Below are 71423 nucleotides of genomic sequence, written 5' to 3'. Positions count from 1 at the left end.
TGCTTATAGGATAGAAATTTTCTTTGAGATGAAGGGCTGGCTCTTTTCTTTTGGACATTTTTTTCCCTTGAGAACAGGTGACGGACAAAAGATCCATGTGAAAGGTTGTTCTTAGAAGTTAGAATGAGCCCTGTGAAAGGTTTTGAAGCTAGTTTTGGCTTTGAGGGGATTTGACTCATTTGATGGGGTTCATGTTGGGATCAATAGAGATGGAACAACGGGAGGAGAGATGTATGATGATGTGAAGGATGGCTTTTCTTTTTGTTCTTATTGTCTTTGTATTCATATATCTTCTTACATTGAAATCTCTCTCTCCCTCCTGTTGGAAGCCAAAATTGGGTGATCGTGGGACATGTAGAAAGGTTGTGTTAAAAAGGATTTATTTTTAGATACTGCAATACCATCTAGACATTTTATTTCAGTGTTGAAATTGTAAAATTGTTTAATTTTATTTATACAACCAACATCCTCATATGCCGGACCGTGCATGCAATATGCCCCGTGATCAAAATAACCTTGGTTTCAACTGTACGCACCCCACTCCAACTTCTCTATATGTCAGGTAATGAATTCCTTCCTTAAACAAAACCCTTCTCACAGAAACCATGGTCCCGGTGCTCCGAACTGTCTCCCACCAGTTTTTCTACTTGAGTGGACTCTTCCCTAATTAAGAGAAAAAGAAAAAGGATTCTAAAGTTGTTAGGGATTCATGAGAAGTGTAATCCTATGAAGTGATAGAACTAAAATTGGCAATCAAGAGTTTATATTCTTAATCTTTTTCGCTGCAACTCGCAAGCACACTTACAGTCTAATTGTCTTGTATTTATTTGTAGTGGTGGCAATTGGACAGGGTGGGTTGGGTTGGGTTTGAGTTGAGTTTCAACCTAACCCATTTAACCGGTTAATTCGTTAATGACCCAGTTATATAAAATTAAATGGATTGGTTTAACCCAAAGCGGATTAAATACTGGGTGGATTCAGTACGTTGGATGAAAAATTGCCACCCCTACTTGTTTATTTTTAAAAAGGAGAGAAATGGTGAAACATCATCATTAACTTTCTTAACAACCATTGTGATTGACTGATTTCTCTGATTTACGGATATGATCCATTAATCCATATGAACGTCCCTCTTACCAGGATATATTAGGAAGGATCAACTGAAAGGGTAAAAGACAGACGACAGTAATCCATTAAAAGGATATATTTTAAAGTTGAAACAAATGTATTATACTTGTCACCTTGCTCCCTCTTCTCATCCTTTAACCTGAGGCTTTGGGGCCTTCATTTTAGATCTTGGGAACCATGCATCATGTTTATAATGCACAATTATATATATATAAGTAAAAGCTCATGAATTTTTGCTGCATTAAGGGGAAATCTATGATGCTGGAAATACATGATACCAGAAAAGGCTTTGACCAATTACAAGCTCCAGTGAATTTTGGTGAAAATCCACTTTTATTGTGCCAGTTGATTGATTGCAAGATTTTTTTGGTATCATTGAAAAATTCATAATCCGGGATTCATCTTTCTTATAATACGTCAAACTTTCTTAATATCTCAAAAGTGTCCTCAAGTGTATTATAAGTTATGGAATATTAAGATCGAAAAATTCTAGCACTACGAAAGTACCACAGGTTTATAATACTGTTCCTAGCGCATGGTCCTAGTTTGGACTGTGGATGTATTAGCCAATATGTCTGGGGTCTCTGGCCCTCTTTATTGTACTAGTAAGTATGCATATGCTTTGCACTTGACAATTTGTTATGATGATGATGATGATGGTGATGGTAAATAATATATTTTCAAAATTTTCTGTATTTTTTATATTTCTATGTCTATAAACATTATTCTTATTTGTCAAACTTACTTTTGTTTAATATGATGAATATACATATTAGAGATGTATCTAAATGTTTTCTACTTTTTTTTGTATTTTTACTTTTGTGTACTTTTCATCTTTTTTAATTGTTATTATCATTATTTAATTATGACATCAAGCATTGATACATTTGGCCCAAATGTTGAATTGTTGACTCACCAATAACCGCCAAAAAGGAAAACAATTCCATTTTTAGGTTGATTTTAAAATTGTATTTTATTTCTATCATCAATAAAAACAAGAGTAAATGACTTAAACCTCCTTGATATTTCACCTAAATACCGAAAAATCCCCTCATTTTTTTTTTAACTTGGACTTAGACCTCTCCTATTTTGAAATTTTCAATTTTTCCTTTATTATCCCTTTGATCATTTGGTTGTCTTACGTGGACAAAAACCTCTCCTTACCGAGAAAAAGGCAACATTAAACAAATTCCTGACACAAACCAAACTTACAGCAAGTGAGAGGTTAAATGTTTGATTCATCTGTTATCAACTGCAATGCCTAAGCAAATTAAGGAAGTGATGAAGGTAGGTGGGCTTACAAACAACGAAGTCAAAAGCCATTTACAGGTCTATATCATATTCATGATTTCTAGATTAAACATGAGGCTTCTTCTAATCAACGTTTCTTATCAGAAACAAAGTGTGGAGAATCGAAAATGTTCTGAAATTCTAACTTCTAAGGGAAAGGTCAGCATAGAATTCCTTCCAATTGGTACTTGATTAAAATGTTATACTTAAGATTTATTTTGTTAAACATTAAGAAGGCTAGTTGATAGCCATTGGCTTAGATAAATCTTTAGAATAGAAGAGATTCTTAATGCTCGGGGTTGAGAGGATCATATCGAATCATTGGTATTATATATCCAATTGGTGGGTCTGGACCTATCCAGCAAGGATGATATGAAGAGGTTCTCTAGTTTTGACTAACCCAAGGTATGTTAGTCATTTTACTTTCTCTGTTAGAGATAACGGTTTGCAAATTTGAGAGGAGAGAGTCTAAATCCAATTTGAAAAGTGAGATGATGTTTTAGTATTTAGGTGAAATACCAGGGGGGTTTAAGTCTTTTACTCTAGAAACAATTATTCTTTGTCATGCTTATTTTCTTAAATGTTGTTAATTAATATAGGGATTCAATGAAAGAAATCCCTAAATACAAGACAATGAGAGGGAGCTGAATGAGGAAAAATGTAGTAGTCAAATTATATTTTGTGCCCTCACAATTAAAGAGGGACCAAATTCAAAAATAGGAATATTCTATTTAAGAATAGGAACCAATGAATGCTAATATATGGGAGTTAATACCTTAAATATAGGACTTAATGAGAGGAATTTAAAGGAGAAAAATGATTGTTTAATTATATTTATGTCCTTACAATTAGAGAGGGGCTAAATTAAAAAAAAAAAGAAGGTATTTTAGTTAAACCAAAATTCCACTCTCACTCACACTTTTAATATTAGTATTAGTATAGGTTTAGGGATGTCAATGGACTGGATTGGTCCAATCCAGTTTGGTCCAACATGAGTCCATTATAGATGGATCAGGTCCAATCCAGTCCAACGAATATTTTGGATTGGACTAGTCCAATTTAGTGTTTTACTAGGCTGTCCAAGTAGTTCAAATTGGTTTTAATTCAAATTACGTTCAATCCAAACTTGGTCTATTGACACCCCTACTCTTATCTTTTGTCAATAAACCAGATATTGGTTTAACCCATCCCAGCCCAATATAAATCCACTACAAATGAACCAGGTCCAATCCAATCCAATAAATACTATGGACCATAAGTATGTGTTTAGAACCGTGGACGTTTCTTCACTAAACATTTGTACTTGATTTGTTTGCAAAAACTAAGAAAAACAATAATGGACCCGTTTATTAACACTTAGGCGCCATTAGGCACCATTAGGCACCACATTAGCAAAACAGTGAATAAATGCCTATCCATTGGGGGAAGCGCTAAAATGAAGCTTCCCCTAACAGTAGGCACACACATAAATCAAGGCCTGCTTCTTCGAATCTCTATGCGTACAAATCCACATAATGGGGGAAAGGCTGAAGTGGCCCCTATGTGGCAGTGTGTATTCAATAAATACCCATAGTTCTAAATACACGCTAAGTCTAGACTGGTCCAATTCAATATGTCCTATTGGACTATCCAACCTGTTCAAATTGGGTTTAATTTAGATTGCGGTCAACCCAAAATTTATCTATTGACACCCCTACTCTTATCTTCTGTCAATAGATTGGATATTGGTTCAACCCATGACATTCCAATTTTGATCCATTATAGATCAATGTTGATCGGTTAGGTCATAATCAGTTTGGAGCAAATCCCAAATCAGTTATAATCGGAATATGTACATCTAACTCTATATAATTGGGTCAGTTATCTCCAGTTTTATTAGGTATGCAGACATTTTGGGTCTGCTCACCACAACACATTGCTGGTCATGTTCATTCATCTAGTCGCATATTGGGAACATTTCTTATGCTATATAGTTCTAATATTCCTGATGTATGGTTAAATAAACATGCCAACAATGTGTTGTGGTCAGCAAATCTAGACTCACATTTAACAATAGTAAATAGTAATATACCACTAATATGGTAATTAACATATCTATCTATATCTATATCTATACTACTATAAAAGTGTGAATAGCTCCTATGGTTTCTGGATTTTTTTTGACTAAAATATCAATAATATTTTAAATATATTTTAATATATAAATAATAAAATTAATATCATTATATATGTATAATCAGGGTTAGGGTGGGACGGGGACGTCATTCCCCATCCTCGAACCTGACCTTGGTCGGGGATCCCTAGTAATCCATGTCCCCATTCTCACCCTGCCAAAGCAATCCTCATCCCTAACCTGATAGGGTCAAAAAAGTTGGGTACCCATCGTGGATGTGAAATTGCCATCCCTAAAGTATATCATTTTGTTTGATTTTTGGCAAGTAAACGATGCACATGGCGATGAGATATAAGCTATGGAGTCTGCTAAGAAAGTTGAATGTGCAAAAACGGCACAATACAATGTTGAAGCTAGCCACATCGCAGTCACAAGTTATATTAATAAAGCTTTAATGGCCGATGATGAGTCATTTTTTTTGCAAAACTTGTAAATAAGGCTCAGTTTAGAAAGGGTATAAATAGAAATATGTATAATATATATAAATATATACAAAATACAAGGTTTTGCATTCCTATTTGCATTTGTACTCCTTCCAACCTGAGCCAAGAACTAATACAAATATGTACAGTTCAAATGCATGCAAAATAATATAAAACACAAGGGTTTGCACTCTACATATTTGTATTTGTACTCCTTCCAAACTGAGCTAAAGGAACAAACATCCTTTCAGTTCACCACTTCACCTTCTCACCTTCAGATCTCTTCTAAAACTCATTGTGTCCTCTTATAATTTCACGTCCTCTACTTCATCCATTTGACTAATATAACTTGGAGCTAATGTCATTAGAAATCTGGGTTCCCTCAGTCCCACATGAACAAGAATAAGTAGGCCAGAACAGAATAAAATAAAATTAAAGAGAGGGAGAGAGAGAAAAATGGTATAAAGAATGTTGATCCATCAATAAAAAAATTTAAACAAATGCTTTTTTTCTTTTTCTATTATTGTATTTTATTTTTTACTCTTTCCAATGCTTGCACCAATCAAAAGAACAAATGAAGAAAAAAAAATTGCCACGTGAATGCACGTTCTCATTTACTAGTAACCAAAGTATGAGATGAGACTAGTCGTGTGGAGCAAACCCGAATGGGTCTTGGGGTTTGGGGGAGGGCTACCCCTGTTGTGCACCCCCCACCCCCCACCCCCCACCCACCACCCACCAAAAAAAAAGAGGTTAAATTAGTTTTGTACACAACGTGGATGCAAATGGACTCTTGATTTGTGGAAGAAATAAGTGCTTCATTTAACCAAACCGTGGTTGAGAATGCGCCCAATTCCCACTTTGTAAAGATGAAAAGTGTTAGCAGAGCTAGAAAAATTCTGTTCATGACCTAATTTAGCTTGCAAAAAGGAATGAATATAAAGAAATAAATAAAGGATGATGTGAGATGATAATCACTACACTAACAACTGATAAGCAACGCCTTTATATATGACCTTTCGATTCGCATGTAGAGACCACTTAAATGGATGTCATTTTCATATGATATAATCATAAAAACTGCAATGGGCTTTCCACTCCAAGGTGACGCGTAAGGACACAACTCAAATTAGGTTCTCCCTTCTATCATCTGCATTGGCATTTTTTTATGAATAAATTCAATAAAAAAAAGGTAATTGATGAGCTCAATCACCCCTTGGGTTAATTTATGGGCTTATCCTTAGTGGGTTAAAGCACGGCCTTGTTCATGAATCTTGACAGAGGTTAAGCAAGTCTTAATCCATGCCCAAGAACATATATTGATATATATATATATATATATATATATATATATATATAATTAGATCCGACCCATTCTGCTAAAATGCCATTTATTAGGCATCCATAGAACTTACATACAAGAATTGTAAACCACTTTTGATTTAAAAGTTTAAGATATTAACTTGTAGTTCGATTTTTGTATACAAGTCTAAGGGAAGTCAATGGGTTATGTTCGGTACAGGTTTGCATCAATTATTCTAACATGACCCTTCCAATGTTTCCACTAAAATCTGATCCAACTTAAACATGCAACTTTCAAACCCAACCTATTTCCTTTGATCTTTTTGGCTCAGTTTGAAAAGAGTACAAAATCTTATATTTTATATTAATTTGTATATATTTATACTGTACATATTTGTATTTATATTTCTTCGTCCAAACTGAGCGTTTATATATAACACATTTTAAAAACCTACATAAATGTCATTTTTCTAGGTTGGAATGAAGCTTATAGGTACTAAGGTGTCATTTTCTTCATTAGTGAAAGAAAAAAAAAAAAAAAAACAAAATAAACATGAAAAGAAATCTTAAACCTTAAAACTATCGAGTTAGAAGTCAGCAAATTCATGACATGGCAATGCGGGTCCGATAAAACCCGGACTCGCTTCTGATTAAAGATTTAAATTCCTAGTCCAATCCTACACTTGAATTATATATATATATATATATATATATATATATATATATATAATAGACCTCATCCTAACCCGGCCCTATAAGATTAGGTCAAGCAAGTTTACCGTTTAACACAACCCATTGACATCCCTACACGAGTGTGGAACACAACCACTCATACGTGTATTCTAACTGATATAGGGGTATTTGGTCGATCCGTAGATCTTGACACATGGCGTCAATCAAACGCATCCCAACCATCTCACAGACCCTAACACGTGGTGTTGGCTGAACATATTCTGATCGCTAGACTTGTTTAAGTCGGGCTTGGTCATAATTTTAGGTCTACGGGCTCAAGCTTGAGCCTAAAGCACCGGGCCCGACATTTTCTAGTCGAGCTCGGGCTTTCTCAAAAAAGCCCGGTCTGAGCCCAAGCCCAACTTAATATTGTATATTAAATAATAAAAATATATTTTATTCAATACATATATATATATATATATAATATTTTTTCTTTGTTCTTTTTTTTTTCAAGTAATAGTGAGATGTTTATTATTTTTGAGTTTTGAAGGTTTTTAATATAAATAAAGCACTTTTTTTATTGAGTAAAAAAAAGTTGTTTTCAAATTTCTGGCTGGGCTCAGGCTTGGGCCCGGGCTTCGGGCTTTATTTGAGGGTCGGGCTCGGGCTCAGGCCTAAGTGTATTTTGTTAATACTTATACAAAGCCCGGCCTGACCCATGAACAGGTCTACTGACAACCCATCACTAACTAATGCCAATTGCCACCACCTGCTCTCAACTACTCCTCTCAAACAATTCCGACTATAAAAAGGGGCTCCCACATTGATGTAAGCATACACTAGAACTTAAGCGCTAGTTAAGTGTCCTCGCTTGCTTGGTCCGATCTCTCATAGATCTCGGCTAATTTGATCATCGGAATCTTCAGCCTTGGGATAACTCCCAAGGCCTTTGACATCTTCTTTTTCTCAGCAGGTTGGACCCATTGACATCGGATGTTGAAAATTATATTATTGCCCTTGATGGTGCACAATCCGGTCGATCCTAGTTGCCGGTTACCTCACCTCTGATGGAATCGGGGGTGCCTGAAACAAGGAAGAACTTGGAGACTTCCGGGGAGGAACCCGGTTGGAACACTAAGCTCAAGTTAGTGCTCTTGAGAAGGCAAGGGAAAATGAAAAACTTCAAGACTAGAAAGCGCAAGAATCACATACCTCCTTCCTTGGGAGATGGGGGTCTTTTATAATCACCCTGTACACTTACTTCCATACCTCTGCCAATTCGGGTATCATTACCTCTGCCAGATCAGGTGTCATTTCCTCTGCCAGATCGGGTGTCATAACCCTTGCCAGATTGGGTGTCATAACCTCTGCCAGTTGCCAGTTTGGGTGTCATAACCTCCACTGTTCCTTGTTAGGGCCGTCTCTGCCACGTCTGAGATGGCGGTGGCAGGTGGCCATTGGAGGGTGGCTATCATGTGTCGGACCCCTAATCAGTCAGGTGCGTCGCCTCCGTGTACGGGTTTCCTGGGCGTCAGGTACGGTTGTTTAGTCATGCGACTCGGAGCCAAAGTGATGTGTGAGGTGAAGTCTTGAGCTCGGACGGAAGTGTGGCCCGAACTGCCTCTGGGTGGGCAGTTCGGGTTTTTGCCTTTCGTGCCTTTTGTAAGGCTCAGGACCTCGAAGGGAGAGCTCGGGTTCCTCCTTGGGGAGCTCGGAACTCTTTAGCTCGGGGCCCAAGCTGAAGGTTCCTTCTTTGGGGGAGCTCGGGATTCTTTTCCTCGGAGCTCGGGTTGTGGACCCATTGCTGTGCCGAGCTAGCGCTTCTACCAGGTCACTCTCGGTTGCTTCCACGTGTCGTATGGCCAAGGGGTCGGGTCAAATCTCCCTCCATCAATTGCCCCCCAATCCCCATGCCCAGGGTCTTGACCCGACGTGGGGAGTTCACGGGATGACAGGTGGATTTTCCTCAAGACACTTTGGCCTCGGTTTGGGACTTCTCCGATCTGACCTGCTTGTGTTCTCAGCTCAACCAGGGCCAGCTTGGTTCGACCAGGGGTTAATCCCAGGCTGCGTGTAGCTCACGCGCGTAAACGATTTCAAAATTTTGAACGTAAACAATGCGCGCCAAAGTGTCTTTTTCTCGGGGGGGTGCGTAGCTAATTTCGCTGGGAGCCGTTGGATGGTTTTGATCTTGGTCGTTGATGTGCGGGTACAGTGGCTATAAATAGTGAGGGGCCACTAGTCACTTTCCTTCGTCATCCTTCAGCTTTTGTTCCTTGAGCTTGCGTCCAAGCCTGTCAGCTCGCGTCACCTATTCATAGTGCAGTAGCTTTTTCTGGTGAGTCCTCAGCCCTCTCTTTGCTTTGATGTCTACTTTGAGTAGTTCAGATAGTCCTATAGGGGGGTCAGATGTTGGTTTTATGAACCGACCTGCTGCCCCCGGTAGCCTTAGTGAGTCCGAGGTGGGGCCCGAGGTAGTGCTTGAGGAAGAGTTCGAATCCGAGCCCATAGGACGGGTCGCCTCGGGTAGCTTGGCATCCACCTCCCGTCGAGTTGGGGTGCCAGATAAGTTCGGGCCTTCCACTATGACGCCCGAGAGGCTTTGGTCCCTCATCACCCAGTTCAACCTCCCGGATCGATGCCCGAGCTGCTGCCGAGGTGCAACCTGCTACAATTGATCCTCCAATGATCATCTGGATTGTTCCTCGAACTGGTCTTTCCTCTAGGGGCTGCTTCTACGGTTCTGCTGGCCGGCTGCTAGTCTAGGGAGCGTCTCTGTTGCGCTCTCCCTACTAACCTGACTTATTACTATTATTATTATTGTTGTTATTATTATTATTATTATTATTATTATTATTATTATTATTATTATTATTATTATTATTATTATTATTATGCTATACAAAATTTCGTAGGTACCCGCGACGGATAAGTTCCTCTATCTTGTCGCGGAGATTATTACAATGCTCAGTGCTATGATCGTGGTCCCTATAGAAGCTGTAGTACAAGTTTTTATTCCTCTCGTTCGGGTTTCCCTTCAGACGAGGTGGCCACTTCACATACGGGGCGTCTTTGATCGTCATTAAGATCTCGGCCCACTTCGCATTTAAGGGCGTGTAGTCCGTCCGACCTGCTAAGGGAGCTCAGAATGGTTGGCTTGGCTTCAGCCCCCGAGCTGGGTCTCTCTTTCTCTTGTCATCTGAGTTGGAGGGATCGCCTTCTCTCTTCCTTTTTTCGATCCCGCCCTGGTTAATCTCCTCCTCTGTTCTTATGAATTTGTCCGCAAGCTTGAGGAATTCAGCCACGATCACGGGCTGGTTAACTACCATGTGCCACTTGAACTCCTTATGTGTCACTCCCCTCTTGGCTGTCGTGAGCTGCACGGCGGGGTCTAGGCGCGGTATCTGTAAGCACGCATCATTGAACCACTTGATATAGCCTCAGATGGACTCTCCTTCACTCTATACTATTCCGAGGAGGCTCTCCTCAGTGCGGGGGCACCGCTTGCTGGTAACAAAGTGCACGGTGAAGACCTACACGAACTGAGTCCAACTTATTATCGACCTAGGGGCCAGGTTCTTGTACCAGGTGTGGGCTACTTCCCTAAAGGTTGTAGTGAATGCCACACACATACAAGACTCATTGGCCCTTGCCAAGTGCATTTGGGACTAGAAAGCATCGACATGGTCATTGGGGTCAAAAGACCCATCATACTTGTCTAGAGGAGGGAGTTTGAAATCCTTGGGCATGGGGACTACAAGGAGTTCTGATGACAGGGGGGAAGGGACTGAGAGAATAGGGGCAACTTTTACCTCGTCCGAGCTCGTTTCTTCTTTACCTCGGAGCTTAGGCAGGATGCGGGTGGTAGTTCGGCGACTTCGCCGGTGTCTTCGCTGTTGCTTAGAGGGCTTGGTATTGGCGCTACTTGCCTCGGTGTTGTCGAGGTCGATCGGCCCGGACTATTGGTAGTTCGCTGCCAGGACGTTGAATCGGTTCTCTATGAGCGGGAGCTCGAACTTAGAGTGTCGAGGTGCTGACTTGACTGGTAAGGAGGTTCCTGATCCGCCAGCGAGCTGCGAGGCGGGGGTGATTAGTCTTCCCCTCTTGCTTGGTGAGGTGCCCGCCCTGAGGGGAGGGCTTGACCAGCTTCAGGGCAGGGTTGCCGAGGTGGGAGCTGTGGTTGGTTCAGAGGCAGTTGGGGGAACTATTGCTGATAGTGATACTGAGAAATGTGGTGCAGTACTTGCTGCTGATGGAGCTGATGTTGCTGGAACTGCTGCATTTGGGCTTGCATTGCCCGCATGCACTGCATCAAGTCATCAAACTGGTTTTGGCTAGTTGCCAGAGGGACAACAGTTGGTTCGGCAAAAGTTGTCTCGATAGGGAGGGGAAGGGGAACATTCACAGGTGCCACCATGCTTGGTGCATTGAGGCTAGGGATTCCATCCGTTGAGAGGGGGACGATGAATTGTCTGATGCATACGATGGCAGGCTGAGGGTGTTCCCCTACAGCATTCAAGTCGACGTTGTGCCTGTTGCTGCTAGAGGAAGCCATGGAAGCTAAGGTTTCTTTGAGAGAGAGTGTGAAAGGTTAGGGGGGCTTTTTGAAAGTTTCCCACAGACGGCGCCAAATGATTGTGCACAATCCGGTAGATCCTAGCTGCCGGTTACCTCGCCTTTGATGGAATCGGGGGTGCCTGAAACAAGGAAGAACTTGGAGACTTTCGGGGAGGAACCCAGTTGGAACACTCCGAAGCTCAAGTTAGTGCTCTTGAGAAGGCAAGGGAAAATGAAGAACTTCAAGACCAGAAAGCGCAAGAATCACATACCTCATTCATTGGGAGATGGGGGTATTTTATAATCACCCTGTACACTTACTTCCATACCTCTGTCAGTTCAGGTATCATTACCTCTACCAGATCGGGTGTCATTTCCTCTGCCAGATCGGGTGTCATAACTCCTGTCAGATTGGGTGTCATAACCTTTGCCAGTTGCCAGTTCAGTTGTCATAACCGCCACTACTAGTTGCCAGTTCAGGTGTCATAACCTCCACTGTTCCTTGTCAAGGCCGTCTCTGCCATGTCTGAGATGGCGGTGGTAGGTGGCCGTTGGAGGGCGGTTGTCATGTGTCGGACCCCTAATCAGTCAGGTGCGCTGCCTCCGCGTACGGGTTTCCTGGGCGTCAGGTACGGTTGTTCAGTCAGGCGACTCGGAGCCTAAGTGATGTGTGAGGTGAAGTCTTGAGCTCAGACGGAAGTGTGGCCCGAACTGCCTCTAAGTGGGCAGTTCAGGTTTTTGCCTTTCGTGCCTTTTGTAAGGCTCAGGACGTCGAGGGGAGAGCTCGGGTTCCTCCTTAGGAAGCTCGGAACTCTTTAGCTTAGAGCCTGGGCTGAAGGTTCCTTCTTTGGGGGAGCTCGGGATTCTTTTCCTCGGAGATCAGGTTGTGGGCCCGCTGTCGTGCCGAACTGGCGCTTATGCCAGGTCACTCTCGATTGCTTCCACATGTTGTATGGCCAAGGGATCGGGTCAAATCTCCCTCCATCACCCTCAACTCTATATTTGATAGCAACACCAACAAACTTTAGTCTACATGCGACCTTACTAGATACATTGTGATTGAAAGATTGTACTTGATCTAAGCGAAAAGCCACGATGGAGTTGATTGGTTATGTTGCATGGGAGTTCAGTTTCCCTCATACATCTCTATGACCCTCGTACCAAACAATGATGTAGAGCACCTTTGGACGTGGGAAGTGGGATCGCTCATCTGTAGACGGATGGGTATTATGAGGAAATAACTATTCAGGCCTATTAGCCAACGTAGGTGTGATTTATACTAATAGATTGTGGGAGAGAATGAGAACCAATTGTAATATTTTAATTTTAGCCCCAATTTTATAAGCACTTGATCAGAAAGAAATGGTAAGTGGTTTATCTCCAAGTTCGTGCTGTTTCCAACTTGAGATGGACAGAGAGCCTTTCACTTATATTTATGCATTTTAAACCGAAAAACGATACCCAGGCCAACCAAAAGAAAAGATGGGGTTTAACAAAACCCTTAATGCGATGACGTCCACCAGGGAGATCTCGATCATTGTTTTTTTTAGGTGACCTTATCTTCCTATCCCATTGCAGAATTGTTTGTCCTTCCACCAAATAACTTGTCAGATTTTAATTTGTCTATTGCTATGGCATACGTGCCCTTCCTCTCTCTCTAAGTTGCCTTCTTTTTTATGAGCCTAACCTAACTTGCCAAACCAGACTCCACAAACAAAACCAATGCTTTTTCAAACCAAATCTCCCGTTACAATAAATCTGAGGCTCAATAGTTCAGTCCCTTAACGGAACATTATTGCATTATTTTTAAAAACAAACCAGTGACCGAACCGGGCAGGGGTCCGGTTACCGGTCCGAATGGCCAGCCTGTTTTGGTAAAAAATAAAAATAAAAATTTGGAAAATGGTTAAAACCGTTTAAACGGTTTAAATATTTAACTGGCCGGTTCAGCAGTTTGTTGACTAAAATCAACGATTTTGGAGGAAAATGAAACTGGTCAGGTGACCGGTTCCCAGTTTTTCCAGTCTGACCATCCGATCCAGTCCGGTTTTGAAAACCATGCATCATTGGACCAAAATAAAAAAAAAAAAAAAATACAGAAAGAGATGCACAAAGAGAGCGACAAAGAGTAGAGGGTATAGGGCCATAACCTAACATACCCTTCCTTTTCTGGATCTTCAATTTCTATTTTGGAATAAAATAAGCAAACGCCTAGGCACGCACATCTCCCTTATATAAGCATCAATGGTGAGCCACCATTGGTTACACAAGCTCGATCGGGGCTTCCATTACATGGCATTAGACTCTTCAACTGCTATCATATCACCATCTTCTTCTTTTTCTTCTGTTGGTTCTCATCCAGAGCAGGTTGTGTGGCTGCAGGCTGCAGGTATCCCGTATCCCCTACCCAAGGACTTAAGTTGCGTTAATTATTGATTTGCATTGGAGATGGCAAGCAGCCAGAAGGAAGCGTGTGGCGGGCTGGAGTGGAGGGTGCGTGCCAATGACGGGGATTCACGGACCTTGGTCCCAGAATCTGCAGGTCCCTTGAGCAAAGCCTGGGTATGGGTAGTCCTAAGTGGCCTAGTGTGGAAGGTCTGGAGGTTTTTGGAGAAGGCGTGGGGTATTGGTATTGATGAGCCTAGAAAAGTAATCCATTGCCTCAAGGTAGGAATAGCTCTCACCACGATCTCACTTTTTTATTACATGAGGCCTTTGTACCAAGGCGTCGGTGGAAATGCCATGTGGGCAGTTATGACCGTTGTGGTGCTCTTCGAGTACACTGTGGGTAAGCTCGTCCAACTCCAGACTTACTACTACTCCATATATAACAAATCATCAAAACAATATAATTAATATATATGAACAACCCAATCCCATCAGTATTCGTTTTAAGTTTTAACAAACTAGATGATCTTCATCGTCAATTTCCAGGAGCAACTCTGTCCAAAAGCTTTAACAGGACAACCGCAACTTTCCTTGCCGGATCTCTCGGCGTGGGCGTCAACTGGGTTGCAACCCAATCTGGACAAAAGTTTCAGCCCGTAATCCTTGGAGCCTCTGTTTTCCTCCTTGGTGCATTTCATATCTCACTGCTTGATGCTTGATTAATTAATATTTCCATTAAATCATTACCAACTAACAATTACAATTACAATTATTTATTAATTATAGCAGTATTCTGTTTGTCTCAGCCTCTGCGACGACATTCTCAAGATTCATCCCAACGATCAAGGCTCGCTTCGACTATGGTGCTTTGATCTTTATCCTCACCTTCAGCCTGGTTTCAGTGTGGCAATTTTGCTGGAGACAACGATAAAGATTCCCATAAGGTTGCATTAGGCTACAGGTGTGTGCTGAATTCCAAGGCAACCGAAGATTCTCTTGTAAGTAATTCATTCATTCAAAAATCAAAACTATATATGTTATTTCTTATCTTCTCTGGTTAATCATGCATTAATTCATTTCTATAGGCCAATTTTGCTCGATGGGAACCCGCCCATGGCAACTTCAGCTTCCGGCATCCATGGAAACAGTACCTCGAGGTCACGGCCTCCATGCGTAACTGTGCTTATTGCATAGAGGCTCTCAGTGGTCGTATCAACGCAGAGACTGATCAGGTAAACTGAAGCAGTCTCTACTTCATATATACCTACAAAAAAATACATACATACATACACAGAGAGAGAGAGAGAGAGAGAGTTAAACAAATGAGCTTTCTACATATTCCATTTGTGCACGAATACTTTGAAGTTTGAATAGAGTACTGTACATGAATATGTGTTTTATCTTACAATTTGAATTGTTGTTGTAACTGAACAGCAGGCACCTGACTACATAAAGAAGCATCTGAGTAATGAGTGCTTGGCACTAAGCTCCATCTCTTCAAGCATCTTGAGGGAATTGGCGATCAACATTAAGAGTATGAGGACCTCTTCCACAATACATTCCTCAGTTGAAGAATTGAACAGAGCAATTGAAGATATCCAAAATGCCCTGAAATCTCTTCCTAACCGGCTCATTCCACTGCACTTACCAATAACCAAGGCTCCAGAAACAGAGAACAGGGAGCAGCAACCATCAATCACTAGTTCCATACCCCTCATGGAGGTTCTTCCTCTTGCCACAGTAGCTTCTTTGTTGATTGAAATTGCAGCAAGGATCCAATCACTAGTTAATGTAGTGGACAAATTAGCGAACTTAGCAGGTTTCAAGCCAGCAGAAAGTGAGAATTCCAATCAGAGCCAATCCACCAAGGAACCTACTTCAGAATGCCAAAATCATGAGGCCTTGAAGGTTCTTCAACAGGTCTAGGTTCTAAATGGTTAACTTGGCGGGGGTCTACCATGTGTATCAACGCAAGAAGAGATTGTATCTTCTGAGAGAAGAAGAAAGAAGAAACAGAGAAAAAAAAAATAAACCCTGAAATCTACGAATTGACAAGTATTTTATATGAGACCATAAAAAAAATGGATATGAATTATTTCTCAGTCGATTGATTCAGTATAACAAAGAAAAACTTTCTTTAGTTTATTGCACGATATTGTGATAGCTGTGAATGTGATAAAGGTTAGAATTAATATAAATCTTGCATGCATGACTTTGATAGTGTTTGGAGTATTGCAATACACCATGCATCGCACCAACTTTTGTTATTGCTGGGTTCCCACCCGGACCCGGCCACCCCCATATATATATATATATATATGAAGCATGATGACAGCTTAGACTTCACCTACATTGCCTGTTAGTGTGCTCTGCTGTTGGACAGTAGAAACGGTTCAAGATAAGGATGAGTGTGAAAAGAAATCCGCTTTGCCCCTTGTTTTAGCCTTAGGCTAAACCCGGATTAGCTGCATTTGATAGCTGTGTTGTTAGATGTTGTTGTCATGATGAAGGGAATAACTTTGATAGTAACGTCGCATTCTCAATAATATTTAATTATTAATTTACTCACTTTCATAGTAACATGGTATTCTTAAAAACTCTCTCCAATCTCCATAGCATAGGCTGCTGGTTCCCAATAGCCCAAGTTTTTCCCTCGTCAAGATACACGGAGAGGTGTAATGTGGGTTGTCTTTTCGTGTTTGTCTGACATGGAAAAACTTTGGCCGTTGGCAACATTCTTGGGAGTGTCATGTTATCATGAGAGTAGGGTAAAATAGTAATTGTCCCCTATTTATTTTTTACGAAAAAACATAAACATGGGTGTGAATTGGTGAACATGTCCGGTCAAAAAACGCTCTTAATAGGTTGTTGGCCTCCAACAGTTAAACAGTTAAAGTTATCCCCACTATTTGGTCATGCCAACACGGTAGTACAGGTTGGGGCTGGGGCCCAGCATGAGCCCAGGCCTGTGGTCTACGGGCTTTGAGCCGGGCTGGACCGATTCATATTTTTCATTTTATTTCTTTTTTCTTTTTACTATAAGAAAATGAAAAACTCAAAAAAAAAAAAGAAAAAAACGAAAATTTGAAGGAAAAATGAAAAATGAAAAATTCAATTACTGTAAGTTGTAACAATAATTTGAAAATAAATCATCTTAAAATTTTATTCCATACGAATAATAAACTCATACAATAAAAATATAAACTGATTAAAAATTTTGAAAAAATTTCAAAGAAAGTGAAAAAGAGCTATAACAAAATAGAAAATAAAAATCTATAGTGGAATTGAAAAAATTATAAATAACTTATGAGGTGCAAATAAAATTAATGAAAATCTCAAATTTTACAGTAATCTAAAAAAATTTATTCAAGTCCCACGTAGTAGTGATACATTGAATGATATGTCGTGTCCTCTTTTATCTTATAGTTTATCTTCTATGTCAAACTAATCTTTTAGAACTCTTATTTCATGCTAAATCTGTCATCCAACTTCTCCTTTTATTTAGAACTCTTATTTCATATACTAAAACAAAATTCCTATGTTATTATGGACACCAAAGGGGTTGATAAATCATGTATCATAGCGGCAATCATAAGATAATCATTTTCATGTGCTTTTCATCAGACCTAAATATCAAAATTTTCTACATTAGACATCTAATAGTTTGTTAGATGTCATCTCAAATAGCTATTACCAATACTACTACTACTTTGATACTAAAAATCATGTTTACATTTATTGCAAATTTCTCTCATGTCCTTTCCCGTTAAATCTTTCACGGTATAATAATTACAAACATCACTAGTTTTCTTTCTTGGTACCCTAAAATTATTAGGGCCACCATTAAATTGGTTTGAGAGGGGGTCTAAGAATAACTAGCCATTTTAGTAAATATAAACTAAAATCTATAAAGAAAAAAAAATTCCAACTAACCCAATAATTGCACTTTGATCCTTAGAGTCCGATGCCAATTTGGTATTTCAACTTGAATGCAAAGATTTTAAGTCTCCCAAATTACTAACTTCAACTTAAGACACTCGATCCTTCTTATTGAATCAATAAAAAATTGAGAGCATATGAGAGTACATTGTAGAGCAGTATAAGCATGAGAATGGGATATGGGAGATTTTATTTGATTGAATGAGAATGATTATTGTTGTTATGAAACCGGGTAAGGGTTAGGGTATTTATAGGGGTTAGAAATAATTGAATTGATTGAAATACCCTCCTAAACTAGAAATCTATAGTTGTTGAGAGGGGTACTTTGGCTATTTACAAAATTTATTTATCACTTTATTTGAAACGCCCCCTAAAATAGTCATTTATAGTTGTTGGGGGTATTTTTGCCATCATAGACGTGAGTTATGCTGGGCCATGACATGGGTCATATTTGTGCTGGACTACAAGTTGTGTCATGCCGTGGGCCAAAAACCCTTGGCCCAGCCCGGCCTAGGGAGTCATGCCATGTCTAGCATGGCCCACCACTGTAGCTGGCAAGCCGAGCCAAGCACGACCCAACCAATGCCAGCCTGCAAGTGGCCCAACCCCCTTTTATGTACATGCCCCACAACTACAAAACAGGATTTACTCCTCTACACCTTATACCAACCTCACAACACATTCCACCATGTATTGGTAACATTTTTGCGTAAATAACAACACACGAATAGGGAAGATGTTCCTGATGTGCATAGCTGCTGAGGAGCAGATCCGGACTCCACAACCACAACCACTCCAATCTTTCATTTCGCATGCATAGCTGAAGTGAGACGTTGTTAATGGTTAAACAAACAATGCCTAACAAAGTTATCAAAGTGTTGAAATTATTATTATTATTTCCTCTCACAGAATCCTCTTCTTCACACCCACCTCACAACTGCAAGTGCTGTGAAGTGAGTGTGAAGAAGAAATCCGAATTAGCTATCAAATGCAACTAATTCGGATTCATTTTCATTCTTTTATAAGTTAGCTATGCAAGTCATTTCTGAAAACTTAAGGTTGAGCCTCTTGCTCCCAATCTCAAGGGACCTGGTATTTTATTTATTTAGATTTCTTAATAATAAGAAAAAAAATACTTCATTAAAAAGTAATTACAACTGCTACTCTCATCGCTTGACTATATATAACAGGCATGGGATGGAGATGGCGTTATCTTGTAACCACATTCATCATTCTTCTTCCAAAATTCTGGATGCTTAAAATTGAAAGCAGAATAGTGAATGGGCCGGCTTCTTTATAGTGGGTTTGGATAGCCAGGCCCATAACAGTGAATGGGCCGGCTTCTTTATAGTGGGTTTGGATAGTCAGGTTCATAACAGTGAATGGGCCGACTTTCCAGGCCCATTATTCTGAACCCGCCGTGAATTGCAACCACACCATACCATTTTGTATTTTGTGAGATGCGCTGTTGCTGCAGTTTACCGTGGCTGTGATGTGGGTAGGGCGCGCCGATAGAGAAAGTGAGTAAAAAATCGGGTTATGAGGCTGGGGGAACGGGATCTGTTCCTAACACATGAGCGCCTTACAATACATATACCGTGCATTAGGAACATCTCCCGTGAATAATAACTTATAATTATGAGAGATGTTTCCAATGCATTGGCGAAGCGAAAATTCCCATTCGGTTTTTTTTTTTTTTTTTCTACCCCACTCGATTGTTGGGCGACGCGGGTTTCCGCTCTCCCCTTAAAAAACTACTTGGGACCTTGAGGTCTCTTTGGTGTTTGGCGCTTGTTTCTCAATGTACTCTCCGAATTTCGCGTACCTCTTAACAAAGCCAAATAACACGTCGAGTGCAGGAGAGAGAGGGAGGCCGGGGTTCAAGCAGGGAGTGGAGTGAGGGAGTTACGACTTAGGAGACGTCGTCGAGTCGACGACGATTCAAGACTTTTCAGTTTTCCCCCAACAACTCTCCCCGAGTTTCTTCTTTCCGTGAAGAAAAGCAAGCACCTCCTCTTCTTCTGCTTTAACAAATCCAAAATAAATAAAAGCAGCCCTAGAACTCTATTAGTCTTTCTTTTTTAGTTTTTTCTTCAATCTATTCTGCAAACTTCGAAAGGAAATGGTGGATTTCCGTGACAAATTAGCTTGTTTTCAAGCAATCACGGGCGTTGAAGATCTCGATTTGTGCACAGAGATCCTCGCTGCCCATGGCTGGGATCTCGAACTCGCCGTCTCTGCCTTCACAGCTTCCAATCCCGCTCCCTCCCTGTCCAACCCAAACGACAACGACAACCACAGTAATAACAACCATCAGAACAACGTCGGCAGCAGCCACCAGTCGAGTTTCGATGACTGGGAAGGCGTCCAAGAATCTGGGTTCACTCGTCATGAATCCCAACCGCTTTCAGAATCTCCCGCTGCGGGTTCTCCTCCCGGTTTCGCCTGGAAGATCATCACTCTGCCCTTCTCTGTCATCTCGGGTAGTTTAGGTTTGATCTCCGGTGCCGTTGGCCTCGGTGTCTGGATTGCGGGCGGCGTCTTGTCTCACTCCCTTGGTTTGCTCGGATGGAATTCCGGCCGTGAAGGAGGCGCTTCCTCTCCTATGGTTTCTCTCTCAGCCGCCGCCTCGGAGGCTCTGAATTTTGTTGCCGCGTTCGAGAGAGATTATGGAACTAATCATCCGAATTTTGTCTCTGAAGGATTCATGGATGCCTTGCAGCGGTCTCGACAGGCATTCAAGCTGTTATTTGTGTACTTGCACTCGCCGGATCACCCTGATACGCCGTCGTTTTGCGAGCAAAGTTTGTGCTCGGAGGTTGTGACATCGTTTCTTAACGAAAATTTTGTGTCATGGGGAGGCAATATTCGGGCCAGTGAAGGCTTTAAGATGAGTAACAGCTTAAAGGCTTCCAGGTTCCCGTTTTGTGCAGTGGTTATGGCTGCTTCGAATCAGAGGATTGCATTACTGCAGCAGGTACTGCTAGTTGGGTTCTATCTTTATGTTTTTTTTTTTTTATTTGTCTTAAATCTTTTTTTTCCTAAAATAGATGGAATAAGTTGCACTTTGTCCATCTTGTTGTTAGATAAATCGGGAAAAAGATAGCTGTTGTTAAATTTGAAAATTTTGATGCAGTTTATATTATATGCTTGATCAGAAGCAAATTAAAAGGACTTCATTAATGATAAAGGAACAGGACAGAACAAAACCATAAAATCCAAATAGCTGAGATAGGGGGACCAACTATACACGCATAAGACAGATAATACATCTCAAATAATGAAAGTGTGAAACATGATCAGAAATACAATGTCTTTTTTTTAACAGAAAAAATCGAAGCCTTTCATTTCATTATAGATTTGAAAATGTGTACATCCAGACCATTCGGTGGGATATGAAAGATTCTATTTTTCCCACTCATACATACAGTATAGGCTATAGAGTGAGCTAGTACATTGTCTTCCCTTCTTACATATACTATATTATAGCTATCAAAATATAGCAAAACATGTAACACTTGAGAGTTATAACTCATTCCATCCACGGGCACTGCAGCTTTGAAATGCAAGTGTTATTTATCATATCTTTAGTATCTGTGCATATTAGCGGTTTTTTTTTTCTTTCAAATTATGTATTCAAGCTGCTTGAAGACCCTTGAGGAAGGCCCACCATTCTGTATCAGCACTGTTTTGAGCATTGCATAAACTTCCTTCAGCTGCAAGCATCAGAAATACAATATCAATCCAAAGAAAAAGAACCTCAAAAATCGAGACAAGCAAACTTTAATTTAGAAGCATATAAAATAATAAAGTTAAAGAAAAACATGGAGATAACTTTGAAAATCAAAAATTAATCCATTTATTCCCTTTATTGGTTGCATTCTATCTCACAATACCTCATTCAGGAATACTAGGTACCAAGGTTTCCTTGGAGGATTTTAGTGTGGAGCACACCAAGATTTTTAGGAGGCTTTTGACACTGCCAAGACTCGGTATGGTGTCCAAGTGTCAGGGCCAGACATGGCAACACTGGTTTGGATTGGGAGGGGGAATAATATGGTGTTTCCCCAGGTCTATCCAAGATAATTACTTATGTTGATGGATGAAGGGGCAAAGGATAAGCTAGTATGGTAATGCATCCCTTAGCAATTTTTAATTAATCTGGGAAGAGGGTAATATGTTTCAGAGCAGATCATTTTCTCAATAATGTATTAAGGAGGGTTACCGGAGTATTCTGCTCTTGCCCATCTATCAGAAAAGAGTTCAAGGAAGTTATTCATGGCTCATATTTTGACTTTTTTTTGCCATTGTACAGATGGTGTTAATCATATTTATATGACCTTATAGGCAGGGATCAGATTAGCACATCTTCTTGATATACAAGTACAATCTGTATACCTTTTTCTTTTTTGCATAATAATACAAATCATGCTTTTGGAAAAAAAAAAAAAAGGTCCTGAAGAGCTGAAGCAATTGGGCAACAAAGAAAAAAGATGATTGGCTGATTCCTCCACCTCTTTTGCAAAGCACGCTTATATTGGTATTTGAGATGCCTCTTTTTTATATGATTATTGAGGACTTTGTCAAGAAAAACAAGCTTAACAAATGACTTAACTCTTGGAGGAACTAGGTGACTACACTGGTCTTGTTTGTATAAGGAATGGATCAAGCAGACAAGAGGATTCTAGATCATGAAGTAAGCCAATATCGGGGTCTCCTAGCAATTAGCAGAAGAATTGCCTTAGTTGACCATGTTGCTCCTCCAATTCAAGCCTACCTAGAAAGTCTTTTTGATGCAAGTTCAGACATAGGACATTAGATAGTGAATGGAGGAACTCAGGTGAGTATGTTGCACATGTATTCATGGGTATCTCGTTCTATAACATGTTGGAGACATGTTGAATCTTTGATATGTATCAGTAGGCTGGTAAAATAGAAATGTCAGCTGATTTTCCCACATATCCAAATTCAAGAACTTTTTATTCTGCACTCTGCAGTATTTGCTAAACCTGTTTTTTTGGTTGAAAAGAAAATAAGAAGGAAATGGAGAAGAGAAAGAGAAAAAGAAAAGAAAAGGAAGACTTATCAATCAGAAAAAAAAAAAAAAGAGAAGGAAGATTTCTGTGGTTGTAAAGAAAATAATAGGGAAATTGAACTTCCACAGTTCTAAAGAATATTTCAAGATTTTTGGCATCAAGCATGTAAAGGTTGTTCAAGTGGGTCTATGGGTCATCTAATTCAGACATGGATCTATTAGCTAGGAAGAGAAATAGAGATGGTCTAGCTGCTAATGATTTGGCTGCAGGTAGGATGAGTTATATCTTCAGTCTTAATTTATGAAATGGCAGTATGTGAAGATCAGTTTTTGAATTTTAATGCTTCAAAGTAGGTGTCAGTCTTATTCTTTTAGGTATTTTTGTGTGTTTCAAATATTTAGGATGTTTTAACACTGTTTAGTGGAGTCCACCTGCTATTTTGTACCTTAAGTCAATGTGCCACAAATTAAGATGCTTGTGTCAGCTTTGGCTGTTTGTAGCATCTCCTGCTCTTGACATCTGCAGTTCTGCATAAGAGCATGGGTTCTTTCTTTAACTCTTTTTTTAATCAGCAACACAGAATAAAAATTCATTATTATTAGAGAGAAGTACAACTAGAAGTTGTTAAAAAAAATGCAGCATACGCAAAGGGACTAAACCATCCCAGAGTATTACAAATGAGCCCAATACATAGATTGTCTCTGAACCCCTTGCTTAGCTAAACTGTCTACCAAACTGTTTGCATATCGCCTAACCCATTTGATTTGCATCATCATTTCTTTTGATAGCCATTTGAAGCATCGGAAGACTCCTTAGGTTCCAAGTCACTCTCTCCCCCCTTTCCAGCCATCCCATAATTGTTCTCGAGTCACCTTCAATAATCAATCTTCCTATCCCCAATATTTAGGTTTTCTCCACCCTGAAAATTATTGCCAACAATTCTGATCTAACCACATCACCTTGCCCAACTGAACCTGAGTACAAGGAGAGTATGTTTCCTTTCTCATCCCTGATTACCCCTCCAATACCTGAAATGTCCAGGTTGCCCACACAACTACCATCAAAATTCAGCCTCTTCCAACCACAACTTGGTGGTGACCAATCCACAGAAGCATTTTCTAGAGGAAGAAGAATTAGCTATTGCACCCCAAGCCCTAAAGAAATCTTCAACCTTAAAATCTGAAAATTGATTTAAGGTTTTACCCCAGTGTGCCATTCTTAAAGTTATTACCTCTGTCAAAGCTTTCTTACACTTTTCTTTTCCTTCAAAAATTTTTGATTTTTTTTCTTCCCAAACTGTCCAGACCACTACTACCCTTGGTCATCTCCTCAAGATCCTGCCCTTCCTCTTAGTGCAGCTGAAAACAGAAGGGCTAAACAACCCTTCCAAGCTATCAGAAGGGGACCACCTACACCCAAAGAGTGAGGAAAACCAATCCCAAATACAGCCAACAAAAGGACAATCCCAACAAAACCAATCTCAATCCAACCGTTTGAATCACATTGCAGGTATTAATACAGCCTTGAAACACTTCCTAACATAGACAGTTTGTTGGGGCTACAGGGATCCGTTAAAGAAAGTTAAATGGGTGACAAGAAATATGACTGTTAGGTTCCAGTGGGTTAGTAGATCAGCAAATGTAATAGCTGATTCTCTGGCCAAGCAAGGGGTGTCAAGGGGTGATCTGTTTTGGGCTAATTTGTAATTTGTATCTCAGATTTGGGCATGTTTTAGTGTTTATGATTCAATCCTTGGGGGAGGTAACATCTCGTGCCTCTTCCTAGGCTGCATGTATTTTGATATTTTTTCAATAAAATTACTCTCATTTATCAGGAAAAAAAAAGCATCAGACTTTTGGAGGAATGGGAGAACACCAAATTTCTTTAACAAGGAAAGGAGAAGGGGAAGTGACTACAAGGGAGCTGAAAGAAGGTTTACAGGCGAACTGCCCTGTAGGATTAGAGACCCACACCGTAGTATCCGTACCATCTTCCCCCAGAACCACTGAATTCAGCAAACTTAGCAAATCAGACACACTGGAAATTTCAGACTCTCTAAGATTCCTAGTGAAGCCAAGGTTCCAATTCAGCCTTGAGGAAGAAGAGTGTTGGAAAACAAACTTAGACATGGGTCTACCCTTGAGTTAGAAAGAGCAAAAAGGGAAGGAAATATCTCAAACAAAGGGGACTCACCAACCCAAACATCTTCCCAAAATCTAATATTCTGACATGAGGCCAAATCATACTTGACACGGTTGAGGAAGGCAGGAAGGATATCATGGATAGCCCCAGTCGCGTATTACTGATATAAAAGTAAGAGTCCAATTTCAGTAGTGCTGGTTAGTCCATCTATTAACATCTCTTCCATGGTTACCTGCCAGTATAGAAATTTGAATATGGAATAAAGAAAAAGGTGTTTTTAGATAACAAAAGCCTAAAGGTGTGGTTTATCCTTTGTGCAATCTATGATCTGGAACCATTTCCCTTTATTTGTCCACTATTTCTCAGGCATATTGCAATGTGTTCTGTACTCTGAATCCTGGTAGATTGGGGACAGGTGGAACATCAAGAAACCTTGATGGAGAGGTACAAATGATGTGTTTGAGTTCTATATAAAATGGGAGCTCCATTTGTGCAGAACTTATATCTCCTATCACTTCTTCAAGGACTAAGAACTAAGTTCTCTCTAGGCTATGTTGATTTGCAAGCAGAGGCTATTCTCAGGTGGTAAACTGGTAATACGTGGAAGTGAGGGTCCATGGTTGTATCTTATCCACTTAGTCTATGTTTGCTTTGATAAAAAAATAAAAATAAAAACAATGGAAAAACAGAAAGTTTGAGGAAAGGTTCTTAAGGAATTATGTCTCTTATTTTCTGTCAAACAAAACACAGCCTTAAGGGCAATATCTCTAGCCTATAAGATGGTCACCTCATTCTGGTTGGTTAGAAGACTGGCAAATGGCGTGGCAGATTAGGTGATCATATGAATAAGGTTGAGAGGAATTTCTTGAAAGATCCTTCTTCAATATCTTTGGAAGGGGGATTTATACTTTTTATATAAAATAAAGGTCATCCCAATATTGGTCTCAGTTATCTGGGTCTTGGGAGGGGTAGACTGGGTATGGTCCTCACCTTTGGCATTTTTTTTTTTTCACACAGTGGCCTCCCTTGGATTCAAACAGGATTTATACTTTTTATATAATCTTTTCTTTTCTTTTTTACTTAAGATTATTTGACCTTGATTGTTCTACTGATAAAATAAGGTTTGAGAAAGGAGAAGGCTAGCTAGATAGAGATTACCTTATTTTCTTTTTTCTTTTAAAGAGAACAAAAATGAGTCAAAAGAAAACTTAGGGCCATAATAAATTAGAACCCTATTTTCTTTTACCTCTTCATTTCCCTTGTAAAAACAAAAAAGTGTTTCTTACTTTCACTAATTTTGCTATTCTTTTCTCTTGATTCCTTTGCAAACAAACAGTAAATGATTCAACAAGATGGAAGAGAGCAGTTAAACAATTCCTGTGCAACCAACCACACATACCTTTTTTTATTCTTTTTTGATCGATAACCCAATTACCCATTCTTGTCTCAAGGTTGACATGACATTTTGATAACTGCTTAAATGTTGAAGTTGCAGAATGATGAAAGACATGCATTTAGGTGACTCTTGAGTTGTAAGTTTAGAATCCTTCCTGCATTCTGCTTTCAGTACCTATTTGACAAGTTATCATACTGCCCCTGGAGAATTAAACATTAAGTTGGAGAACAATTAATGACAGAAAAACAATAGACAGATACAATTCTAGGTCAAGATTTAGGTGACAGAAAGATGAAGAAATCATGAACTAATAATGTGGGAAGCTTATCTTATAAGGAGCTATTGAAACTCCAAATAAGTTGCACATTCAAACTTATGTATATGGATTTACAACAGGCACAAGATCAAGTAAGTGGGTCCTATATATTGGTGATTTGATGGATAGAAGAAAAGAAAGCATGCATTGGTCTTACAATGTCGTAGTCTTCATGAAAAATCCCATTTATCACTTAGCAGAAAAGGGGAAAAATAACATATACCTGTTTTTTCTTTCAGATTGCTTTTCTCATACTTCTCCTTATCACCAGGCCTAGGCCCTAGAGAATGAAAAAAAAAAAAAGACAAGCAGAGAAATAGAAAATTGGAAAAAGAATTTCTTACCGGTGTTGTCTGTCATCAAGTTGTTTAATCTCTTAGAATGAGGGAAAAGATCTGTCAAGTTTAGTCTCTTACCTGTGCATTTATCTGTTAATTAGATTTTGTTCTGAGATGGTATCCTCTTAAAATTAATGTTCCTTTCTATACATTCTTATTAGGCCTTCAGTTGTTTTCTCTTGTAGTTTCTTATTTTACAATTTCAAATGCCTCGTAATCACAGACTGAGGGAATGATTTCTCCTGAAGAAATGCTTACAATCCTTCAGAGAGTAGCTGAAGAGAGTGCTCCTGTTCTTGTCACAGCCAGGCTTGATGCAGAAGAGAGGAGGAATAACATGCGCTTGAGAGAGGAGCAAGATGCAGCATACAGGGCAGCACTTGAAGCTGATCAAGTATGTATTGCAATCACCTTGTTCTTCATTATCTTAGATGCATGTTTTGTCTGAGTTTACAATGCTGTTATTTAAATAAATAGCCATATGATATGTAGAAATGGTATGTGGATATGTACACAATATCATATCTTTAAGAGGTTCCCATGAAACTACATAACCTTTTCTTTCTTATTCCTCACTACTCAGTTTAAACAATGTTGTTTCCCTGCTACATTAGGCTAGGGAGCGCCAAAGAAAAGAAGAGCAAGAGCGGTTAGAGAGGGAAGCTGCTGAAGGTGAGAGGAAACGCAAGGAGGAGGAAGAGGCACAAGAGAGATCAGCACGTGAGGCAGCTGAGAGAGAAGCTGTGCTAGCTAGAAGGCGCCAGGAGAAAGCTATGTCACTTGGTGTTGAACCTGAAAAGGGACCTAATGTCACACAAGTAATTATTTTCAATTTTAACTTTTGAATTTTCCAATGATTGACCTTGTCATCATCTTCTGTGCTTGTGTAAGGACTAGGCAATAAGGCTTAATCAATTTTATGTCCTTAAAAGTTGTTTGCAAAACAATAAATGGATTTTATACTTATTTTTGGTACTAAAAAATGAAAACTATACTTCTAAGGAGTAAAAACATAGATCTGAAGCTTAAATATTCGGCTACACATAACAATATCTATCTTGATCATTGTTATTGATAAAAAATTGTAGCCTATTGTGTCTTCAAAAAATTGTAATGATAAGAAATAACTTGTTTCTTTAAAAAAAAATTGTATCCACTATTCAAACGAAGCAAAATGCATGTAGCTTGATCTGAATTAAGTATGCTTTAAACTTCATTTATCTTGAAAATTCTTCCTAAACATTCTATTTCCCTTCCTTTTTTAATTCATATAGATGGGGTACGCTGTGGTCAGTGCTCACAAGTTTCTGACATTGAAAGGCATGCAGTATCGTGAACCATTGTTCATTGGGCTTTCGTGTGTGTGTGCCTTGGGGGGGGGGGATGTTACCTAGAGAATGAGAGCAGGGCGAATGGAGGGAGAGGAAGAGGAAGAGAGGGGTGCATCATCAATAGATTGTAGAGAAAATCTTACAACAGAGCTAGAAACCAGTAGTGTTGTATGGAGAAGTGTTGACGAATAAAGGTGCAACATATCCATAAAAATTGTAGTAAGGATGCTGACACGTATTGATAGGACTAGAAATGAATGCGTTTGTTACTAGTATTATTTTTCTGTGGCACATTATCCTTGTTCATTTTATTTTCCTTTGATTGTTCAGATTTTATTTTTCTAATTGGAATTCAGTGTTTGCAGCCTTCGCTTCTTTTTGCTCCCCCGCCCCCTATTTTTGACGTTCATAGTTCTCTTTCCCTTTATTTGGTTAACATGTTCATAGCTAATTTAGGTGTTTTGCCCTCTTTTTTTTTTCCTCTGGAACAGGTTCTTGTACGATTTCCAAATGGAGAACGCAAGGAAAGGAGATTCCACAACATAGCTACAATCCAGTCTGTCTACGACTATGTCGATTCTTTGGATTGTCTGAACTCAGAGAAGTACAGCCTTGTCTCCAACTTTCCTCGTGTTGTCTATAGCCCAGATAATCGCTCATTGTCATTGAAAGATGCAGGATTGCATCCTCAGGCTAGCCTTTTTGTAGAAGTGGTGGATTCATGAGTGGAAAGCTACTTGTGATTGTTGATATCCGAAATGAGAAAGCAAAAAATTCCATTGGATAGTCATAGTCTATTTATTTCCTTCTTTTTTATTTTATGTCAGAATAGCGGTTTTCCTTCAAACTGGTGGAATCAAAATTCAAACAAATGATGCTTGGTTGTCAAAAGTATCTTGAAGTTGCATTCCATTTTTGTTAGTGACTAATTTCTGTAATTATGTTGATTATGAATTAAGGATAAGAAAATTCTCCCATGTTTCTAGATGGTCCACTGCGTCTAGATGTTCAGACTGACAAATCCAATCAAGATTGGGTTTATTAGCATGTTGTACACGCCATGTTTGTAGCAGATCCGGAGTTATGTGAACGAGTGGTTGTATACGCTGGAACACAAGGGTGCAGCACAGAATCCGGAATACGGGGATGCTTTTGGAGTTGGGACCGTTTTGTTTCACAAATGGGTTCTGATTCACAAGTTATTCATTTTATAATGTATTATAAATATTAGGGTAATTGTCTAAAATCCATCATTACTTTTAATGAATTTTCTTAAATTCATCATAACTTTTCAAAATGTCTAAAATTAAAATTCATCGTATGAGTGAGATAACGATAACTTCATTAATAGACATTGCTAATTTACTATGAGCCTAAATGTTCGATTCATTTTACTATTTAGGAGTATTTAGAAAGAGAAGAAGGGATGCTATGTTGAAGGTGTTGGAACGAAGGCTAAGCTTGCAAATCTCGATGAGTTTACCAAGGTGGTCAGTGAGAGGATGGTGGAGTTATAGCAGGCAATGCCTCGCCCAATCATGCAGATTGAGCTTGAACGATACTAAGGCCTGAATCTCAACTAGTGCTTCAGTGAGTTTACCAAGGTGGCCAGTGAGCTATAATGGTCGAGTTGTAGCAGGCAATGCCTCGCCCAATCATGCAGATTGAGCTTGAACGATACTAAGGCCTGAATCTCAACTAGTGCTTCAGTGAGTTTACCAAGGTGGCCAGTGAGCTATAATGGTCGAGTTGTAGCAGGCAATGCCTCGCCAATTGTAGGGAGCGGATGGTGTGGAAGCATCCCAGTCGTTCAACGCGACAAGCGGGTCATGCAGATTGAGCTTGAACGGGACCAAGGCCTGGATCTCAGCTAGTGCTTCAGGACTCCTCTGGGCGCAATATAACAGAGTGGTGGTGGAGAAAACCACGAGGAGGAAGAGAAGCGTGTCGTAGTGGTCGCCACGGGTGGTAGTAACGGTGGCAACAGTGGTGGCGGACCGGGTGGTGGCATGGCCATTGTTCGGTCAAAAGGAGTCTTGAAGCGAGAGAGAGAGAGAGAGAGCGCAGAGAGAAGTGGAGAGGAGCGTATGCTAGCAGTGTCTTTCTCTGTTTCCTGGGTTCCCTCTTCCCTATAAATCTTTGAATAAAAAATTTCTGGTCAAAAAAACTATTTAACAGGTCGATTCACCATTCAGGGCCAATTTAGTTATGAAATATACATTTAGGTTGACATGGACAATTTGGGTCATTCAATTTTAACAATGTTATAACTGATTGTTAGACTTTTTTAAAAGTTGTGGTAAGATTAAGAGAATTCAGAAAAAAGTGATATTGGGTTTTGGATAATTTCTCTAAATATTATAACATATTTATAATGTAATTCTCGTGACATTTCAAAAAATAATTAGTTTTTTCAAATTTTAATGTATCATATCACTAGGGTTATGCAAGACCATGCATGTATTTCAAGAAACAAAAATTTGGTATTTGAAGAAACCCCTCTTTTTAAATGGCAAAGGTAATTATTATAAAAAAAAAATTAAAAATAGAACTACCAAATACCATTTTTTTACCAATTCTGTCGATTTAGCACACATGACAGATGAGCAGAAACAGAAGGGTTATGAAATACACTGGTCCCAAACGTCCCCTACAGAGTGTGTAGCTCTGGCCTCGGTGCATTGGAAAGATCTCGCTATCAATGACAACTTATAAATAAATATGAATTGTGGCTCCAAGTCCAAATGCGCGCTTCCCTGAGAGGTTGGTGTGAGGAGTAAATTCGAAATCAAGGTTGGTGTGAGGCGTGCTCTGCAAGCAATAGATGGCGCACCACTACACTGAAAACATTGGTTGTCTATGTTCTGTAGCCTGTGCTTTCCCCATCGCTCTATCACCTGACATGTTGGCTCATAATACCATGACTTTAGTGATGTTACAGCCTACTTTCGGGTGCACCATTGCACTGAATACTGGCTGTTCACTCGTGATGGATAGCTTATTTTGGTGTGCATGATTTTATCTCCACTCAATTTAGACTCTTTATTGATAGTTTTCAGTGTCTGAGTCTTTGATAGTTTGCTTTTTTTTTTTTTTTTTGCTTAATTTGGAAGTAGTATAAATGCAAACATGTAAAATGTAAAACTTTATATTTTATATTATTTTGTATATATTTGCGCAGTATATATTTACATTTATATTTTGTCTTGATTTTGTTTATTAAAAAAAAATATCTTGCAGCCGTATTTGGGACTTTTATTATCTGCCATGACTGACCTCTAACCTTTACAATTATTGAAGTGAACTAGACACCAAATTGCAATTAATTGTTATGGTCCCTAATTAGCCAACTCAACCAAGTTTAAAAAAATTTCACTCTGTGGCAAGCATTTGATAGTACTCACCATCCAGGGAATGGCGGAGATTTATTCTAAATCTTGCTTTTCTGCCTTCACTAATTATTAAAAAAGACACTTCAAAGACTATGTATATTTTTGGTTCCGCTTGTTGAGTAAATGTTTATTGACGGTGCCACATAGGCATCCCGTCAACAAATGCCTCATTAATTTTATTTTTATTGGCATTTTATTTCATTAATTGCATTCGGTTTCTATGATGCCTAAATGGCGCCTGCCTTCATTAAATGTATTTTTCAATTTTACAATCACACAAGTACAAAACCTTTATTAAACGGAATCAAACAAGCTCTATATAACTAACAATCATTCGATTACCGCCACCGGCATCCTTTACATGCAATAAGGCAAATCCTCCCGCTACAAACTTGCAGCTTACAGCAATAAATAAAGCAAATCCTACACCACCAGCACTTACAAACTTGCAATTAACCACAACAAAAAGTTGACAGCAAGTGCAAAAACCCATGCATATATACTCATTGCTGCAGTATGGGATCTAACTCTTGATGCAACCTCCACCTCTAAGTAGTGGTGGTTCATTTCCAGACATCTCAACTGAGTTTTACTTATGATATATAATTTGTATATTCAGTGAAAACAGCATCTGTCTGTGCATAAGAATTTTTACAAAAAGTATCCAAAATCTTTGATCTTCCCTGTTATTAACCCTTTTTTGCAATCATTTCCTCTCTTATTTCAGGTATTTTCAATAATGGGGAACAAAGGAATTGAATTTTTTTTAGTAACCCAAATTTGGTGAAAGCCCATATTTTTTCGTAATTATGATTATATCATTATAAGCACAACTTTTCAAAAGAATAACAAAAGATTACAAGGCCCCCCACACAATTAGTAAATACTTGAAGAATAAAAGAAAGACAAAGGTGGCTATGTTTCTTATTTCCCCATGTTGTTTTACTCATTTGTGAACATTTTATATTCCGACTTTCTGAGAAAATGCACAAGCTTGCATGCACTATGCAGTTACATTTCCCATATTCGGTAACCAGAGAGGTCGAAAGAAAGAGAAGAACCCAAACATATAAAAACCTTGGACCGATGCCCTTTCACATTTTCTAGGAATGATCAATGTTCTGACCATTCTCAAACGGAAATACAAATTATCCCTGACAGAAGGGGCAGTAAAGTGGTTGCAAATGATAGTGGTATTTTAATAATATTAGGGATGGCGATGGAGCGGGTTTGGGGAGGGTTTTATAAATTTTAGACCTTACTAGTTTCCTTAAACCTCTCAATTCTTACCTGCCCCAAAACTCGTAGTGGGTTGGATTTTGAGAATCCATACTCTAGCCACACATAAAAATACAAAACCCTCCCCGACCCTACTCTTCCTGATTTCAAGGGTAGGGCGGGTTGAATTTAAAACCTATATCTAATTTCTTATTATTTTTTATCGTATATAAGTAATAAATAAGTAAAATAAGACAAATAAATAAAAAAAATCCAATTATTTGATAAAGACATGTAGAAAACACATGAACTATCAATTATCTTTCCTATAAAATTCAAAATTTCATTAAATTCAACACTTGATACATAAAGTTTATATGCTTTCCAACAATATGCAGGTTAAGGAGGGTTGGATTTAGCCTAATACCGTACTCTAACTGTACCCGTACCCATACAGGTTGTAGAATCCTAAAACCCATCCCTACCCCAAAACCTATCCTTTAAGGAAAAAAAAAAAACCCACCCCATTGGGTGAGATAGGAGCAGGTACCCACCGGATAGGATAGAAATTGCCATCTAAATAATAAGCAAACTAAAGATAGGTTTTAGTAAACTTATGCAACTATAGGAGTGTCTAAGTAAATGACTCAAACACAACCAAAAACCATAATTACATAATTTATTTTCCAAGAATTGAATAAATCACCCAATCTACATTCAACCAATATTGGCACTTGAGGAGGGTGGGTCATTCGTAAACTCTCTTGTTAGATGTAGTAAAGATTGGGATCAAATCCCATTGCCACCAGGGTTGAGGGATTATGGGTAATAGGCCACTCCCCATAGTATAGCAGCACTTTTAAGTAAAAAAGTTAAAAAAAGAAAGAAAATTGATATTGTCAGCTGAGAAATAAAGATGCCCAATTTTTTTTTGAAGAAGTACGGAAACACCCAATGCAGAATTCTGAATTCCAGCCCCCCTACTACTAGCCCTCTCCCCCCTATAAACCACATCCTGCCCATGAATTTAGCATTAATTCACGGTCAGGATGCATTCCCCCTGTATTATGGGGCTATAAAATTCTGATTTGGGCTGATTGGTCATTCTCCCTTTTTTTTTCTTTTGGCTGCATAGGGTAGCGCAACGGGAATAACCCTTCCCCACAACCCTAGTGCCGTCGGGACTTGATACCAAATCTCTACTACAACGAGCTGGAGGCATTACAACCAACTAGTTGGCACCTTCCTTCTTGTCTTCTTGTTTCAACAAAAAAAATCGAGTAAATTGCATGTTACTCTGTACTCCCTCCCTCCCCTCCCCCCAAGCTTTCATTTTCAACAAAAATCCTTGTAAACTTACATATTCTATTACTTTGCCCCCTTCCGTTAATTAGATTGATGGAAGAAACTAATTTATTAAAATGCCTTTTCAAATTCCTTATGGCCAAAGGGATGACATGACAAAACACATTATCTCTTTATCGTGGTTTTCAAAATTAGATCGGATTGGATGGTCAGACCAGAAAAATTGGGAATCAGTTCCATTTTTCCTTAAAATCGTTTTTTTTTTTTCAAAATCATTGATTTTGGTCAGCAAATCGTTGAACTGGCCAATTAACTATTCGAACGGTTTTAACCGTTTTTCAATTTTTTAACCGAACCCCTAACCGATTCAGTCACTAGTTCGGTTCTAAAAACCATGTTCTTTGGGTGAGAACTGAGAAACAAAAAGAAAGAAACATGCATTAAGGAGTTTACACAAACTCGAATAGAGTTCAACCAACCGTGGGCTGGCTCATTGGTGCATTAAGTGGTTTGTTCCAGCATTGACAGAATCCTTGTAAACTTTCATATTCCCTGTTAATTAGATTGATGGAAGGAATCAATTTACTAAAATGCCCTTCAAAATTCCATGTGACCAAAGGGATGACATGATAAATCACATTACCTTATCTCTTTATCACTCGCTTTGGGTGAGAAACAAAAGGGGAAAAGAAGCATGCGTTAAAGAGTTTACACAAAATTGAATAGAGTTCAACCAACTGAGGGTTGGTTCGTTGATGTATTATCTGGTTTGTTCCAGTATTGACACAGAATCAAATCCTGTGCAACCAGTACTTTGGGAAAAAAAGGGGTCAGTGGGTATCCAAAAAAAAATCTCAAATAGAATTCAAACATGCTCTGAATAGTGAAAACAATAGCACACCAAGAAGAAGAACCCAAATTTGGACGATTCTTCAGGCTGGCATCAGAGAACTTCTTGATTATGAATTATAATGTTTCTTATCGGAAAAATAAAAAAGGCGAAGCCGACAAAATATGGCGTCGCCCGGACTCGAACCGGAGACCTTCAGTGTGTTAGACTGACGTGATAACCAACTACACCACGACACCAAGAGATGCGAGATATTCATTTGAAAACAATAAAATTATTTTTAATACGCTGCAAAAAAAATAAAATTGCTTAATTGTCCCTCTTGTTTTTCTAATTCCACTATTTATTATTTATATATATATTCATATTTAATGAATTAAATTTATTTAAAATATCTTCTCTCCATTTGAAATTTATTTTGGCGAGAGGTAACATTTGGCCCCTAAATTATACCGAAAATCAAACTTAATTATGACATAGATGAACAAAATTAAGATTTCTAGTGGAATTTGATCCCAAGTCTCGACAAAGATCAGAATAGGGTGGGGTTAGTAGTACTGGACAAAATTATAAATCCAAAACCTTTCCAGTTAAGAGTCAGGTCTATTGGGTCCATACCCGATTATACTGAAAACTAAATAATGATTTAAAATTTTAATTTTATCAATACAACCTTAATAAAAATGATAGAAAAATACTAAATCATTTATATGTTAATAAATAAAATAATTTAAACTAATATTCTCTTATTTATTATCTATAAAATTTATCATTTCAAACATAAAATATGAGAAAAATTATAAAAAAAAAAGTAAGAAAATATTATATAAATTTAATAAAATAATCAACTCTGGGCCTAAATTGGTTTGAGACAAATAAGAACCAAAACCAAAATAATTATTGATCAGGACAAAATACTGAAACCAAAACCATTATAATCGGTTTGATGAATTTGGATGGCCTAACCCATTGACAACCATACCCAACATAACATGGAGGGACAATGAATGAGAATGATCGTGTTATCAGATAGGTCACTTACTGATCAGTGGATATTTACAAATAATGGTTATATATAATATGATGCAGACATACAGAGAGAGAGAGAGAGTATTAACCAATTTAGGCAAGTTCGTTGTATGGTATTTTTATCATCCAACGTGAAAACAATCCAAGATCACTAATTTTGTGGCAAATGAGTTTTGTTAGGAAAATTTTCAAGAAAAGAAAAAAGAAAAGTGCTTGGTGGGTAACTTGACCCGTGTATTCCATGGTTAGAACGATCAACGAGAACCTCTCAATCCTTGTATCTCAGTGTTGGACTTGTGCATTTCCTCCTTGTGATTACGGCCTATTTATGCTTTTAATTTTTGGGTTTTCAATTCACCCCTCTTTCTATTTCTCCCATGTCTCTACCTAATAGTACTTGATCTCTAAGACTTTAAACCTTCCTTCCGTCTTTTCCATCTCTAGATGTTGTCTCTTTGAATTTAAAGAACAAAGGAAGGTAAGGGACTTTAAAATAAAAGAAAAGATGGTTAATGAGATTCAGGTTCTGGGTTTTGTATGAGGATGGATGAATTCTTATGCATTACCATAGTTGGGGCTATGGAGTTGGATTCATCTGATACCACAATTGCAATTGAATGCCGGTTTCACTTGGCATCGGCATTGGATTCTTATGCCGCTGCATCTGAGGCATTTTCAGACCAACCTCATCAAATCCCAACGGAACTCCAACAACTGCTCTGAAAGTCGGGGGTTTCCTCCTTCTGGTAGCTGTTTCAGTCATTATCAAGATGCGTAAAATGGAGCTTGCTGATGTTGATTACGTCGAGAAAGATCCAAGTGGTCGATATGTTCGGGTATTAACTCTCTCTCTCTCTCTGAAATTGGCATCAAAACTACTTATAATTCAAGAATCGAACAGTAAGTTACAATTGCTCATAATTTCCTAATTGCTCATTAAACATGTACTGACATGGAAAATGCTTTGTTCATATGCTTCTACAGAATTTTATTTAGGCCAGTTTGGAAAGAGTATAAATGCAAATATATAGAATGCAAAACCTTATATTTTGTATATATTTACGTTGTACATATTTGCATTTGTACTCCTTCCAAACTGAGCCTTAATTTATTTGTTATGAATGCAATTGCATGACTGCTGCCTGCTGCTCAGTATCAAATTTATCGAGAGTACAGAACCCGACCCATACATGTTTGTAAATAGTTGTAAATGGCATTTTATATTTGATGTTTGTATTCTTATTCTTATATTCCTTAATTATATTTGGTAGTTTTGCTGCAGTGTCGGAGTTTTTTTTTTTTTAAGTTTTGTTTGTTGTTGGTTTGTTTGCTCTTGGCTTAGTCTTGTATCTTTTTTCTGTTTTTAATGAATATGTTTTTCTACCAAAAAAAAAAAAAAGAATTCTTATACAGTCTCCCTTTTTTGGTTCTTTTCAGTATGATGAAGTCCTGGGCAGGGGAGCATTCAAAACTGTGTATCCTTTGGAGACCTATCTTAATTAGTTTCTCTCTCTCTCTCTCTCTCTCTTAGTACTCTGCACTTAATTTGCTTTTTAATTAATCAGTACTGTAAAATGTTTGTATTTTGTAATCGTGTGAATAAAATAGTATATATGGTTCCTTAATCATTAAATGCAGTTACAAGGCATTCGATGAAACTGATGGAGTAGAGGTCGCTTGGTGCCAAATGAAGATCGATGATGTGTTGCAGTCACCAGAAGCCATGGAAAGGCTCTATTCAGAAGTTTACTTGTTAAAATCATTGAAACATGACAACATTCTTAAGCTATACAACTCGTGGGTAGATGAAAAGAAGAAAACAGTTAATATGATTACTGAGTTATTTACCTCAGGGAATTTGAGGCAGTAAGTTACCAAGTTCCTTATTGACACTTCTGCATCTTATTTTTCTAAATTCTAATTTAATTTGTTTTAGCTGTCTTGATTGCTCTCGACATTGTTCAAAATTCATCAATCTCCTCTTGGATGGTAGGTATCGTAAGAAGCACAAGAATGTAGATATAAGAGCTATAAAAAACTGGGCGAGGCAGATTCTCCAAGGACTGAATTATCTTCATAGTCATAATCCACCTATTCTCCACAGAGATCTGAAATGTGACAATATTTTTGTCAACGGAAATCATGGAGAAGTTAAAATTGGGGACCTTGGATTAGCTATCGCTATGAGCCAACCTACTGCCCGAAGTGTCATTGGTAAAGAATTTACCATAAATTTCCTTCTCTTTTATCTTTCTTTTTTCGTTGTCACTATACTTGTTCGCATTTAATCAAAATCAGTCCAGCTTGAACATCCCGAAGCTCAACCATAACTGCATGGGGGTTGATTAGATGAACCCTGTTCTGCAATTCCATTCTCCGTTCATCAATGCATGCCATTTGCACACCCTACTCTGTATGTGGGTGTTCTCTTTTTCTCATTTTGGTCATATGTATATATAGGTACCCCTGAATTCATGGCCCCAGAGCTTTATGAAGAGGAGTACAATGAACTAGTTGACATATATTCTTTTGGTATGTGCATATTAGAGATGGTGACATTTGAGTATCCCTATAGTGAATGCAAGAATCCAGCTCAAATTTATAAGAAGGTTACATCAGTAAGTTTCCCCCAATCGATGATCACCAGCATCTGTGCACTGTGATTCTTAATTTGATTAATAACCAGGTCATTATGTAATGTAGAGTTTTTTAATTTAGATACAAGTTTCTTTTTAACATTTTCTCTTGCAGGGAATAAAGCCTGCCTCCCTTTCTAAAGTTAGAGATCCCCAAGTAAAGCAATTCATTGAGAAGTGTCTGCTTCCAGCCTCAGAAAGATTGCCTGCAAGAGAACTACTACAAGATCCATTTCTCCAATGTGGCAACGAAAAGGGACTTACTTTTGAACCTACGCAGTTGCCAAATGTCCTTCCTAAACCAATCGACTTCCACAAGTCTAGGTCTCTTCCCATGGACATGGATTCTGAACACAAGAAGATTGCTACTACTGCACACATGGCAAATGAATATAGAAATCCACAAGTACCCACTTTGGAATTTCAAAGGATAAACAAAAATCATGAGTTCAGGCTGAGAGGAGAGAAGGAGGATGATAACTCAATATCATTAACTCTGCGTATTGCTGGCTTAAGTGGTAAGTGAATTTGTCTTATAAAGCTGTGCAATTTTTTTCTTCTTTTTTGTTCTTGTTGTATCTTAATATGGATTTAAATTCGTCTTACTGACAGGTCAAGTGAGAAACATTCATTTCCTTTTTTACCTAGATACTGATACAGCACTTTCAGTAGCTAGTGAAATGGTCGAACAACTTGATTTATCAGATCAAGATGTGACCTTCATAGCTGAGTTCATTGATTACTTGATTATTAGACTTGTTCCTACTTGGAAGCCTTCAGCTGACATTTCTTCCGTTGGAGCAAAATGTTCATTCATTGATGGACCTGAAAACAGCTCAATGACACATCCTTGGGAGTCGATGCCTGTTAATTTTCTGCCCAAGGCAGTGGTTGAGAAAAATCCTCCATTGAAGCCAAACAGAAATTCTTATCAAAATATTTCTCATGCTGACCGTTCAAGTTATTTTGATGGTTATAGTTTTAAGAGAGTCCACTCTCAAGAATCAATTTTTTCAATGTTATCAGCCGAGTACAGTGCCAGACTAGACTTGGTTACTAACAGTAATAAATCAATAGATTGTGTTGGTTATGGTATTGAAGGAAGTTACAAGAGCTCGAATGGATCCAGACCTGAGATCAACTTTGCAGTTGTAGATTATGGTGGCTGTAAAACCAAAACAGTTGGTGGCGATGCTAGTGTAGGTGTTGAGATGAATGAATATGCAAAGAACACGGAAGTGTCTTTTTCTGACTTAGGTTTAAATTCTAGTGTTTCAAGCTTGCCAAGCATGGCTTCTTCTTTATCTCTTGTAGATAAAGATCAAGATAGTGAGCTAAAGTTAGAGATTGAGGCAATAGAATCACACTATCAACAATGGTTTCATGAACTCACAAAGATGAGACTAGAGGCACTGGAGGGTGCAAGAAAGAGGTGGATCACGAAGAAACAGCTTATAGCTCATTGATGATGTAATTTGGCTACAACAAAAAACAAATAGCATTTTTGTACTTGGAAACTGGGAAGTTGTTCCCATGTTTTTGTAATGTACATGTATATTAATATTCTCATAAATAGAATTACCCACAGTTGATTTAGAAATATGACTAAAATCATCATTATAAAGAATTACAATTTTGTGGGGTTCTCATGATCTTATTATTTGGTATGCTATTAAGGTTACCTTTGTGATCATGAAATAGTCTCTCTGCAAAGTTTCTCATTTCATGAAAAATCAATTTATCGGAACTTTTTTGGATCAATAACTACCACAAAAAAAAATGGATAAGATTTTATTAAGTGGAATTGAGCATTCTGCATTGGGGTTGTAATCAAAATGGAATTAAAATTTACAGTTACAACTATAATTCTTTTGCATCAAGAAAAATAAATTTTTATCCAATAATCATGCTAAGAGAGCACATTACTTGTCATGCATTCTGAAGCTTATCAGTCCTCAGCACAAAATGCAGCATTCTAATAAGGGTTATAATTTAAATTCTATTTTGTTGCCAAGAAAATAAAAGAATGTGACAAAAAATTAATGAAATTAAAAAAAAAAAAATGAGATGTTGCAGGTTTTGTTGGCCAGACTTTATGTTCAGAAAAACAAGACATTTTTTCCAACAAAACATAGACAAGTTTGACTTCTCTATACTTTAAGAGATTGGTTTTGACAACATAACTCTATCATTGAGGGAGTATCAGGGAAAACAACAATTCTACACGAGTCCTATGCCCCCCCCCCCAAACCCTGGATTATCTATACTGTATATTTTAAGAGACAATTACACAGCATTCCTCGTATTTTTTTCTTTTCTCAATAAATATTAAACCTCAATCTGCAGATGAGAACAGCCGCATATTTTTCTCCTTTTTCTTATTTTTGTCCTCTGTTTATATTTTTTCTATCAAATGACCAATCATTACAGTTCACCTCTCTCTTAACCTCTTTCAATTCCTAAACCTGAGTTGTTTAGGGGTTAAGCATCTTCTTTGTCTGCTTATATGTAGAAACAGTAATTGTAATCATATGATTAGGAGATACCTTTGCATAGAAGACCTCGAAACAGAGCCGTCATCCACAAGGCATCTGATGTCAGTTAAGAATCTTCAAAAGGAATGAGGTTCATTGATTCAATCATTATTAAATTGCATTGTTTTTTTACCATTTTATGACCTAAACTGTTACTGCAAGCTCCTTTTTATCACTAAACCATGGGCTCTGTTCATCCAAAAGCGTTAGAAGACAGTCACAGAGATACTAGTACATTACATTCATTTCATACAGTTCAATTTCTTTTATTCAGCAGCTTCAATTGGAGACTTATTATGCCATCTTAAGTTCATATATTTCTTCTTTTAAATTTCTATTGGCGATGAGGGAAAACGTAACCAAGATCATTTGTTTTTTGTGGCTGTGCAATTGCATCCTTTTTTTCTTTCTTGGATGGGGGAAATTTATAGTAGAATTGCATTCAGAGACATCTTTTTATGTGTAAAACATTATTATCCTTTAGTCTCACCAAGAACTCCATGATACTTTACCAGTTAACTTTTAACTCATTAATTAATAAAATAACTTAAACAGAGCTGCTTAATTTTGTTCAAGACGGTTTGTAATGCATAGACTTTTTGAGTCGATGGGCTCCTTGGGTTTCTTTTGATCTGCTTTGATCTTTTGTTTTGCATTTTGTAGTCAACATATTGTAACGTGTAGGTCCTTCCACATCCAACAGGTACCACACGATGAGTAGGATACTTTTGCTGAGTATAGATACAAATACATCTAGATAGAAGTGAAATTGACCTATGAATCTTTCACGAGGCAGCAAGGTCATGGTCAAAGGCTACAAGCTGCCTAATTACCAGGTCTATAGTCCTTTGCTAATTCTTCCATTTCCATCCTCCCCTTTCATAAATTTTATTTCTAAAAAAATATCAATTTCCACAAAATGGGCTGCTCTAGTTAGTATTTGTTGAAATAATTTATTTTATTTTGTTAGGGTCTGTTTGGTTGGTTAAAGCTTTTTATTTTTTCTGTTATTGTACTTCACTTACAGCAGGGGCACAGGGGTCTTTTCCCTTCTTATTTTTGTCGCCCTATATATTATAATAAAATCTGGCGCCGCCAGCACTGTTCTATTGCCTCCAACCTTTCTTCTTTCCTTCTTTCTTCTTCTCTTCTCTTCTCTTCTCTTCTCTTCTTCCTTATTTTTCAATCGGATTTATTGCCAAGATGGCATCAGAGCAAGGCTATTGAATCTGGGCAATCAAAGTTTCTTCTTCAGGTTGCTGAATCTGGGCGGAACAAAGGATTGAATCTGGGTTGATCGAATCAGATCAGAAACTGGTACAGCTCTAATTCGTGTACCAAGAGGAAAACGAATGAATCTGAACCACTGAATGCCGGCAAACCCTTGTGAGGTTTATACCTCTTTTTGTTTTGGATCGTGTGATCCTGTACCTGTGAAAAGGTGGCTGTAGGTCACGGATGACCTGTTTTCTCTGCTTGTTGGCTTGATTTCATGTGTAAGGATCTCTCTTAATGATCAATAATAGTAGACCTTCTGGAAAAGTAGCAGGCTGGGACTGTTATTCTGTACAGGTCTGAAAAATCAGTTGTCATATTTTTTCTGGATATTGGTGCTGTTCTTGTGCTCAAATTAAGTCCAAAACTGAAGTGTGTGTGGACTGGTCACTTGTGTGTGGGGCTTTTTTTCTGGTATAAGGATCCTAAGTTGAGAGTTTAGATCAAAAATTCTGTGTTGACCATGTTGTCTGAGAATTCTGCTACTTTAGGGGTTTCAAGAAGCCAAAATGGAGTAAGTGGTGGAATGGATATGAGTTTCCCCATGGCTGTTATTCCCTTTGATGGTCTGAACTACCTTGAATGGTCTAGGGGAATAAAACTCTACATCACTGCTAGGGGGGAAAATATGATACATCAATGGAAAAGTGAAGGAACCGAAGAATGGAAGTGTTGAATATGATAGGTGGAACCAAGAAAATAGTATGGTGATGTCATGGCTCTTGATTTCCATGTTGCCACAAGTAAGAAGGACTTTTATATGGGGCTGAAACTACTTGTGAAATATGGGAACAAGCAAAGTCCACCTATTCAGAGCAAAGACACTATGCCAAGATATACCAATTGCAAGCTGAATCCTCTACTTGCAAGCAAGGAGAGAGGAGTCTCTCGGTGTACTATTCAGATCTGACATCAATATGGAAAGAACTTGATCACTATCAGAATGTGAATTGGAAGTGCTATGAAGATGCAAAGGCATACAAGTCGCTTGTATCTCAACAACGGGTATTTGTTTTTCTCTTGGGGCTGAATCCTTCATATGAGTCCATCAGGGTGCAGATCTTGGGAAGTAAAGACTTGCCATCAGTTCAGGAGGTTTATGCCTTAGTTCAGTCAGAAGAGAGTAGAAGAAGTGTGATGAATTGTACAGAGGGGGAGCCGGTTGCCCTAACTGTCCGGGGAAGTTCAGATACTAATGTCGGAGGTACTTTTAAGAAGGGTGACTCTTAGAAGAGAACAGATGATAAGAGTAAACTTTGGTGCACTCACTACCAAAAGACAAGACACACCAGAGGTACATGTTGGGATCTCCATGGAAAATCTAAATGGGCACAAGATTTGGGTAAAAAGTCAACAATTGATCAGGGCAAGAAACCAAGCCAGCAAAATCAAAAAAAGTATAACTCAGCTAATATGGCATCTCAAGAGACTAGTCCCATGGTAACTCAGGATAGGCATCCCAGTTTTGACCCTAAGGAAGAGACTATCATCAACTCCTTTCGTGACCATTTGGAGTTATATGGTAGGACTCTTCGCCATATGGATTCTGGTCCTACTCCGACCTCTTTCACGTCTACATCGGGTAACATTGCCACTGCCTTCCATATGTCATCTCATACCTCTATTCTCCTTGGGTAATTGACTTCGGAGTCTCAAATCACATGAATGGTAAGTCAAATTTATTTCAGGCATACAACCTTCTCTCTGAGAGAGATAAGGTGAGACTAGTTGATGGTTCTTTCTCCACCATAGCTGGCCAAGGAACCATATCTCTCCCACTCGGCCTTACCCTTTCTAATGTACTGCATGTTCCTAAATTACCTATAAATTTGTTTTCCATTAGTAGTATTACTCACTCTTTGAATTGTTCAGTTACTTAATTTCCGTCTTCATCTGTGTTTTAGGATTTGGCCTCGGGGAAGACGATTCGTAAAGGAAGCATGGTGGATGGTCTCTATGTGTTAGAGAATAAAGTTGGTGTTGTGGCTACAGAGTTTTTGAGTTCGTCCAGCTGGGAGACAGTCAGGGAGAGTTCTTGAAAGATGTGATGTGAAGAAGTTTCAAAGACTTGTAGGGAGACTCTTGTATTTGTCTATAACCAGGCCTGATATTGCTTATGCAATGGGTGTCCTTAGTCAATTCATGCACAATCCTAGGACAACTCACTTTGAAGCTGCAGAGAGGATCCTTAGATACCTCAAGAAGTTTCCCAGAGCTGGTTTGTTGTTCCAGAAACATGGGCATTTAAAGGTGGAAGTATATACTGATGCTGATTGGGCAGGGGCAGTTGATGACCGAAAGTCTACCAATGAGTATTGGGCCTTTGTGGGAGGAAACCCGGTCACATGGAGAAGTAAGAAGTAAAATGTGGTAGCTAGATCTAGTGCTAAAGTACCATACAGAGCTATGTCTCATGGGGTTGCTGAAATCATGTGGACAAGAAACCTGTTAGGTGAATTGGGTTTTGCAGTTATAAACCCTATGTCACTCTATTGCGACAATAAAGTTGCTATCAACATTGCAACTAATCCAATCCTCCATGATAGGACGAAACACATTGAAATGGACAAGCATTTTATTAAAGAAAAACTTGTGAATGGAGAAGTGTGCACTCCATATGTCAGCTTAGAAAAACAACTTGCGGACATCTTCACCAAAGGTCTTCATCATGTGCAGCATAATGATTTGTGTGACAAGTTGGGCATGATTAACATCTATGCTCCAACTTGAGGGGGAGTGTTGAAATAATTTATTTTATTTTGTTAGGATATGTTTAGTTGGCTAAAGCCTTTTTATTTTTTCTGTTATTGTACTTCACTTACAACTGGGGCACAAGGGTATTTTCCCTTCTTATTTTTGTCGCCCTATATATTATAATAGAAGCTAGCGCCACCAGAACTATTATATTGCCTCCAACCTTTCTTATTCCCTTCTTTCTTCTTCTCTTCTTCTCTTCTTCTCCTCCTCTCTTCTCTTTTCTTCTCTTCTTCCTTATTTTTCAATTGGATTTATTGCCAAGACCCTCCCCCCCCCTGCTGTTAGATTATGACCTAAACAGATCCCTGAATTTGTGAAGAAGTTATCACAAAAAATATCAATGTAGCAACCAAAGAATTGTCAAACAGCCAAGTCAACAGAGTCTAAATTAGAAAGTAGAAACAGCAAGTGCTTATCAGAAAAGGGAAAAAGTCCAAACAGAAGGTGGTAATGAACAAATGTATAGGTAAGAGATACTTAAGGCAGCATAACTTAAAAGTCCAGGAAAGTGTGATGAGCACTTGCTAATTTATGGTATGTTTCCAAAAACATATCAATTTCCACAAAATGAGTTGCTCTAGTTAGTATTCTAACCCTCCCCCCCACCCCTGCTGTTAGATTATGACCTAAACAAACCCCTGAATTTGTGAAGAAATGACCACAAAAATATCAATGTGGCAACCAAAGAACAGTCAAGCAGCCAAGCCAGCAAAGTCTAAATTAGCAAGTAGAAACAGCAATTGCTTATTAGAAAAAGGGAGGGGAATCCAAACAGAAGGTGGTAATGAACAAATGTCTATTTTACCTGCGCTTAAGTTGTGTCCCATACTTGATGAGGGACATAGTTGTCTTTTGTATTCTAATGCATAAATACAAGGTGGGTCGGCTGAGTGGAGATTGATTTTTCTCTCTGGCCAAACCCTTTCTTTCTCTCTTACTTCAGACCTAGGACTGAACTAGTGTTAATCGAACCATTCACATGGTATCAAAGCACTAGAAAATCAGTCTAGAAATCAGTTTTCTTCTTATCTTTCTTTTCTCCTTGGATTGCCATATCAGACCTGAGATTTTTAAATAACTCACAAACAAAAAAGGAGTGGTCGTTATTGGGAGGAAAGAAACCTAAGAATCTTTTCAGGAAAAAGCAAAACAATGGAGGAAGTTATTGAAGCCATAAAAATCAGAACTGCACATTGGGTGAAGACCATGGAGATATTTAGAAACTACTCCACAAATGAGATACTAAGGAATTGGGCTGAAATAGCACAAACAGATGTACCCAAAGTTCTTGTAAGCATGGAATGGAAGCCACCAGCACGAAACAAACTAAAGCTGAATTTCGATGGGAGTTCTCTTGGCAACCCTGGAAGGGCAGGCATAGGGGGTGTTTTTAGAAATTATCTGGGTGTGGTGGTGGCACTCTACTCTGAACCAATAGGTTATGGTGATTCAATACAGGCTGAATCTCTAGCCCTACTTCAAGGTCTAAAGATGGCTGAGCAGATAGGAACAACAGAGTTAGAAATTGAAGGAGACTCTCTATTGGTCATCTCTTGGGCCAAAAACATCACATCAGCACCTTGGAAGCTCAAGTTTATTTTCAGAGAAATTGACACACTTGCAAGGAAGTTCAACTCTCGGTTTGGTTGGGTTAAAAGGGATGCAAATGGGATGGCGGATACCCTAGCAAAACAAGGGGCAAATAGATCTTCATTGTATTGGGCAGAATTGTAACTGATTGCTGGAGATTGCAATTTCCTATGCAATCTTTAGCTATTGTATCTTAATCTCTCTGTTATTAATGAAAGATTTTTACTGATCAAAAAAAAAGGAGTGGTCATTTTTCCTTCTAGGAAGTAACCATGCCTCCAATTTCTGTGGTGGTGTTCATCTTGGTGGTTTGCTAGAAACCCTCTAATCGATGACACAAAGAGGGCTGGTTTGTGGACAGGTGTGAACAGAACTCTATAGTTGGCTGACAGCATGGTGTATTCTATCCCTTTTGGACTGGATTTCAACTATGTGGCAGTGTTGATTGTAGGTATGCATATGAACTGTTTTTTTCCCTATTTATGCCCGAATGTGTTTGACAGCAGTAGGATTTTTGGTGCTGAACCCTATGACAGCAGTGGTGACTTAGCAACAATTGTTTAATTGTGTGTGGTGTGTGGTGTGTGGTGTAGTGCTGAATAGTGAAGGGTGATTTCCTTATGGTCAAATATTTTTTGTTGTGTGGACTTTTTTTTTACAATGGCAACAACCGAAGAGGGTAGTGATAATAAAACTGGTGTTACGATTTCCGTTGATTACCTAAATGTACAAAGGACCTCCATCAAATTAAATGGTGAGAAATATGTGACATGGGCTGAGTCGATAGAAGTGTTTCTGAGAGACAAGAAGATGCTGAAACATGTAGAGGAGAAACCCTCTTCTAATTCTCAGGGGTATAGTAAGTGGGAACAAGAGGATCCACAGATTATGACTTGGTTGTGGAATAGCATGGAGCCTAAAATTAGTGTGAATTTTATGTTTTTGGATACGGCCAAAGAGATATGGGACCATGCTAAGAAACTTTATCCTGGCCAAGATAACACCACTAGAGTTTACCAAATTTATTAGGAGTACTTTAACCTGAAGGAGGGAAATCAAAGCCTAGAGGAGCATTATGCTGGTATGAGAAATCTTAGTAATGGGCTTAATGTGTACCACCCTTTGATTTCAGATGTTAAAATTCAGCAGAAACAACGGGAACAGCTTGATGTGACAAGGTTTTTAGTGGGATTGAAACCTGAATATGAACCCGTTCGAACACAAATATTAGGCATATCTACTCTTCCCTCTCTTGAGGAGGTGTTTACCTGACTCCGAAGGATTTATATTGAACCTACGGAGCATTTCGCCCTCTGGGACAGGTTTGTTTTTGTGGTGGCAAAAGGGAGAGGTCGTGGGAGTAGAGGTGGTGGAGGTGGACGTGGATTTCCAAGGAACCAAGGTGGTCCTAGGTTTAACCGCACTAGTGGTCATGGTGGAGGTAGAAATTCAGGAAGAGGTTGTGGTAGAGGACGAATTAATGGTCCTAGAAGGTGCACATGTTGTGGATTAGGACATATTGTTAGTTTCTATTATGACTTACATGGTCCACCAAATACTTGGGCCAATCATGTTGTGACTAGTGGTGGTGGTAGTGAAAACCAACAAGTTGACCAAACGCTACAAGTATACTATTAGTTTCTGTTATGAGAAATTTCTTCAAACATCCTCTCAATAGAATACAGCCACTCTTGCTCATTCAAGTATGGCTTGTTTGGCATCCAAACCTTCACATTGGATTATTGACTCTGGAGCCTCTGATCATATGACTAGGACTCTAGGTGTGTTTTCTTCTCTTTCCCAGTCTTCCACATCTCAAACTATAACCCTTGCAAAGGGTTCTACTTCTCCCATTTGTGGTGTTAGTGATGTTGACCTCACATCTTTATCTTTATTCTCTATCTTACATGTACCCAAATTTCCTTTTAACCGCATGCATGTTAGTAGACAGACTAAATCTCAAGACGAGGATGAAGATTGGTGGAGGGCATGAAGCAGGTGGATTGTATTACCTTGATGGTGGCAGTAATGAACAAATGTGTAGGAAGAGATACTCAAAGCAGCATTACTTAAAAGTCCAAGAAAGTGTGATAAATAGTTGTCAAGGTGACACCTAGGCGACAATGCGCCCTTGGAGGCTGACCTCGCCCAGTCGCCAAGTAGTTCTATATACTGCTTTATAAAATACTTTTATATTATTAACTTTTTGAGATTATAATTACAAAATAGACATTATTAAACTAAAATATTCATTTATGTGTTTATAAACTAATTTCTTTTTATTATTTTATTATTTGTTCGGGTTTAATCAACATAAACATTGTTAACTACTGTATTGAACCCTCAAAAACTTCAAAACCTGAACCAATAAGTAAGGGAAGAACTTAAATTTTTGTCTAATCAACACATTTCTTCTTCTTATGAAAATTATGAAAACTCCAACATGAAGATTATACTTTTCTTATGAAAATTATGGATAGTTATCAAGGAAAGATGGTTATGGGACCTAGGGAACTATCCTAGGATATATGGTTTTTACTTAAAAAAAAAATCCATCGCCTAGGTGACGCCTAGGTTGGAACCTAGGCGACTAGGCAACAAGGCGCCCCCCTGCCTAGCCTCACCTTGGCACCTTGAAAACTATGGTGTGATACTGGAATTGACTCTCTTTGTGGAGGTTTTAAAAGAATTAGAAGCTTCCTTCTAACATACGCTATAAAAGAGTGTTAACATTTTTCACTTGTTCTTATTATTAAGTAATGCACATCATGTGATACTGGAATTGACTCTTTTTGTGGAGGTCTTAAAATAATTAGGGGCTTCCTTCTAACATATGCTGTAAAAGAGTGTTAACAGGATTCACTTGTTCTGATTATTAAGTAATGCACAAAATGAACCCACCTTCCCTTGGTAGAGCTGAAACAAGGTCCTATTTACAATTTTACACTGAGGCCTGGGATTGCAGCCCTAAGGTTGTCTAAATCCTTTCAACCAATTCTATCCCCAGTCCTAGCAAAAGAAATTCCACTCATAGATTTGTCAAAGTAACATTCAGCACCTCTAGTACAATAGGTTCTTTGTTCAGAAGCTCAGCAATTTCATAATTTAATTAGGCTATAATACCCTTTCCATTTTTTCATTCAGAATAAAAGTTTAAACCATCATCTGTTTGTCATCTTTGTGCATTACACCATGCTGATTTTGTATTGTTCCAGTTTAATCCAAAACCTGACATTTTGGTGCTCCTCTATAGATTAACTCTAATGAATTCATGAGAGAGAGAGAGAAAGAGAGAGAGCAAATAGCCAAATAAAACCAAAGAATGTGAGTATGTGACATTTTAAAAGAGTGTCACCCATTTGGCAATTGCTAAATGAAACTCTACCAAGAGTTGTATCTACTGTGAAACTGCAAGTCCTTTCTTAATTTCATACCACTTCAGTCCACATGGTCAAACAATCTCAATGGACTTTCCCTCATCTTGTGACACATCTAGGAAGAGCCACGCTCAAAGTTCACGTACTTGTGGTCCAGGGAACTATAATAATTACATTTTCCTACTGTGAGGTTTACAACATGCAGCCCAACTTCCTTTGGTATGTAAATCTGCAAAAACAGCCCTGCTTCTTACCATGGCACCTGGTCAATGATTGTAGTCCTCAGTTTGTGTAAATCCTACCAATTGATTGCACTCACTGGAAATAACCAACCAAGAAACTATATATTGTCACTTTGAAGCTAAATATTTCCAGATCCATTCATGTTCCTGACACTACAACTAGAATTTAATTTTAGCACCCATCAATAAATTAACTCCTAAGGTCCTACCTCAAATGAATCCATGGTCTTGGGCCTTCCCAAAGCTTTAACACCATAAATATGTTATATCAATTGGGGCCTGGATTCTGGAACCTTATGGACAGATTCAACACCCAGTAACCAACCTCAAATGAATTCATACTCACTGGTCTTCCTAAAACTTCTCCACCATAAATTTGCTACTTGCAACGATATGGGATTAGTCTTGAAGCTCATGAATAAACAACTGCAAAGTTCAACTGGTTTAACCAGCAGCATTAGTCATCTACATAGCAGCTGAGCTATGGAAATTATGAGTACCTTTATTTGCTGAAAGTTATCATTATGGTTGTATATGAAAAATCATTCTCCAATGAAGCTAATGGTAGACCCCCCCCCCAAAACATAATTTTTCACTTATTTCATAGTGATGATGTTAGCCATATTTGCTCATAGTAACTAGTACATATCATCATTAGTATTACAATTTTACAACATAAGAACTCAAAAGGTTACCAGTTACCACATAGTAACTAGTCATTCCAGATGCACAGCAAGTCCTAACACTAGTCCAAGAATATACACTTGGATGATAATATTGGGTGAGTTAGCCTTGGTAAAGGCAGCAAATTGGTCCAATATAGTCCTGGCATGTTGTAAAAGTTGGTAGATATCAGCAGTTTCCTTAACGTTCTTGAGGTATAAGCATTGAAGCAAGATATAACACCAGATACCATAACCAAAGTGGAGCTTAAGTATGAAGTATGACACTGCATGAGGTTTATGCCTCAAATTTTGTGAATGACTTTTTCATGCCTAAGCCATGCTTCATTAACATGATACACAAATTGAAAATTGGAAATTAAATAATATGTTTCAGGTTATAATTGTGCCAAAATCATGTTGAGTTTTAATGAATTTTCAGGTCCAACAATGATTTATGTAACTACTATATTTTATTGTTTAGTTAATTATTTAAATATTCACCAAAAGATGTGTGCTCATGAGGTATAAGCCCCATTGTTTCTTACACAGGTGATGCACCTAATTTTATGCCATACTTTGTTAAACATAACCCCTTTAGTGATAGATCAAGCTCAAAACTTGGAACAAGAACTGCAACAGATCTTTTTACAGAACCCATATAAAACACCTTCCCCTTTTTCCATGTTTGGATCCAAATAAATCAAGTGAATCGGGTTCCAATTATATTACATGTGGCAGTAAAGTAATATGAGAGAATTAAAAAATTCCATCAGTATATCCAAGAAGCAACTTACCCAGTAACCCAACCTACCCAAGAGATGGATTGATACAAATATAGACTTCTTAGCTGAAATATATTAGAACACCATATAATCTGCATTCTTGATCCATGCAGCAGACATAAAGTAAAGGAAAATTTTTATTAAGAATTTCAACAATGTAAGAAATTGAAACCTAAAGGTGAACAAACAACAACATAACAACTTTATTCACAGAGAATTTAGTAGTTTCTGATACAAAACATCCAGATACAGGAGAACAACAAGAATTCACAGGAAGAAACAATGACTGAATCTTCAATTGACAAGGATTTTCTGTACAAAATAAACACATGAAAGCATCGACAAACTTGCATCAAATTTAGGACAGATGAACTATAGAAACAGATGAAAAGCTACCAGTTTTCCTTGACAATCTTTGACTTCTCAAGTATGAACTTCCCTTCCTTGTACTTTTGGCTTTCCTCGTAAGCTCGTTCATACTTCCAACCCAACACCTCACGGCAATCAGCACAGTAGATATCAGCAACAGTGTGGAGGCCAGTCATAAGTTGCCTGTCCTCTTTGGGCCCAACAACTATGTTCATTGCATGGGAGAACAGGAACGCTCGACCATTCCTCCCCTAAAATGAACATTTTATATCAAGTGTAATAAAAATTGGCCAAAATTAAAAGAACCCAAAATTAAAAGAAAAAATGAAATGTATATTTGATATTTATGTATACATCAGAAATATCATGTCTTGATAAAAACAAAAAGCCAATCAAGCTTGCATCTCGTTTCTTCCCAATCATTTAATCCAAACTCCAAATAGGCACTTTAGATATTGATTTTAGTTTCATACATGAGACTTTTTTTTTCATTTCAGCATATTGATGTTTTATCCGAATTCTACCTCAACCCCTGCCGTCCTAGGTTTGCCTAAACCACGCCAACACAGTGATTAAATCAAAAAATTTAATATCAAATAAGATATACGAACCAAGAGAAAAGAGGGCAATGAACATTGAAAATTCCAGGAAGATCATCAAACATCTTATAGTTAGGAATTTATAATAAAAGGAAAACCAGTGTAAGAGTTTCACCTGAAAAGCTTTAGAAATAACGTCATCGTGAAGCGAAACATGGTTTCGGCAATTATAGCAACTGTACACCCGAGGACCAACAATTTCCGCCATCGAAGGAAAAGCTTAACAACAACCCCTTTACTGCTCCTTAAAATAAAAAATAAAACACCAAGCAATAGAACCCAGAAACAAATACAGCAAACAGAAAAGTCAAAACCAATTTACAGGATCACTCTACCGAGCCAAAATTCAAATAGGAAAGCGATAACAATAACAAAAAGAAATCAATCGAACCAATTTAATGTAAAAGAGGGGAAAGAGAAGAATAAGAGACCCTTACTGCTTGCTCTTCCTTCTCACTGCAAATTGAAAAAACAATTGCCCTTTAGGCTTTCTTCTGAAAGGTTCTGCTTGAAGGGATAAAACACAACATAGAATGATCAAACAAAGGCATAATCTGAATGCAATAAGAAGAAGATTAAAAGCTTGAGTAGAAGCTCCAAATAAGCTGTTTTAAGTCCAAAAAAAAAAAAAAAAAACAATGGGTTGATAAGAAGTGGGTTTGGTCTGAAGAGTGTACAACAAGCAGACCTAAACCAAATCTAAGATAATAGTAAAGAAATAGTCATATAAGGATAAGCTCATAAAGAAGAAAAAAAAACAACAGATCTGGGCGACAACGAAATGATCACATGAAGGGAGAAAACATTAAAATAAACTAATATTTTAATAGAAACGTATGATGATTGAATTGCGCAATTACCATAAGTCATTACCCACAAATGAAATGTAATGGAAAATAAACATTCAGAATCATCGAGGAAAAAAATCCACTGTACAGAAAAAAAAAAGGAAAATCCAATCCAACATTCTCTAAGGTTCTTATTCCTTGCTTGGAGTCACAGATCATCGAGGAAAAAAATCCACCGTACAAAAAATATGAGGAAAATCCAATCCAACAAGATAAAGTATAAAGCAGGACAGGAAAGCCAACAACAACCCAGTCATCGATTACGATTATTCACCAAAATTAAGCCATCGATTATGATTACAGAATCAGAAAGGGATGGGAGCAAAGGGTTTTCTGACCGACCTTTATTACAGTTGGGTTTGAACTGAAGGAAGGACTGCGGTGGAGTGAAGCCCCTCGTAGTCGTAGATGATTAATACAAACCTTCGAGTTTCGTCGAAGTATCAGGTAATATCAATGACCTCAGTTTTTCAAATATCTACGGACGTAGCCAGTCTTGCGTTACGTAAGAAAACGGTCCGAAGCTGCTCTGCTCGCCCCCTGCCATACAGGAGAACTCCCTCCGGAATCCGGACTCCAGACTCGGTTGACAAACATGATGCCATGTTGTCATTTTCTTCTCTTGCTACTGTGCTTCCCTTCCTACATCACTGACCAAAGTCATGTATCAGCAACCGTAAATTTGGTATCAGTAACGGATTGGTAGTCGGAAATCAGAATGATGCAAATTAGATATGTCAACCAAACCACCAATTAGTGAATTAGAGAATGCTGGCCGAGATGTTCAGAATTAAGAGAAAAGTTTGCCATACATAAGTAAAGTAGATAGTACACTGGCCTGACCGAGTTGCCTGACGTGACGTGTTTGGCATTTGCCAATATTTTAAAGAGGTTGCTCATGGCTGCTCCATCATCTGATCCTTTTATTCTAGTCGACAGGTCTAGGTTGGGTTTATCGTTGAATTGGGTTCGGACCCAGGCCGACGGATTCGATCCGATTGGATCCAAAAGCAGCTCCGCTACACCTGGACAATTATCTTCTTTAAACCTGCTTATCAAAAAAAAAATCTTCTTTGAACCTGTTTCATAACGTATACTATGGCGGGCAGTAATTATATCCAATCCGATGTTAATCAGATCACAAATTCACAATCAAAGCGTCACAATGGTATGGGAGATGTCAAATGGATCGGGTTAATCGATAAACCCGTCAGGTTTATTTTGGTGTAGGGTCGAGTTAGGGATTTCATTCTTTAACTCGAGGTAGGTTTGGATTTGGATGATCCAACCCGGATGCAAATATGCAGGATTTGACGCTTGCGATCAGGAGTGATCATCGAAAACGGAAAAATCGAATTGAACCGGGACCAAATAAAAAATTCTGGTTAATCAAATCAGCTAGTTCAGTATTTTTTTTAAATCAAAAGTATTACTTCGGTTTTGGCTAGGGTAATCGAACCGAGCTGAGCTTTGGCATGTTAGTTCAATTTGAAAATACTATAGTTAGAATTTGATTTGAACTATATTTTTTGGCTTGAACTTGATTTGATTAAATATGTATGTATGTGCTGATCGAGCCAAGCTTGTGAGCTTTTGAGTCGAACTTTCTATTGATCGAGCTTGAGTTTGAATAGCTAACTGAACTTACCCTAAGATCCAAATTGGATTCAATCTCAATTAGAACCAAACTCGAATTGAGCCTAATTGAATCCAAGCCAAAACTATTTGATTAGACCTTGATTTGATTGTAGTCTTAGTTTTTGACTAACCAACAAAAAAAAAAAAATCGGTGATTAACCAAACCAACCGGTATACACATATTTATATATTATATGTATAATTATGTATATTAAATATATTTTATACTACCTATATATTACAAATGTATATATATATGCATTATATATAATATATTATTTATTATTTATAATATAATATTTTATATGTATTTCTATTATTTTTATTATATATTTATTTATAATCTATATTATAAATATCAAAAAACCAAAAAATTAACAAATCGAATCAGTAGTTAACCAAACCGATCAATCAGTTAACCAATTGGCTTCAATTTGGTTTCGATTATTGATTTTCAAAAAACCAATAGTATTGGTTCAATTAGGCTTGTAAGCGGTATTCGAAAATCCTAATTCGAATTTGAGATTCGGCATAATCGAATTCAATTTGGATAATTCAAATCAGATATTCGGTCAAATTCGAATATGCATTGATCTGGTCCAATAAATATTTGAATCGATATATATATATATATATGTTTAAAATGAGGGGAAAAAAAGTAAATAAAAAATTAGACTCTCGAATCTCCTTTCTCATTGAATCAATCGAACCTCTCCAGTCTCCATCTCTCTCATTCATTCTCACTTTCAAGTTTCAAACCCTAACCCTCCCTTCGCCGCCACTACCCGAGCAACCACCATCACCAACCACATCAGTGACTCAACAATTGAGTACCAATCACCAGCCACCACCCCTCATCCTCTATCTCTCCTTAGCCCTCTCTCGACACTCGCCTCTCATCTTCTCCTCTATATTTCCTCTTTCGAGTCTCAACTCAACACCTTCATCGTCGCCCAAGCAACCACCATCACCAATAGCAACATCAGTGACTCAACAATCAAGTATCGATCATTGTCCACCACTTCATCTCTAAGACTCAAACTCAACTCCTTTACCGATGTTCAATGCCTCAACCCAAGCTAATACCAATAAGATTGCAAGAGTGCCAGGTTGCCAGCAATCTAGCATCACTGGCCACCACTGCCATTGCATCTGCACTAGTGGAATGCATGATTGTTGTCATCGCACTTGGCCCACCGCCTACAAAGTCTAAGATCTCCATCTCAATCCCCTACCTCTTTTCTCAAGGTAAATTGATTTCTGAATGCTGATGAAGAATATTCATTTTCCTATAGAATAAATTACAGTGATTTAGATAATGGTTTTATGGTTTTTGGTAATGCTAGTGTGCTACGAATTTTTTATCCTAATCCTAATATCATTTTATTTAGATAATGGTTTATTGGTTTATGGTTATGCTACAAGTTTTTTTTACCCTAATCCTAATATCATTTGATCTAGATAATGGCTTATCGGTTTATGGTTATTATCTAGATAATATCATTCTTAAATGAAATTGTAGTTTTTATTGATTCTCAGTCACAAATGAGAAGCACCTCATTAGATCTTTTAGATGTAGAGATGCTTAGATTACAATTTTTTTTCTTAATCCTAATTACTAAATGATATTGTAGTTATTTATTGATTTTCAATCACAAATGAGAAGTACATTAGATTATCCTAAATGCTAGTTTTAAACTTTTAATATTTTTAACTTTATTTTGTGTAATCTTTATTTAGGTTCCATTTTACTTTTGAAGAAAATATTAAATATGTCTAGATCGGTTAAACCTTCTCAATCTAGCACTAACCTAATTCCAATAGTGAAAATGTGAATAGTCCAAGTTCTACGTTGCCCTCATTGGTCCCTAGAAAAAGAAAAATAACATTTTAACATGACCCTTAATGTAAAAAATGAGGAAAGGGTTGTTTGCAATTATTATAAACAAGATTTTAATGCAGCAAGCACTAGTGGAATACTCATCTAACTAGTCATGTCTCAAGATGTCTATGAAGATTACCGATGGACAAAGAGGAATTGGACAACCAATGTTGACAATTTCTACAAATGTAAGTGAGCCAACCCGTAGACTAGAAGGGTGAAGATATGATACCATAAAGAGTAGATATGACTTTACAAGGTACCTAATCAAACATAACCAACCATTTAACATGAAAGATCATGAGTTTCTTGATATTTGTGCTACTAGTCTTAATCTCATGTTTAAAATGGTTTCACCCAACATAATTAGGAATGATTGCATGAAAATCAATGAGGATGAGAAAGAGAAGCTTTATGGCATTCTTGATAGGCTTAATTCCTGGGTTAGTCTCATTATTGATATGTGGACGTCAAGAAAAAATATTGGATATTGTTGTTTAACTGCACATTACATTGATGATAAGTGGCAACTGAGAAAGATGATTATAGGTTTTTGAGCCATTAGAGAGAAGCATGGTGTTGTAAACCTTACAACATGATGGCTTTTACTGATGATAATGCCTCTATGAATGATGTTGTAATTAGAAATATGAAGGAATGGCTTTTTGGGTAGGGTAAATTTCTTTTTTCAGGGGAATTGTTCCATGTGTATTTTAAAAGATGGGTTGGAAGTTGTTAGGCACTTGATGGGAAAAATCAAAGAACCAATCAAATATCTACAAGCTTCAAGCCAAAGAAATCAAAAAATTTAAATGACAAAAAATCAGTTGAATATTCGTAACAAAAAGAAATTGGTTTTAGATTGCCCTACAAAATGGAATGCAGCCTATGATATGCTCAAAACTGCACTTGAGTATAGGGTTGCATTTGCTCGATTGGAAAAAATTGATAAAGAATATAATCTTAATCAATTTTTCGAGGAGTGGGATATTAGTTAAGTTGTTTGTGAATGTTTGAAATATTTTTATAAGGCAACTAATGCATTTTTAGGGACTAAATATCCAACATTCAACTTGTTTTTTCCCGATATTTGTGAGATTTGTGTGCAAATTGATGAGTGGCTATTGAGCAAATATGGTTATATTTAAGCAATGGCTATGAAAATGTTGAGAAAGTTCAAGAAATATTGGGATAAGATTAATTTACCTTTGGTAATAGCATTGGTTCTTGATCTAAGATACAAGTTGGCATTTGTGAGGTATAATGTGCATATGGTTTATGGTTGTGAGAGAAGATGAAGTTGCAAAAGTGCGTGAATGCCTTTGTAACATTTACTCTCATTATGCAAATTATGATACCTCTTCCACTTTTAATGAAGAACAATCCCCCCCCCCTTTTTTTTGGCACACAAAAACAGATTCATTGATTAGAAAATAATTGTACATGATTGTGGGTAGTAGAATGATATGCTAGAGTGACTTTACCCTTACAAGCAAAGTGATTGTATGTAGTCCCCTTGAATCATCCATAACAAGTTCAGCTTCGTGTGTAATGCAAGAGAGTAGGAAGAAGTATATCAAAGGCTTTTAAAAATGGGGCACATGTAATGAAACAATAACATCAGTGTTCTATTACTAAAAATCAGAATTTGACCAATACTTGGAGGAGTCTTTGATTCTAGAAATGCCAAATTTTAATATGCTGAATTAGTGGTTAATTAATTTTTCAAAGTTCAAAATTCATTCGAAAATGGCCTGTGATGTCCTAGCAATTCAAGCAATCACTGTAGAATCAAAGTCGGCATTCAGTATAGGTGGTAAAGTGTTGGATCCTTATCGGTGTTCATTGCTTCCAAAAACAGTAAAGACTTTGGTTTGTGCACAAGATTGAATTGAAGCACTTCCTAATCCAAAAACTCCATGTAAGTAACTATATTTATATATATATATATATATATATATATATATATTTAGTATTAAACTTATCATCTTTTTAAATGAGTGTATTAATCTTATTCTTTGTTTCTCTTTGCATGTTTTAGTTTCTTTTGATGAAGTAACTATTTCTTTTATGTCTCCTATTGGTAAATATATTGAAAGTTCGTTGACTCCATTCTCAAATCCGCGTGCAACTTCAAATTTTGATAGAAATGGTATTCATGCAAGTGGTGCAACCAATTAGCATATGTAATATTGAAAATAATTTTCATTCTTTTAAATATTTATGAATTATGATTGATGTTTTCCAAGATTTGGACTAACATGTGGTTTTATACTTTTCTTGTTATTTCTTTGTTTTCTTTTTGTAGGCTTAAATTTTGGTCATTTGCCTTGGAGACTTGAAGCCTTGAACTATCTTTTAAACTTTTTTATGGTAATTGTATGGCTAAATTGGTTATTTTAAACTATCTAAGACTAATTTTGATATATACTAGTAAGTTTTTTCTTTTTTTGGTTTTGTTGGGTTGACATTTTAGTGTGGCTATGTAAGTCTTTAGTTTTGCTACTTTCATGAATATGGTTTGGACTATAATATAAAGTAATAAAATAACTTATGTTTCTCCTTCTCTTTTGTTGATTATACTTGTTGAAGTATTGAATAGTTCATGTTTTGATTAATAAGGGAAGCAATGAACAAGTAATACTTTTGAGTTGTGACATCTATATGTTTAGTTTTTCAGAATATAGTTTTGAAGGAGTTTTATTAATTAGGTTTTAATTTTTGTAGGCTTTTGGTTTGAACTTGAGGCTCTGTTTGAACGGAGTACAAATGCAAATATGTAGAGTGCAAAACCTTATATTTTGTATTATTTTTTATGTATTTGTACTGTACATATTTGCATTTGTACTCTTTCCAAACTAAGCCCAAGGGAAAAGCTTTTACACAAAGGACAAACCAAATTTGCTTTTTAGCATGTAAATAATGTGATTATATAAATACGCAATGAAATTGTTTCCCTACTAAATTAATATTCTTTTTGTCTTGATCAAAACCTTTGTTTTGGTGATTGCCAAATCCTTCCATGAATGAAATTAAAAGGCTAGAAGCCTTTAAAAATTTAGAATGAATGGAGAAGGAATAATGATTAGATGATATAAACATCAGAGGAAAACTAAAATCATATATAAGATCTGAACAAACATGTAGGATCATATAAAAACATTAAATTCCTTGCCTTTGTTTTGGTGCTATGAGAATGCACCATGGGGTTGGTTACTCTCTATGGTGGTAAGGCATCTATAATTCTTAATGAAGGGGACTTTGCTGGTCGAAATTATGGGCTAGAGATGTTGGAGGCAACTCCCTTAGAGGCGGCATGACATAATTGGTTTAATTCCTAGCAAACTTTAATTCCTATAGGCTTTGTATTGCTGGGGAAGTGAATGAAGGCTTTAAGGCATGGATAAGCCCATCTTTGTTATCATCTAATGAAGAAGATGGGCCTAAGAATTATGAAGATTGAAGAGGTGCAATATCAAACTGTTTTAGGTATCTATAGTTTTGAAGAACATGATAAATTTAGCAAGGCTTTATGATTGGTAGATATAAAATTTTGAAGGACATTATAAAAGATGTCCAAATGATGGTAATAATTCTTTTAGAAATATACTAAAATTTAATCAGCTTATACCTAGAGAAGCTAAAATATGCCCAAATGATTATAAGAATTCTTTTAGAAACTTACCTTACATAGATTATTTAGGGAAGGCCTTCTGGTAACAGGAGCATTTATACAATTGAAAATAAAAGATGTATCAATTACCTTGGCATGATCCAATTTCTATGGTGTAAAATAGAGATAGAAGAAATGTAAAGCTAACAATTTAAGGTGCAATGTGAAACTGTTTGCTAAACCTCTTTCAATAGATTACTATAATTTAGTGTATATATTTATTGTCAAAAACAAGAAAAGAAAGGATTATAATGGTTGTGTTTGTTTTGATAGAAAATAAAACAGAAGTAGGAAGTTGAAGGAAAGCTCTAAGGAATTTTGTGGGGTTTAACTAATGTATATGTTAGTGGGGACCTAGAAACCTGAAACCTATCATAGGTAATTTTGTTTTTTATCAGGAAAATGGAGGAGACATTTGCCATTAAAACATTCAATACAATCCATTTTAATTAAATGTCAATTGAGCTTGTCCACAACAAGTTTAGCATAAACAAAAACTTCAACTATTAGACATTGGGAGAGACCGCTTTATTTTTAGACATGTAATACTACCCAAGGATAAAATATTGTTATGCCTTAAATCATGACCAAGATTGTTATCTTTTAAGTTACTTTTATCTGTTACCACAGTGGTCCCAGGGTCAATAGCCCTAGGATGAGTGTCAAACTCTTCAATTTGAGATTCCATGTCAATTGTAATAGATTGAGTTCCCTTCCCATTTTTGCTTTGAAGTAGTATCTCACTTAGCATTAAGACATTATTATTTTTTTTTTTGGTAGAAAAGAGCAAGATAAGAAATATATTAGATAATAAAAAGAAGGAAGAAAAACCACAAGTTAAGGTTTAATTAAGTCTTGGTTGGCCATAACTTGGATCCACCCAGGTGGATCATGGACAAATAACCCAGACTCTTTTAAACCTTTTTTTAGCCAGCAAATGTGCAACATTGTTACACGTCCTATTTACATGTACAAAAGATATCAACAGATCTTCAGTAAGCAAGCTGATGTCCATACACAGAAAATTTGCATCCAACGCAAGATCAAAGTTTCTTGTATTCAAAGCCCACACCAGAGCCAAACAATCAGATTCCACTAATAGGGCTTCATCCTTGAACATACTCAAAACTTCTAGGCTATTGAGAATTGCTATCGCTTCTGCTTGGATAGGAGATGAGGCTGAGGATTTACCAAAAACTGTTGCTATCACAGTCCCACTAGAATTCCTTAGCACTACTCCAAATCCTAAGCTACCTGGACACAAAAATCTCCCATCTACATTCAACTTTAAATACCCTGGTCTTGGTGCTTCCCAAAAATGGTGTGCAGTTGACTAAGGTTTTGATGTTGAAGAGAAGAATCTTGCAATTCTACTTGCGAAGTCATCACACTCTCTCTCTCTCTCCACATCCTATAAGTTATAGCAAAAGTGACCCTAGGATTTGGCTCAAATTTTTCAAATACTTTAAGATTCCTATATTTCCATATATTCTACAACAGCAAAAATGAAAAAGAAATTAACTCATCCTTTCTGTCATTATCTTTTAAGCAAGTATCCAACCACACAGAAAGACATTGTTTAAAATTAGAAAAAGTTTCACCCCTTGAGACCACATAATTAATATGACATCCAAACCAAGTTGCTTGAGCATGATCACACTAAAAAAGACATTGTATAATTGTTTCAAAATGTTGAAGGCAAACAAGACATTTACTGTCATTAGAGAGCTTTCTTTTGTAGAGGTTTTCTTTGACAGCTATGGCATTTTGGGAACATTTCCAGATGAAATTTTTTATCTTTGGATCAATTCTTGCTTTCCGGACTTCAGCCCGTTGGTTTTTTCCCAAACCCCCCTCATTTCTAGTATTTGCACCCACATTTATAGGACTATTGCAACTTGAAATTAAGGCATAGTAACCGGATTTTATAGTGTAAAGACCCCTTGGGTGATAGGTCCACATAAGTTTGTCTTCCCAAAGACCCCTAGCCAGATTTATGCTTAGGATGTTTTTTGCTATTATCTCCTCAAAATTCTCCTCAATCAATCTAGTGTTCCATTTTCTACCACTATCATCCATTAGGTCTTTAACCTAAATCAATCCTGGAGCAATTGGTCTAGGACCCATTACTCTAAATGATTCTATTTGATGCAGCCAAGGGTCCTCCCAAATCTTAACTTTTGTTTTAAAGTTAACTACCCAACAAACCCCTTTTTGGAGGACCTTTCTTGCTGCTAACATGCTCTGCCAACCCCAAGAGCCCTTAGTTGGAAGTTTATCAGTCAAAAAACTTTTCCCTTTCAAGTATTTTGCCTTGATAATCATCACCCATAGATTGTCCTCATCATTGCAGATCCTCCAAGCTTGCTTTGTAAGTAGAGCAAGGTTAAATTTATATGAGTCTCTAAATCCTATCCCTCCTGCAAGCTTATTTTTATTGAGGACTTCCCAACTCACTTAGTGAGTTTTCTTTGCTCTTTAGAGCCCCCCACCAGAATCTGGTTTGGATTCTTTTCAGTTCATTCACACCTCCTTAGGGAGAAAAAAGTAGGACATGGTGTAATTTGAAATGGCACTAGCTACAGCCTTTAATAGGATTTTTTTCCCAACTTGAGAGAGCACAGATTAATACCACTTGGATAGTAATTTTCCAACTCTTTCAACTAGAAAGTTGAAGAGGGATTTTTTTTATTTACCAATTTTTGTGGGGAGTCCTAGGTAGATAGAAGGAGAATCTACTCTCTTCATTTTAAGAAATCTAACCAACAATTTTTGGAGTCTATGATGTAAATTTCTGTTGGAAAAAAAAAACCTCATATTTTGAAAAATTTACCTGTTGTCCAGAGGCCCCCTCATAGGTTTTGAGAGCATCCAGAATACATTGTCCATCCCCCAGCTTTGCTTTAGAAAATATGTAACCATCATATGCAAAAAACAAATGAGAGACAGTTGGACAGTTTCTGGTAATTGAAATGCCATTAATCTTCTTTTGGGAAGCAAGCTTTGTGAGTTCAGTAAACAAAGTTCTTGAGCAAAATAAGAACATATAAGGAGACAGGGGGTCTCCCTGTCTCAACCCTCTCTTCGAAAAGAAATTTTTACTAGGATTTCCATTTACCCGAACTCTGTAGGAAACTGTGGTTACACATTTAGTGACCCAATTAACCCACTTTACTCCAAACCCCATTTTTTGCATTGTTTTTTCAAGGAAACTCCACTCCACCCTATCATAGGCTTTACTCATATCAAGCTTGAGAGACATCCAAGGAGTTTTACTCTTAGTGTTTTTCATGAAATTTGTTATCTCATGTGCTACCAGAATATTGTCCTGGATGTATCTCCCCGGAGTGAAGGTGCTTTGGTTCTCACTGATCAGAATACCTAACAGGGGTTTTACTCTATTAACCAAGACTTTTGCAATAATTTTGTATACTGAGTTACAAAGGCTGGTAGGTCTAAAGTGGGATGCCTCTTCAGAGTTCTTTACCTTTGGAGTCAGTGCTATGTAGGTTTCATTAAATTCCATTAGCAGATTTCCAGTTTCAAAGAAATTCTTGATAGCTTTAATAACATCATCTCCTACTATTCCCCAGAATTTTTGGAAAAAGAAGTTTGGATATCCATCTGAGCTAGGGGTTTCTTTGGGGGCATTTGGAACAAAGCTTTCCTTATCTCTTTATCTGTTACCCCCCTTTCTAAATTTTCCCTATCCTATTCACTCAACTTTGGTACAACACTATTGAGAAACTCATCTTGTAGGCTTGGGTTAGAGGAGTTGAATACATTTTTGAAATGGTTTTCTAACTCCGCAATGATGTCTTCTTCTGAAGTCACCCAATCCCCGTTAGTTGCTTTGAGATGCACTATTTTATTCCTACTGCTCCTTCCTTTTGTAATTGAGTGGAAAAACTTAGTATTTTTGTCACCAGATTGCAGTCAGTTCACCCTTGATTTCTGAAGCCACATCATTTCCTCCCTTCTAAGCCATGTATTCAAATCAGATTCCAGATTGTTAACTGTCTTATGATTATATTCAGTTCCTGTTTTGCTTAACTCATCACAGAGAAGAGCTTTTAGCTCCTGAATTCTCTTTCTAACATTTCCAAAAGTGATTATGTTCCACACTTTTAGTTGGTCATTCAGTTCTCTAGTTTTCTACACTTTGTTCCTAGATTCATTTAGCTTGATCCCTTTGTCCTTTTTTTCCCAGGACTTCTCAAGCAGACTTTGGAACTCCTCATGGTCTGTCCACATCTCCTCAAACCTAAAAAGTTTCCTCTTATGGTTCCCAGTTTCAGTTTCTAGCAAGATTGGGAAGTAATTAGAGCCAAGAGAAACAGTTACTTTCACTTTGGAATTTGTAAATTGGTTTTGCCACTAGGAGTTGCAAACCACTCTATCTAGTATTGATTAACCTATTACCTTCCCTCTTGTTAGACTAGGTAAAAGCTGGTCCCTCACTTTGAACCTCATGTAAGCCACATTCCTCTAGAAATCTCCTAAACTTCTGAAGTTGGGATTCACCGTAAAACCTTCCCCCCTCCTCAGAACTATACAGAATGAAATTAAAGTCCCCTATACAAGCCTAAGGGCCTATTATTAACTTTGCCAAATTACTCTACTTCTTCAATAAAATATTTCTCTTTGCTCTTTTTGGCTCTCCATTGACAAATGAGCAGTGCCAGACAACCCCCCTCCACCCAAGGTTTGTGAATTTGACATGAATAATGTTTTTGTCAGCATAAAGGACATTCCCCTCAATATCCTTTTTCTAGAAGAGAGCTAGGCCCCCACTTAGACCTGAAGAATCCACCCCCAACCATTCCAATCCTTAAACAATTTAAGGGATTTCTTGCAGTTTAGAAATGAATTTTTAGTCTCCATTAAGAAAACAGATTTAACTCCTAAATGTACACAGGTCTCTCTCAGAACACAAATTGTTAGGGCAGACCCTAGTCCTTGACAATTCCATCTCATAATCTTCATTTTTTACCCGAGGTCTGTTGCGGAACAGAACCCCAAACCCTTTTTTTTTTGTTATCCTATCCAGAGTACAGAGTAGATTCTTTACAGTGATTAGTAGAATCCCTTAATTTGAGATTTGAGGGATCAATTGTAACCCCAGTTGGCTTCCTTTGACACACCCTCCTGATTCCACCAATCCTAACTCGACCTCTTTTTTTCTTTTAACTTTTTTTTTCTTTATAGCAATTTTCCTACTACTGAGAGTTTCCCACTGTAACCACTGTGGTTTAAAACAACTTTTCCTAAGGCCTTTTATTATAGGCAGTTTTAAAAGACTAGTCATCCCAAAGTTTTCCATCTTTTTTACACTTGACCACACCCCTATCCTTTTGCAACAAGTTTTAACCGAATTTAAGTACTAAGTAAATGAGGCACAAACTCTAGCCAAGTCTAATTTAGCAGTGATAGTAGTGAGATAATTAGACATCATCACAAAATGAGGATGAGAACTTACCTCTTCAATGTGTTGGTCACTGTGTTCCATTCTCCTCATCATGCTGCTCATAACATCAAGATCCATATCCATTGTATTTGTAACTAAGTCTTTCTCATTATCACATACATCATTTTTCTCAACGTCCTCCACATTCTCCACCAACAAATCATTAATGGCGCAGTCCTCTTCATCATCCCAAGCTTCAGAGACTTTTCGGTTCTCCCATTCAAACCCAGATCTAACCCAGCCGCCATGCCTTGCAAGTCTCAGCTTCATAGTAGCTCTATCAAGTTGATCTTCTGAGTTCGAGTTTGAATCCTCTAATTCCCTAATCTCTACTCCCTCTGCTCCTCTTTTTTTTGAAGAACCAAAGAAAAATTCTCTTTGAAAAGTTCATTACTTTTTTTTTTGTTTTCACACGAACTGACCTGGTCCAACTCCTCAACTCCAAGTCTCTCATTGGCTAACTTACACCTTGCCATGTCAGCTTCAGTTCTCGGCTCACAATGGGCCCGCTGCCATTCGCTCTGTAACTAATGTCCCCATTAGAAGCAAACCAAACCTCGAACACCCCCCCTGCCATGCATCCCATCATGACCCTATCATCTTCTTCCTCGATCCCTGGTTGTCGGCGGGATTTCTCCGACGATATGATCACCGTGAAGATACCCTCCAGTGGAAAGATGTTTCGGTTTCTTGGCTTAGGGTTGGGAGCCTCCTGGAACAACTTCTTTCTACATGAACCACTCGAGTTAGGCATCTCACTGTGATTTTTAACGTGTTTGAGAGAAACTTCCCCTATAACGGTGACCCCTAAATTGGTTGGGTTCTTTTCCATTTCCGCTTTTGGATTTCGTTCCGTCACTCCAGCTTGCGATTCCATGGCTTGCCTCGAAGTATTACGCTGCTCAGCTTCCTTGCCTGCTCGATTGATAAATTTGAACTCTTTCCTATCTGGTGAAGCTCTAAGCGAAAGTTAATTAACCCACTTTCCGCGCTCAAGTTATGGCCGACTATTTTGCATGCAAGCTCTTCCATCATCTGCATGTTGGAAAGCTTTTGACAAGTTTGTTCCTCATGACCAATAATCCCACATCGATAGTAGAATTTCGAAAGCTTTTCACACTGGAAGTTATACCACTCCTTACCTCTATTCCCATCCTTATCAAAATTCCCAAGAGCCGGTGGTTTACTTGTATCTATCTTGACTCTAATCCGCAGAAATCTCTCCCACAGGGGCTCCACCCCCTCTATTTCCACCTCATCTACATTTTCTTCTTCCTTCAGAGGTACGCCTACATCTGAAACCATTTTCGCACCCCATTCCCAACATCTTTTATCGGCAGGTGCCTTCAAGATTCCTATTGTAATGCAAAGCTCCTTAAACTCAACTTGATCTAAAGGTACGTTTGGACTCCATTTTTGCAGCAACAAAGGGTAACCATCTATTAGCTAGGGTTCCTGCTGCAGAAATCTCTTCATTTCTTTTTCTTTCTTGAAAATCACCCACAGGAGATCTCCTTCCAACCATTTGACTTCATAGTTACCAATCACCCAAAAGTTTTTTATTAATTGGATAACGCCATCGAAATCATAGCACTAAACTCAGTTCCATGATGCTAGGGGTGCAACTTGGGTTGGCCCAAGTTACATTTTACATTGTTTCAGGTTCAGGCTTTGGATTGAGCCCATTGAAATTTAGACAAAATCTCAAATCTAATCCGCTAAAGTTCTCTACATGATGTCAAGTCTCTCTACTTCTGATTGAGAGTCATAATCTTGTCCAAAGTTTTAAACTACCATATTCATTTTTTCTCTATTATCCAGATTAGAACAAAAACCATTCTCTTGCGTCACCAGTGGATTTACCTTTGGATCACCAAATCCTCATTCAGTTTTGGTAAAGGTGAAACGACAAAATCCACCCTTACAACTAATGCAATAGGGGAGAAAAATCCAATGTTTTTTTTCATTGATCAAAATTGCTGTAAATTTGACATCAATCCATTGATAGGATTTATCTGACTTATACCGTAGGGGTCAGATTTCTTTTTTTAATTGGTGGGACCGAGTGAGACTTTTGACTAAAATCCCAAAAAAGGTTTGTGAATAGACAGTAGGTTAACGCTCACATTAAATGGCTCTATAACAGCTAGCAAGATATTATAATCTTTATTTAACTATTCAGCCAACACCTCGTGGATCTTGGCAGATCCATTTTTTTCTTAATGTAAGGGAGTTTTCAAATCTACCGGTTTCCAATTGAAGAGGACTTTCTATACTCGATTGACATTGCCATCGGCCAGCTAATCGGAATCTCTTCCCTACGATTGTTAGCTTTGTTGTGCTTGCAAGAAATAATGCCATGGCCGATCTTGTAGCAATGAGTGCAATATTCTGGATTGTGGCCATTACCTAGATAAATACAAGATAGATGTTTTTTTTTAAATATCCAATTCAATACAAACTTGAACTTCATTTGTTTTAGAGAGACGAGTCCTAATCAGGTAGACACGTCATTGTAAGCACGTTAAATGAGTACTTTCAAATTATTTTGACACATGACCCTTGAAATACCTCCAACCTATCCTTCAAAAATATTAAAGACAACTTTTAAGAATTGTCAAAATATTTATTAAATGCTCATTAAATGTGCTACCTATGTTGTACCTATTGGACCCGGTCTCTAGAGAGACTTGTAGTTGCAAGATCAAGCTTTAACAATAGTCCAATGGCTTGCAATAACAAAATCTGATGTCTATTTGAACAATCGAAATAAAAATGATTTGATTTTAAAGACATCATGCAGAAGTATCGAGATTGAGAATGAGAAATATGACCCCCACTCCATTACCAATTCTTAATTGATATAAAGATTTGTTCCACCAAGGTTTTAAAAGGCTAGAGGCAAAGATAAGGCTGGTGTGTTATAAAAAGGTGAGATATAAGCTTAAATGATGATGATGATAAATATATATAAAAATAGAAAAAATTATAAACAGAACCGGCTCAACATTTAAAATGATGTGTTGGTTCAGACCCCAACAAATTTCTAACAGCCAACTGCATTTCATATTGAACACAACATGGATTGTTAGAAAAAAAATTTAATTCACTTTTTTTCCCACTCCCTCTTTCTTTGGATATCCCTCACTTTTCTCTCTCCCTACTCAAAAGTAAATCTCTCTCATTCTCTACCCTCCCTCTCTTATTCTTTATTTTATTTTTCTTACGCACTTATACCGTATCAACTAAGCCATATTAATGAATGTAAAATCAACTTGCTATGGTTCTAACTTCCACAATCCAAACTCTTATAAAATTTACACCAACTTAACAGAAATTTCAAACTTTGACCCCCATGACTAGCTTATAACTTATATGGTTAATTAGTGAAATATTTTGAAAGAAGATTATAGTCAAATATTTTTTATCCGACCGCGCGTTTGCGTCTTTATTACATGACAATCGGTTGATCAAGAGCAATCTGCACGTGGCCATTGAGTTTGAGGTGGGAAGCCAAAGTGCGCCAGCCTTGCGGCACTCGCCTGGAAGAAATCTATAAATTGGCCCTTTTACAGATTTAGACTTTAGTAATTTAAAATATGGCTTAACATTCCCTGATCCTGTTTAATGAAAATTCAATTTAGCAAAGTCTTTTCAGACGGATGAGATGCCGAAAAAGCTCGGTTTGGAAGGAGTACAAATACAAATTTAGAGAGTACAAAACCTTGCATTTTGTGTTATTTTGTATGAATTTACTGCCTTTTGATCTTCTCTTCAAAGACAAAAAGTGACTCAGTCTACCACACTTGTTAAAAACAGGTTGAGTCTTTAGACTATTTATCATGCCGATAAACCAAAAAACTTTATTTAAAGCTTCGCCAAGCATCTACTGATCATACCGCTACCAAACGGAAAAATACCAAGCTTGTTGAAGCCGAGAAAAACCTCACAGAAAGACTACAAAACACTCAAATGTGGGATAAGCATTGCTGAAAAATATAACTTTTATAATCCACTCTGATTCATACGACGTTATAAAGCCCAGGTAACTTGACTAATGTGATAAAAAGAGAGAAAAGATCCAAGATTTGCCTCAATTCTCAATTTTACTAACCTGCAAGTATCATTCGCCAGTACAAACTACAATAGTTTCGGGAGAAGGGCTACCAAGCTAGATAAGCATAAAATTTACATCAACCTACCTACTAATTTAAAAGTCATTCATATTAGACAGAATGTTGGGTTCAAAAACAACTCCCCCTCAAGCTCAAAACCTGACGTCTCCGGTTCTCTGTCAAGTCCTTGACCTCCGGACCGGTGACCTGCTGCTAGAACCAACAAAAGTAAACCCTAATCAACACCCCCATACAACATAAATTTTGATAGCAAATTTTCGTGGAAATAAAACTTTTCAATACTTGTGAATGGTTTAGTTACCTTCGGTATCTTCCATAATCTGGACTCCTGTTCCTTTCGTAATGGGGGCCGTCGTACCTATCATAGGCTGGGCTGCGTGCGCGCCCATAATCAGGACTTGGTCTGCCTCTACGTGGACTTGCCGAACGGCCATAGGGACTGTCCCCACGCCTCCCGTAGCCACCTCTTCTGGGGCTATCACGCCTGTCGCTTCGCTCACCATCATCCCTGAGAGCATACTCAACTGATACCACCCTATCTAGTATCTTGCTGCAAGTATTTAGCCCGAGGACCATGTTAATTAAAACACTAACGAGACGTTGAAATTCCGGCCATCTCTCTTTCAAATTGTTTTTATGCAATTGTAAATGAATAATTGTCCTAGCAAAACATGTCAAAAGACACCAACCTCATGTGTGTGCACTCAAGGGCCTTTGTAGCGTCTT

General features: G+C 37.7%; 6 protein-coding genes and 1 non-coding gene across 13 annotated transcripts in view; 4 read left to right on the top strand and 3 right to left on the bottom strand.

The window, feature by feature from the left end:
• Positions 1-421, top strand: part of LOC148864382 (transcription factor LHW-like) — a 7546-nt gene extending 7125 nt beyond the window's left edge. For both annotated transcript variants that reach the window (XM_088976507.1, XM_088976508.1), the window contains exon 10: positions 1-421. This exon is cut by the window's left edge. The gene's annotated coding sequence lies outside the window, so the exon portion shown is untranslated.
• Positions 422-13811: 13390 nt separating this feature from the next.
• Positions 13812-16074, top strand: LOC148864381 (aluminum-activated malate transporter 10-like). The gene is given in 6 exon segments (XM_088981174.1): positions 13812-14335; positions 14482-14622; positions 14742-14838; positions 14840-14933; positions 15021-15167; positions 15370-16074. Coding segments are annotated over 6 exon segments (1311 nt in total). The 5' UTR covers positions 13812-13995; the 3' UTR covers positions 15862-16074.
• A 3459-nt stretch (positions 16075-19533) lies between these two features.
• Positions 19534-29410, top strand: LOC148864380 (plant UBX domain-containing protein 10-like). Its single transcript, XM_088979685.1, has 4 exons — positions 19534-20851; positions 27326-27496; positions 27717-27920; positions 28925-29410. Exons 1-4 carry the CDS (start codon positions 19997-19999, stop codon positions 29156-29158), a joined length of 1464 nt encoding a protein of 487 aa, XP_088835811.1. The 5' UTR covers positions 19534-19996; the 3' UTR covers positions 29159-29410.
• A 5953-nt stretch (positions 29411-35363) lies between these two features.
• On the bottom strand, positions 35364-35437 carry TRNAV-AAC (transfer RNA valine (anticodon AAC)). Its single transcript has one exon. It is a non-coding gene; the product is annotated as a tRNA-Val (tRNA).
• Positions 35438-36555: 1118 nt separating this feature from the next.
• On the top strand, positions 36556-40463 carry LOC148864378 (putative serine/threonine-protein kinase WNK10). Its single transcript, XM_088976506.1, has 7 exons — positions 36556-37063; positions 37665-37702; positions 37866-38093; positions 38221-38441; positions 38688-38845; positions 38979-39381; positions 39476-40463. Exons 1-7 carry the CDS (start codon positions 36998-37000, stop codon positions 40327-40329), a joined length of 1968 nt encoding a protein of 655 aa, XP_088832632.1. The 5' UTR covers positions 36556-36997; the 3' UTR covers positions 40330-40463.
• Positions 40464-52264: 11801 nt separating this feature from the next.
• Positions 52265-54799, bottom strand: LOC148864377 (protein yippee-like At4g27745). Of its 3 annotated transcripts, none has more exons than XM_088976503.1 (5): positions 54714-54799; positions 54244-54551; positions 53491-53557; positions 53169-53297; positions 52265-52705 (listed from the first exon to the last, which is right to left on the bottom strand). In XM_088976503.1, the coding sequence occupies exons 4-5, from the start codon at positions 53259-53261 to the stop codon at positions 52478-52480; spliced, it is 321 nt and encodes a 106-aa protein (XP_088832629.1). In that variant the 5' UTR covers positions 53262-53297; positions 53491-53557; positions 54244-54551; positions 54714-54799; the 3' UTR covers positions 52265-52477. The 3 variants fall into 3 exon arrangements, with proteins under 3 accessions (XP_088832629.1, XP_088832630.1, XP_088832631.1); XM_088976504.1 differs by having other exon boundaries at positions 53169-53291; XM_088976505.1 differs by lacking the exons at positions 54244-54551; positions 54714-54799 and adding an exon at positions 53914-54152.
• A 15849-nt stretch (positions 54800-70648) lies between these two features.
• Positions 70649-71423, bottom strand: part of LOC148864376 (serine/arginine-rich splicing factor RS31-like) — a 3215-nt gene continuing 2440 nt past the window's right edge. For 2 of the 4 annotated variants that reach the window (XM_088980582.1, XM_088980584.1), the window contains 3 exons: positions 71387-71423; positions 70999-71247; positions 70649-70886 (listed from right to left, as the gene is read on the bottom strand). The exon at positions 71387-71423 is cut by the window's right edge and continues 196 nt beyond it. In XM_088980582.1, the coding sequence (XP_088836708.1) occupies positions 70856-70886; positions 70999-71247; positions 71387-71423 (317 nt within the window). In that variant the 3' untranslated portion in view covers positions 70649-70855. Of the gene's footprint in view, positions 70890-70998; positions 71248-71386 lie in introns of all 4 variants that reach the window. The other 2 variants (XM_088980583.1, XM_088980581.1) reach the window with 1 other exon arrangement.

Source organism: Nelumbo lutea, chromosome 3 (genome assembly GCF_056320005.1).
Source record: "Nelumbo lutea isolate HS-2025 chromosome 3, American lotus-T2T, whole genome shotgun sequence".
Classification (NCBI taxonomy): Eukaryota; Viridiplantae; Streptophyta; class Magnoliopsida; order Proteales; family Nelumbonaceae; genus Nelumbo; species Nelumbo lutea.
The sequence above is the reverse complement of the archived record's forward strand: the minus strand, read 5'-3'. Positions and strand labels throughout refer to the sequence as shown.

Bases quoted from the DNA above. Each gene is read 5' to 3' on its own strand.
- LOC148864380 (XM_088979685.1), top strand. From the start codon at position 19,997: ATGGTGGATTTCCGTGACAAATTAGCTTGTTTTCAAGCAATCACGGGC. The intron at 20,852-27,325 runs GTACTGCTAGTT...TCGTAATCACAG, and splicing joins GGATTGCATTACTGCAGCAG to ACTGAGGGAATGATTTCTCC. The intron at 27,921-28,924 runs GTAATTATTTTC...CCTCTGGAACAG, and splicing joins AGGGACCTAATGTCACACAA to GTTCTTGTACGATTTCCAAA.
- LOC148864378 (XM_088976506.1), top strand. From the start codon at position 36,998: ATGCGTAAAATGGAGCTTGCTGATGTTGATTACGTCGAGAAAGATCCA. The intron at 38,846-38,978 runs GTAAGTTTCCCC...TTTCTCTTGCAG, and splicing joins TTTATAAGAAGGTTACATCA to GGAATAAAGCCTGCCTCCCT. The intron at 39,382-39,475 runs GTAAGTGAATTT...TCTTACTGACAG, and splicing joins GCGTATTGCTGGCTTAAGTG to GTCAAGTGAGAAACATTCAT.
- LOC148864377 (XM_088976503.1), bottom strand. From the start codon at position 53,261: ATGGCGGAAATTGTTGGTCCTCGGGTGTACAGTTGCTATAATTGCCGA. The intron at 52,706-53,168 runs GTGAAACTCTTA...TGTTCATTTTAG, and splicing joins TTATTTCTAAAGCTTTTCAG to GGGAGGAATGGTCGAGCGTT.